The sequence below is a fragment of the Peromyscus leucopus genome, chromosome X, assembly GCF_004664715.2.
Source record: "Peromyscus leucopus breed LL Stock chromosome X, UCI_PerLeu_2.1, whole genome shotgun sequence".
NCBI lineage: Eukaryota > Metazoa > Chordata > Mammalia > Rodentia > Cricetidae > Peromyscus > Peromyscus leucopus.
This window is the reverse complement of record NC_051083.1, coordinates 2,399,595-2,467,996: the sequence shown is the minus strand read 5'-3', so window position 1 is coordinate 2,467,996 and position 68,402 is coordinate 2,399,595. Positions and strand designations below refer to the sequence as shown.

Genomic DNA, 68,402 nt, shown 5'->3' with positions numbered 1-68,402 from the left:
TTGAATGTAATTGATCCCATAATCTCATAGGGAGTGGCACTATTAGAAGGTGTGTCTTTGTTGAAGTGGGTATGGCCTTGTTGGAGGAAGTGTGTCACTATGGGGATAGGCTTTGAGGCTCCCTATGCTCAGGATACCACTGAGTCAGTCCACTTCCTGTTACCTGAAAGCCAAGATGTAGCCAGTACCATATCTGCCTGCATGCTTTCTGCCATGATGATAATGGATGGAACCTCTGAAACTGTAAGCGAGCCATTCCAATTAAACATTTTCCTTTATAAGAGTTGCCATGGTCATGGTGTCTCTTCACAGCAATAAAAAGCCTAAGACAACTCTCATTACCTGTTCTTGCCCCTCCCACTCGAACTAATCCCCTTCATCTTCTCAACTAGTCCCACTTAACATGGCTTTTTTATTTAGAAATAATTTATTAATTTGTGTGTGTGTGTGTGTGTGTGTGCACGCGTGCGTGTGTGTGTGTGTGTGTCATACTACGTGTGTGGAGGGCAGATAACAACTTATGGAAGTTGGTTCTCTCTTTCTACCATGTAGGTCCCAGAACTGAACTCATGCTGGGTGGCAGGTACTTCTATCTTCTGAGCCATCTTGCTGTCTCAAAACAAAACAAAACAAAACAAAACAAAACAAAACAAAATTTATCTGTAAGTCTATTGCCCGCCAGTGTTGGGAGGTGTTATCTAGCTGGTAGGTGACCAAATTAGTGAGGGAAGGCAGATGAGAGAGCAGACACTGGAGGCAGAGGCTCAGGGTTTGAAGAGTGTTTTACACGAGTGAGCACTTGCCTAGGCACTGTCTGGGGCCAGTGAGTCTAAGATTGTTTTTGCAGTGTTGGCTGTATTAGTTACTTGTCTGGTTGGTGTGGTAAAATACCTTAACAGTAACAAAAAAAAACAACAAACAACAGACTCAGTGAAGGTTCACAGTTCCAGCCACAGTCCATCATGGAGGAGGCCACGGCAACAGGAGCTTGAGGAAGCTGGTGACATTGTATCTACAGTCAGGAGGCTGAGGCAGATGAACAGTGCTTGTCCCCACCCCTTCTCTCTCTCTCTCTCTCTCTCTCTCTCTCTCTCTCTCTCTCTCTCTCTCATATTGGTCAGACAGTTAGAGCAGGTCTTCCCCTTCAGTTAAACCACTCTAGATAATGCCCCAAAACTTGTCTTTTAGGTAATTTGAGATCCTGTCAAGTTGACAATCAATATCCAATATCACAAATATATATTGTCTGTTGGAAATGATGAGAGCATTTACTAGGCCAAATGCTAAGCCAGGTCTTCATCTTTTAAAGAGCCAATAGTGGAGTCCTGGGGGACTGATGTATCTCTCCTGGTAGCATCAGTGTGAAGGGGTGATGCTGCAGAGGTCTTTTTAGGATAGATTCCATGGAAGGCATTGGGCCACGCTGGATATCAGCAGGACCTGCCATTTTCCTAGTGCTGCATAGCAACCACTGATCTGGGCAGCAAGGAAAAGACTGAGATTAAACCCAAATGCCTGAAAAAACAAAACCTAGAAGTATATGGCATAGCAAATTAAGCAGTGGGAAAGATACAGGCTCAGCTGAGGCCTGAGGGCTTCTGTGACTGTAGGGGGTTTGTGCCCACCACAGCAGCAGAGGTTTTAGGAATGGCTGTAAGTTACGAGCTGAAACCTGTTCCATTCTGCTGGTACCAGGAGCGGGCTGACTACTTTACCATGAGTCTCATCCTCACCACGACACTGTCAGGCAAGTACCACGACTCACCTTTACAGCAGTGAAGGAGATGATGAACGCTTATGTTCATGCATCTGGTCGCAAGGGAGGAGCTGGTGCTCCATGGTCCTCCCCCCACCCCCCCCACGCGCCTTTCTTTAATTTGTTTGTTTTAGACATTGTCTGACTGTGTAACCCTTTAACCCTGTTACTATCAGACCAAGTTGGCCTTGAACCTAGAGGGGTCTTCCTACTTCCAGAGTGCTTGGATTAAAGATGTGTGCTACTGTTATGCCCAGATCATGAGGACCCCCAAAAGACCACCACAGAGACTGAATCCAGCATGTAAAAGCAAAGAGCCTTCATTCTCTTCAAGCTCTGAGCTTGGTCTCTCTGTCTGTCCGATGCAGTGGTGAGAGCAGAGAGCCCTGAGCCCAGGCAGGGTAGGGTTTTTATCATAGCAGAGGTTGGGGTGAGGGGATTTCCAGGGTTCAGGACCCTGATTGGCTGACAATTGTCTAGGTGTATCAGTAAAACAAAAATAGGTGTGTGTTAGACTCAAGGACATCTGGCTACCTTATCTAATGGTTGGAATGTTTGGGATGTTAGGTACTTCCTCATCCTTGGGTGGTATCAGCTTAAGGCCTTTCCTGGATCTGGGTGTTGCCTGCCACTAAGCCTGTCACAGAAGCCTTATCTAGGCCCCTAAACCTGTCATGGCTGCTGTGTGGTCAAACTATTTTGGGACCCTCTATACTACCATGCCTAGTGTTTTTTTTTTTTTTTTTAAAGAGAAGGTCTCATGGAGCCCAGGCTGGCCTCAAAATCACAGTGTAGCCAAGACTAGCTTTGAACTCCTAATCCTCCTACCTTTGTCTCCTAAGTGCTGAGACTATAGGTATGAACAATGCTCAGTGAGGACCAGGTTTTTAATCTAGTAACTTCCTACCTACCCATAATGGCTCTCTAGTCCACCAGTTTTAATATATTTTGCCTTCTACTGTAGTTAGTTTAGACATGTCTTACCTTTTCTGTGTTTTTAAGATCTTTAAAAAAATTTGTGTGTGTGTGTGTGTGTGTGTGTGTGTGTGTGTGTGCAGTTGCCTGGGAAGGCCAGAAGAGGATAGGATGTCAGATCTCCTGGAACTGGAGTTATAAGCGGTGAACTGCCCGGTGTGGGTGCTGAGAACCGTACTTTTCCAATGAAGTCAGAATATTTATGAACACAGTAACATGTCTAATTTGCCTTTTAAATGTTCTGAGTATTCTTCCCTTGGAGGCCTTCTCACTCGTGGATATTCTTTCTTACTTTTCCTTAATAAATCTTCTCTCAAAAATAATATAAATGAACAGAGAGATAAATAGATAAATAAAGTGTTGTCCTGCCAAACATGATGACATTGGTCTGTCATCCCAACTCTTTGGAAGGCTCAGGTAGAGGACCACTGTCCTATCCCTGCCTAGACCCACTAACTCTGAGCTTTATCTCTGGGCCCTGTATCTTTTCTTGAAGAATCATTCCTTTTTATTGTGGCCTTCAGGTACTCAGATCCCAATGGTGTATTTCTACTCATCAGCCTCTTCATTAGGTGCTCTTCTCACTTCTGTGACTGTGGGGGCCCAAAATAGCTTGACCACACAGCTGCCATAACAGGCTTACTGACAGATACTACCTGGTCTCCAGGAAAAGCCATAAACTGACTCCACCCAGGGAGGGCCAACATCTAAGGGAAAGTACCTGACATTCCAAATGTTCCAACCATTAGATGAGATTAGATAAGATCACCAGATGTCCCTGAGCCTAGCACACACCTATTTCTCTTTTACCAAGACTACCCCTAGACAAATGTCAGCCAATCTGGGTCCTGAACCCTAGAAATCCTCTCACCCCAATGTCTGCTATGATAACAACCTTACTCTGCCAAGGCTTGGGGCTCTGTGCTTTCACTACTGAGTCAGACAGATGGAGAGTCCAAGCTGGAGTTTGAATAAAGGCTCTTTGCTTTTACATATGGGATTTGGTCTTTGTGGTGGTCTTTTGGGGGTCCCCGAAATCTGGGCATAACATGACCAAATACATGAAGAAATCTAAGGAGGGAAGGACTTATGCCAGATTCACACTGAGGAAACTGTGTGCCGTGGTGGGAAGGCTCCAGGAAGGGAGTAGCTTGCAGCTGCACCAGTGGTCGATTACTCAGGCCTGGTGGATCAGGAAACAGAAAGAGTGTGGAAAGCTGCCCTTCAGCCGACTTTAAGGGCAATATGAAGGCCTAGACTTGACTTTACAGACTCCATCTTAGGTAAGGGCTATCATTTTAGACCGTCTGCTGTCCTCAGTTCTAGGAAGGACCTCAAGAACTTGCCATGACAGCTTGAACAGATACAGGGCAGTATGCTCCTGCAGCCATTCTGTCTGAAGTTTATGGCCCTTGAAGATATCCAGATAATCCTACTGAGCAGCCTAGATAATTCTACTCAGCAAGCCATGGTTCCCCACCAAAAGTCCCACCCAATAGTTTCAAATGTAGTTTCACGCCAAAAGTCTAGACCAATAGTTTCAGAAAATCACCTTGCTCCATATCCCTTCTACCCAATCCCAAGATGCCAAAGCATGTAATTCCCGGTTTGTGGTTTTTCCCTGTAAAAACTCTCTACCCCTGGGCTCGCTGCCACTGCCGCATTTCCCTTCATCTGCCCTGCGGTGGCCCAGGTTGGAACCTGACAGTAAAAGGACCCTTATGTGCTTGCATCGGAATCTGGCTCTTTGGTGGTCTCTGGGGGTTCTGCTAAACGGGCACAACACTGACTTCTGTTTCCCCCCTTTCTCTCAGTCCTGGCCCTCTGCCCACAGCATGGCGCCATACCTCCAAGGCAAGCCTTCTTCTTCAGCTAAGAGAAACACCCTCAAAGGTATGCTCAGGGACACATTGTGTCTCCAAATCCAATCGGATTGGTGAAGATCAGTCCTCAAGCCTGGTTTTTGGCTTGTTTGTAACAGCAGTGCACAGGATCAAACCCGAGGCTTCCTGCTTCACGCTCTCTGCCAGGGAGCTATTTCTCCAGCTCTCCGACCCTCCAGAGATGATCCTGTTTCGCACATACAGCCTTTTCCATTTCTGAAGTTTTAATTTCATGTTCCTCACCTCCCATCCCCTACCCTCCCACCCCCCACCCTGGCTTCCTCTTGAGAATATTTCCCCTCCTTGGTTGAGAGGGATATTGTTTTTCTCTCTCCATCCTCTCTGCTACCTGTCCCATTCATGCAGCTATTGGGAGCTTCTGGATTTACCTGCATGCCCTTAAACTTGTTAGAAAGAAATCTGGGAGGAAAAGGAGAGCAAGAGAGCAAGGAGAGGAGGATGCTAGGGGCCATCCACCAACCAGCCACGGGGTAAGAGTCAAAGTAAGATATACAGAAGTAAGAAAAGGAAAAAGCACAGAAGCAAAGGTAGATGGGATAATTTAAAGTTAAGAAAAGCTGTCAAGAAGCAAGTCAAGCTAAGGCTGGTCCTTTATAATTAAGAATAAGCCTCCACGTGTGATTTATTTGGGAGCTGAGTGGCGGACCCCCAAGAGAGTAAAGAGCAAAAACAAACAAACAATAGGGAACTGTGAGCCTTTCTGTTCACGGACCTCCTTCCTGGATCATATGTTCCCATCAGGATTCAGGCCACGTCTTAGCAGAGAGAGCCTTAAGATAGATACCAGACTCCCTCCTAATCATGATATATAGGGCTATGAGCCAGTTCTAATTTAGATTATGAAGATAAACCATCAGTCTGCTACAGACCCCAGTGATCATGAGGCAATTCATACAAGTTAGAGAGACACAAGGAATGACACTTTCATTAAAACATTACTAAGTATGCCATAGAAAAGTGTTTTTGTTGCTGAAAACAGGTCATCTAGGTTTTCCTGGACCATTTTGTAGTTGAAAAATGCCAAATGCCTAGGATAGTCTCTGGCACATAGTAGGTGGTCAATGTTTGTTGAATGAAATCACAACCTCAAAAAAAAAAACTAAGTTTGTTGTTTCAGTATAGCCAAGAAGAAATTAGCAGAAGATATAAAATATCTTTTTTACATGGAATTCCTGCCCCTGGCAATGCTGGGGAACTCAGTGAGAACTTAAAAATTATTGGCTTCAACTAGGCATGGTAGTGCAGACCTGTAATCCTAGCCATGAAGGAGGCTGAAGCAGTAGGATTACAAGGTCAGGGTCCTCAAGGACTACAGAATTATTTCAAGGTTACATTCCATGAGCAGGCTCAGCAGGTAAAGGCACCTATGAACAAGCCTGATGACCGGAGATCAATCCCAACCCCCAAGGGTGGAAGGACAGAACTAACTCCTGAAACCTATGGCATCCATACACACATACACACAACCGCAATAAATGAACAGTAAAGAGAATTAAAATAAAAAGTGAAAAGAAGACTGGGAGTGTGTCTAAGTGGGGAGAGCCCTTGCCTAGCCATATGTGGAGGCCTAAGATGAATCCTCAGTAGCACAAAGAAAAATAATGGTTTCAACTTGTAATATTTACCTTTGGAACTAAATGTAATCCACGGATTTGGTAAGCAGTAGTACCCAAAAGATGGAACCAAAAATTAGTATGTCCATATTCTCCCAGGTTGGTAATGAGTACTGTTGGGGAATCTTCTCATTGCCTAGCATATGGGGAGTACTGAGCTCACCTCTGATATAGTTCTGGATGGCAAGGGATCAGTGGATGAGACAAAGGCCTCATTGGCTTCCTATTGTCAGATTTAGTCTTGGAATTGTGCTAGTTTTGTATTTTCTAGTTCCTTTTCTGAGACTTGGAGAAATTTCCTTAAACATCCATTTCCAGCTGCCTGTGTCTTCTTCTCTCTTTGAAACTATAACAGACAAACTCTCAAAGCAGAACACCTGGGAGAGCTGGGAGATTCCAGTGCAAGTGTCCAGTTTCATTAAATACTCATACTAAATTCAAAACAAACACCAACATCATCCCCTCTCACCCACACAGTACTGGGTGCTGAACCTCAAACCTGCTAGGCAAGTGCTTTACCACTGAGTTACATCACACCCCTTTTAAAATTTCCTTTGAGTCAAGGTCCCAAGTGTTAGGGTCCTGGAGAAGTTCCACAAAAGACCACCATCCTTGTATGCAATCAGTAAGAACACTTATTATCTTGAGAAAGCTTCCAGCATGCTGAGGCCTGCCATCCCACAAGGCAAGATGGCTAAGACCCACTCCCCCTCCCAGAGGGAAGTGCGGGCTCCTTTTAAGTCTAACTAAGGAGAGTGTCCAAGGAAGTTAGTTCATCTTATATGATTGGCTTATGCAAATGACAGTCATGTTAGTAACTTCTAATTGGCTAGGGTTAGTTGGGGTTTAGTCAGGGCTACAATTTCCATATTTGAGCAGGCCTGGACAAGTCCCAGACTTTGTCTTTATTTGGTTATTACCTTAAGCTGTTGATTATGGGGGCTGGCTCAGTGGCCAGGGCCTGTTACTTCCTATCTCCCTTGTCCCTGTGTCAGAGACACCAGTGATTGATTGCCCTTTGTTCGTGGTTCTTCTTTAGAAACTGCTTGTTTGGTTCCAAAAATCATGGACCAAGTCTTTGTTCTTAATTGAGTGATTAGGACAGGCTGTCATGATATTTGCCTGGCCCTCTCACTGAGAAGTTGACCACACTATCTTTGACCTTGTTCTATAGTCTAGACAACCTTGAACTTTTCTTCCAGGCCTGCACTCAGTAGTAAGTCAATCCACAGACCTGTGCCAGCAGTCCTGACTGCTTTCAATGACTTGTTACCTGTACATTTACTGTAAGCACTATTATGTTTTTAGAGACAAGATCTCAATATGTATCCCCGGCTGGCCTGAAGCTCATATATAGACAAGGCTGGCCTCAAAAGCACAGAGATTTGCCTGTCTCTGCCTCCCAAGTTCTGGGTTTAAAGATGTCTTCCGCCATGCCCAGCTATTCTTTATTTGCTGTTTGCTGGTTTTGCTTTGCTAGGATTCGAATTCAAGACTTGCATATGTGAGGCACCTGTTCGTTCTCTAGTTACGGTTTTAATGGTTGCATCTCTTGAAGCTTAGAGACTCTTGTTTAGGGGAGTGAGGCAGAATCCTAAACCCTGACAGGAAGTTACTTAACTATTTTCAGTGCAAAACGGTGAGTTTGATGGCAGACATTTACCTCATTTTAGAAAAAATCAGCACTCAGGAAGCTAAAGCAGGAGGGGTGTGAGTTTGAGGCCAGTTAGGGATGGCTACGTAGTAACACATTAAGGCCAGTGTAGTGTGGTGGTGTACACCTGTAATCCCAGCACTTGGGAGGCAGAGGCAGGAGGAATGTCATAAGTTGAGGCCAGCCTTGCCTACATAGTAAGTTCCTGGCCAGCCTGGGCTACCCAGCAAGATCCCCATCTTAAACAATAACAGAAGTAAAATGAAGGCCTGTGGCACATACCTGTAATCTTAGCATTTGGGAGGTGGAGGCAGGAGGGTCAGGAGTTCAAGCTCATTCTCTGCTAGTTTGAGGCAAACCTAGGCTTCATGAGACTCTGAAAAAAAAAAAACAAAATAAATCAGTTAACTAAATGTGAATAAAACAGGCACATGCAGCCATATACTTACTTATATGTGTATACTACAATGCATGTTTGAATGTATGGAAAAACTATACAGAAAACTGTGGGACCACAGGGAAGTTACCTGTCTTCTGAAGGGCTCCTGAGAAGCACGTGAAGGTGGCAGGGCATGGACTTAGCACCCACAAGGTCTCCAGCACCAAAAAGAAAAAAGAAAGAAAGGAAAAAGAAAGAAGTGATAGTTGTCAGAGCTACAACGAGTGTCCTGAGTCATACCTACAGCCCCAGAACTCCAACAATAAGGAGGCTGAGATAGGTGATTGCAAGTGTGGGGCCAGCCTGGGCTACCGAGATCCTGTCTCAATAAAACTCATACCCCCAAAAGTCCTCTCACTGAAGTCTGTTTCCCCCAAACTCCGTAACTTCTACAAGCAGCCATCAAAATCACAATGAATTCCTTTTCTAAAAGCTGAAAGGCCTATCTCAAAGCTTGTGTTCCGTAACATATTTTTGGCCTAGTGCAACTCGAAGACCTGAAGTTATGAATAATTTCTTCTTTGGACTTTGTTTTTCCCTGGCACACTTAAGGAACAGACCTCTTGCCGATGCCTTGTCAACGCCAAGGGTATTTTGGACGGGCTTCTTTGTGCTGAAAGCTTCCAGCCAGGCTTTGAACTTCACTGGCAGCGTATGAAAATCTCCCTGAGCAACCCAACGGACCTTGCAGTGCTTAGATGTGGTCCTTCCTGCGGCCTCTTGGCAGCCTGCAGAAGCCGCTGCAGTGCGCCATGTGGCCACCAGGTGGAGCTAAGCACAGCGGTGCAGGCTGGAGACCTAGGAAGCCACCTCTGGGTTACCATCGTCCTTAGAAAGAAAGCCCCCCCCCCCCGCCCCCCGTTTGAAACTTTAACTAGACAATCTGGGAACTCCTGGTGACATTTCTTCAGGAGCTGGGCCCAAGTACACACACAACTCACTTTTCTTGGCCTGTCTTCTCACTTATCATACGTTGCTTTGCGTTGAATAAAATCAAACCGACGCAGGTGTGGGGGCGAACTTCTGTAACTGCAACACTAGGGAGGTGGAGGCGGAAGGATCAGATCATCCTCAGAGAAAGAGCTAGGTGAGTTTGCGGCCAGCCTGGGTTACATGGGATCCTGCCCCGTACACTAAAACAAACGGAACCCAAAATACAGCGAATCAGACTGAACCAGGTGGTGCACGCCTTTGATCGCACCCCTGGAGAGAGAGGCAGAATGATGGATCTTAAATTCCTGGCGACCCTGGTTTAAACAATCAGTTCCGGGGTTACACAGCACTATCCTGTCACAGCAGAAAAAGGACAAATCAAAACAAAGGCCAGGGAGTTGCTCCACGGTTCACAGTACCCCATTATTACACAGGGCAGTGCCCCTAAGAGACAACTACAGAGTTCTTTGTCCTCGGGCGCTCATAGTGGGGAGGCTGAGGGAACTGAGGATTTCTCTTGCTGGGATAAAACACCATGACCAAAAGCAGCTTGGAGAGGAAAGGGTTTATTTAATTTACAGCACTGTAGTCCACCATCCAGAGAAGTCAAGGCAGGAAGTCAAGGCAGGGACATGGAGGCAGAGACTGATGGAGAGGCCACGGAGGAATGCTCCCCATGGCTTGCACAGCCTGTTTTTAAACAGGACCATCTGCCAAGAGGTGGTATCACCCTCAGTGAGCTGGACCTCCTATATCCAGACACTACCCCACAGACTTGCCTACCGGCCCATCTGATGGAGGCGTTTTCTCAATTAAGATTCCTCTTCCCAGATATTTCTAGGTTTGTGTCAAGTTGATTTAATTAAAAAAAAAAAAACAAGCAAACAACCAGCAACAACAGAAAACACACATCCTAAACTGTCACTGAGAATTGCCCAGGGTGGCTCCCCAGGGACTGTGAATGTAGGCTTCTTCTTAGAAGGAGGGGGTTACGCTGCTTGCTCATTTTCCTGCTAACAGGCTATTTAGGAGGACATGGAAAAGGGAAGTGCCCCCTATTAAACCCCGTAGCCTCTGTGAGAACAGTGCCATCAGTGAGCAGCACTCTTAGAGGTGGAGCACTGGACTGAGAGTCTGTTGGGCTGAGGCTGTCGCCCAGTGAAGGCACCTGCAGAGCATTCTAGAAGCTCTGGGTTTGATCTCCAGCTCTGAAATAAAAGAAACCCAAGAACACATTTGACTTAGCTGTCTGTCAGTCCTGAGGGTTTCTAGCTGCTATTGAGGCTGGGAGAGGTAAAGTGAGGTAAAGCATTTAGTAAAGATCGGGAGCAGCAGAACCGAGTTGCAAGCACACCTGCATGACACTGGAGTACATGCTTTACCCACCAGACCATACCAGGGACCAGTACTCAGATCCACCGAGAAGTAGTATGGACAGGGATGAAGAGAAGACTGTGTCCGGTGCCTCTGTGGCACCGTTCCTTCTTTTCTTTGTGTGTGTGTGTGTGTGTGTGATGACTGAACCCAGGACGTTACAGATGTAGGCAAGCATTCTGTCTTTGACCTGTACTCTTAGCTCTGTTTGGTTTTCTAGTGTATTATTTTGTTGTTATGGAGCACAGTCCTCCTGCCTCAGTCAAATCTATTTTAGTTATATCCTTATGAGAGCAGCTGGTAGAAATTCAGATCCAACAGGGAGTGGAGAGAGAGAGAGAGAGAGAGAGAGAGAGAGAGAGAGAGAGAGAGAGAGAGAGAGAGAGAGAGAGAGAGAGACTGTCTTAGGGTTTCTATTGCTGTGAAGAGACACCATGACCGTGGCAACTCTTATAAAGGAAAACATTTAATTGGGGTTGGCTTACAGTTTGGAGATTTAGTCCGTTATTGTCATGCAGGTAGCATGGCCACACGCAGGCAAGCATGGTGCTGGAGAGGGGGCTGAGAGTTTGACATCTTGATCCTAAGGCAGCAGGAGCAATTTGGGCCATAGTGGGCATAGCTTGAGCAGAGGAGACCTCAAAGCCCACCCCCACAGTGACACGCTTCATCCAGCAAGGCCACACCCAACTCCAACAAAGCCAGACCTCCTAATAGTGCCACTCTTTATGGGGGCTATTTTTTTTCAAACGACCACCAAGAAAGAAAGAGCGAAATTCAGAACAACTTCAGGTCTGGCTGTATTGAGGCATTGTAAAGACAACAGCTGCCGAAGCCGAAGTCCCCTGAACCCTCTTACCTTCTACAGGGTAATCTCTCAAGGGTTCTTAGTTATATGGATGATGCAATCCCAGCATTTAGTGCCATTAGCTGTTTCTTTACCCACATAAAGACTCAACATCATAGACTATCAAATTACATAGACTATCAAATTACATAGACTATCAGATTACACTAAAGTGTAATCTTAAGAGCCAGAGGCCCTTGCTTGAGTGTCTAGTTTGAGCTAGCATCTTTGGCTGGGCTAGCTGTCTAGTGACCGTCTTTGTCCCCACAGTCTTTAGGTTACAAGTACACCACTGTACCCAGCTTTAAGTTGGTGCCAGGAATCTGAACTCAGGTCCTTGTGGCTTGCAAAGCAAGCACTTGAGCCCTAAACCACCTCCCTAGCCCTGAAATCATAAGATTTTAGAAATAAAAGATCCTTATTTAATCATCTACTTCCTAGTGAAGCCTAGAGACAATAATTCACCTAAGGTCACATGGCCACTGAGTCTTCCAATGCAAGCCAGGAACTTTGGTCTTTGTCTTACTGTTTGTAGACAGGCTCTCCCTATGCTCTGGCTGGTGTGGAACTCACTATGTAGACCAGGCTGACCTTAAACTTCTAGAGATCTTCTGCCTCTAGGGTTACAGGTGTGTGCCAACATGCACAGCCCAGGTTTAAAAACTTAAAAATTAAAAAAAAAGTTTATTTATGTATTTGTGTGTAGGAACATTGCTCTAGTGTGTATGTGGGGGTCAGAGGCAGCTCTTTGGGGAGTCATTCTCTCCTTCTACAGTGTGGATCTCGGCTTGCATTACTGGGTAGCAAGTACCTTCACTTGCTGAGCCATGTCATTGGCCCAAGATAAGAACTTTTAGATTCAAGGCAAGGCTTTTCTTCCCAAGCAGCAAGCCCCTTTGATGCTCTCCACATTCTGAACTGCATCGGGGGTGTGTTTTCTACCTTTTCCATTCTCACAGGAGTCCTCCCTTTCCCTTCTCTCCCCTCCCTCTCTTTATCTCCTTCTTGGGCTCCTCTTCCTTTTTTTTTTTTTTTTTTTTTTTTTTTTTTTTTTTTTTTTTTTCTTCAAGACAGGGTTTCTCTGTGTAGCTTTTCGTCTTTCCTGGAACTCACTCTGTAGCCCAGGCTGGCCTTGAACTCACAGAGATCCGCCTGGCTCTGCCTCCTGAGTGTTGGGATTAAAGGCGTGCGCCACCACCGCCCGGCTCTCTTCCTCCTTCTTGAGACAGAGGATCTCTTCATAGCCCAGGCTGGCCTTGAACTTGTGGTGCTCATCCTGAATTCAGTCTCCTTAGTGCTGGGATGGATGGTTTTTCTTACAGAAAGGCTGACTAGCTCATGCTTCAGAATGATGAGGAACGTGTCTTCCGGGAGCAGTGTGCCCTCCCTGGTTCTTCCCCTTTTGCTGAGTGGGAGCTAATGATCTCCCTTACCGAGTCAGTGAGTCAGTCGAGATCTGCTGTCTAGGTCACTCTGTGGCAGAGTGACTGACTTGGTCTAGGGCAGAGGTGTCCTGAGTTTACATGGTGTCACTACAGAGGTCACTAGGCTGCTAATCACACCAACCAGAACCTACATAGCATCTCTGACCCATTCTAGCACCTGGCCAGACGATGGATAATCCCTGAGAACAATGCAAAATGAATAAAACATAGGTTTGAGAAGTGAGATTTCAGGACCCCCACCAGACTGACTTATTCATTCAAAATGGCCTTTCTTGTTTGCTTTCTAAATTGTGTGTGTGTGTTTGGGTGTATATACCAGTACTTTGTGCATGATTGTGTGTCCACATGTGGGAATATGTGTAGAGGGCAGAGATTGACACTGATTATCATTCTCAACTGCTCATTACTCTGTGTGTGTGTGTGTGTGTGTGTGTGTGTGTGTGTGTGTCTGTGTATGTATGTGTGTCTATCTGTCTGTCTGTCTCTTTTGGTTTGTTGTTGTGAGACAGGGGCTTTCTATGTAGCCCTGTCCTGGAACTCATTATGTAGACCAGGCTGGCTTTGAACTCACTTGCTGTGGGTGGCACCATCCCTGACAGGTGGGTCTGGGTTGTATAAGAAAGGTAGCTTGAAGGGACACCAGCCCATTGGAGCACGTGGCTCTGGCAGGCCTTGCCCTTCTCCCCCATTCCCTCTGCCTTGCTGAAAACCCATTAGATTACATTCCTGAAGCTAGCCACCAAGGTCTAGTCCCTTATTTGTCCACTTCCTCTTCCTGAGGCTGACCACCAAGTTCCGGCAATCAGAAACCCTCTTTGGTTCCCCTAACTAACATGTCCAGTTGAAATTAAACACCTCTTCCTAACACAGGGTTTCCCCCTTTACCTTTATAAACTGCCATTTGCCTGTGTGCCATGTCTGTCTCCCCTCTATCCAGAGGCAGTCATTTTTCCCTCTGGGACAAAGACCCCTTCCCCCCTTGCATTGTCCCCTCCCCCTTCTCTCTAGTCTCCTATCTCCTTTACCTCCACATCCTAGCCCATTCTAACACAGACTTCCTATTTTTCTCCTTTTAGAAATTACACCTGCAAGGTCATTTGCTGCTGTTTTCTGCCCGAGTCAGAAAGCAGCCACTTTAACTTTTCTTCCCCACTTAATAAAGGATCTCTCCGTGAAAACAGGTGTTTGGGTGTGGCTTGTGCCTAGTGCGGTGTCCAGGAGGAAGCCCCCGCCTTTGGGGGGGTCTCCTCACAGCCGAGCAAGCCAGTAGGTTTGCTGCTTCAGTTCCTGCCTCCAGATTCCTGCCCTGAGCTATCGCCTGGCCTGCTACATGAAGGACTCTGTAAGTTTTATTGAAGCGACAGATAAAATAAAACACAAACTCGGACAAGCAAGCACTCTAGCACCGAGCCACAAACCCAGCGGCCACTTTCTCCTAGGAACACTGGCTCCATCTTCGGGGATTTGTCTAGATCCAATGTCACAGAACTTCACTATTCTTACACAATGGCCATGTGGCCCTGTCCTTTGCCAGCCACAATCCTATGACCCTGGGAATTCCAGTCTCTGTCTCTAACCTGCCAGTCGGTCAAGGCTCTGAGCACATGACCCTGAATTCCCGTTCAGTCAGCGGCAATGGGGATATGGCTAGAGACACAGCTTCATACTGCTACCTGCAGCAGTCTGAGGAATTCATTTCTGAACCACCACTCAGACGAAACCAGGATTTTTTTTTTTTTTTTTGCTGTAGAAACTTCAGCATGGGATAGAGATGAGATAGTTAGCATAAAGTTAAGCATGTGGGATAAGAGAAGGAGGTGCATAGGAAAATTGTAAGGCACAACTACATGTCAGTGTGTAACAGGCCCCTAGACCTTAGCAGGACTGATGCCCTGTTAGAGGCACCATTCTGACCTTAAACCCCAGCACGTAGGCCCCCAACACCTGTCAAAACAGGAATAAGGACCCAGTCCATCGAAGACCTAGTCCATAGTTCCAGGGAAGTCCCTAAATCTACTAACCTCACTTTTAGGCTCCTGTAGTTCTGCTTTTTGCTAATTGATGTGTGACAACCAGGATGTGGGCTTTGTGCATTAAAGACAAGGGGCTAAGGGCTCAGAGCTGCATGATTCGGGCAAGTTGCCTGTGCAGCCACTGGCCGCAATAATGACTTTCTCTTCGATTTTCAGAGTGTCCATGTGATGGTCTGCTGCCCGACTATTGAACAGTCTTGAATGGAGGAGTGAGGACTAAGAAATAATAGGCATAAAAAAATAGAGACGTAGATGTAACCGAGAAATGGCAGAGACAGAGAATAGCATGGGGAGGGCTCTGAGTCAGTACCACAGCAGTCCTGAGTTTATTTCTCAGGGCCTTTTTACACCCAAAGCAAGGGGGGGGGTGGGGGGGGGGCAAAAGACCTCCCCCTCTCAATGACATCATGGTTCAAAGTACAAATAAGTGTAAACACCTCCTTAATTCTCAAGACATCTGGTAACTACGCCTTTGGCAAAACATCCTGTTATTCATCCTTGAAGGGCAAAACAAGCCCAGACTCTCTGACCTTGAGTCAAGATGGAATAAGGTCACACTATGGAGCTTCTGGGGGCTCCCACTATGGTCTCTGCTGGGCTTACCTCGAAGTAGTGTGGGCTTTTCAAAGGAAACTTGAAGTTGGGTGTCTGTGGCCCATGCTTATAATCTCAGCACTTGAATCATCTTTGATTACCTACAATTTGACATCATCCTGAGCTACATAAGATGCTGTCTCAAAACAAAACAACACAAAACAAAAACAAAACCTAAAAGTAATACGTTGATCACTTGAGAAAAGCAGTATTAAAATAGTTTAAATTATTTATTCATTTGTTTTTATGCAGCCCTGGCTGTTTCCCGGAACTCGCTGTAGATGAGATGACTTTGAAATTTGCCTTAATCCCCACGTCTCTGCCTCCCCAGTGCCGAGAGAACAGCATAGTGGCCCGTCCCATTTATTTTTTTTTGTAGCCATCATTTTTATCATAAAGATAAAGAAGAATTTATGATATTTTTTTTCTTGTAGCCTAGGCTGACTTCATAGTTCAATATGTAGCCAAGCATGGTCTTGAATTTCTAATCTTCCTGTCTCCACTTCAAAAGTGCTGATGTTGCAGACCTTTGCCACCGTGCAGTGGTTGGGAGCAGACCCAGAGCTTAGTGAATGCTAGTCTGATGAGCTACACTTCAGCTCAATGTATTCTCTGTGTGTATGTATGTGTGGTTACATATTTGTGTGCGTGTGTGTGCAGAGGCTGATGGTGGGGTGTCTTCCTTCGTTTCTCTCCATCTTTATTTTGAGACATGGATGCCACTGAACCTGAAGCTTGCTTATTTGGCTAGGCTAGCTGCCCAGGGACCCCTGTTCTCTACCTCCCCAGTTCTGGGGTTACAGACATGTGCTGCAACACCTGGCTTTTATTCAGATGCCGGAACTGAACTCAGGTTCTCATACTTATCAACTAAGCCATCTCCCCAGACCTATGTTTACAGATAGATATATAAATACACACACATATATGATGCTAGATTCTCCAGTTGAGGAACATTTTTTTCCATTGACTAACAATTATAGAAGTGGAAAGAATTACAGTAAATGTAGATGAAGTATGTTCCTCATTTTAAAATTAGCTTGGAGCCCAGTGTGGTACATGTCTGTAGGCCAAGCTTCGGGGAATGAAGGCCAGAGGATCAGAAGTTCAAGGCTGTTCTAGGCTACGGAGTAAGTTTTCAGGTACCTTGGGCTAGATTAGACCCTGTATTAAACGACAATAACAGCAACAACAACAACAACAACAGATTTTAGCTTGAGCTGGGGTGTAGTTATGAGGTAGAGCCATTGTCTACAAGCATGAGGACTTGTGCTTGATATCTAGCACCTCAATATACATAAATAAGAATAAGAGTGGGTTCATATTCTACGTAGTTTCCTAGAATGGAGGCTCCACGAAAGCCAACACACAAATTCTTGCAAAGTTAGAGGGCAGGCTACCATTTTCACCACTCCTTAAGCTAATGAAAGAGGCTTCTGAGCCAGTGTGGCGGTTTGAAAGAAAATGGCACCCAAAGGGAGTGGCACTATTAGGAGGTGTGGCCTTGTTGGAGGAAGTGTGTCACTGTGGGGGTGTGCTGTGGAACAATCCCTTTCTACACTATGAATATGTATTACTCTCATTGGTTAATAAAAAGCTGACAGGCCAGTAGCTTGGCAGGAAGTTAGGCGGGAAAGCCAAAACTGAGAATGATGGGAAGAAGGAGAGTGGAGTCAGGAGACGCCAGCCAGTTGCCAAGTAAGCAGGACATGTAGAAAATGAGGTAACAAGCCATGAGCCACATGGCAAAACATAAATAGAAATATGGGTTAATTTAAATGTAAGAGTTAGCTAGTAACAAGCCTGAGCTATTGGCCAAGCATTTATAAATAATATTAAGTCTCTGTGTGGTCATTTGGAAGCAGCTACTGGGATGAGGAGCAGGCAGTCAGGATAGGAAAACTTCTGACTACAGGGGAGGACTTTGAGGTCTCTTTTGCTCAACCTTCCCTCAGTGTGACTGTCAGTTGACTTCCTGTTGTCTGCAAGATGTAGGACTCTCAGCTATTTCTCCAGCACCACCTCTGCCTGCATGCTGCCATGCTCCCTGCCATGATGATAATGGACCGAACCTCTGAAACTATAAGTGAGCCCCCTCAATTAAATGTTTTCCTTGTAAGGGTTACTGTGGTCATGGTTATCTCTTCACAGCAATAAAATCCTAACTAAGACAAGCAGCTTCCAACACTGCTTCCATTCTGCCCTCTTGGGGTAGATTTTTAGAGCTGAAGTTCCAGTAGCTGGGTAGCTTAAAAATCACAGAAAGGCACCTCCTAACAGTTCTGGAGGTGAAAAGCCTCAACCAAAATGTCCCATCTTTTAGAGGATCGAGGAAGGACATAATTCAACCCATAATGTTCTCCTACAGACGGTTCTCATAGGTCTGCTCCAGTGAACTTTAAAACAAACACATTCTTTTAATATTTGTTGATTGATTTATGCACAGGAGCCATGGTGTGCATATGGAGATGAGAGAACAATGTACTGTAGTCATTTCTTTTCTTCCACCATGTGGGGTCCTGGGACAGAAGCTCAGACTGATGGTTTGGCAGCAATACCCCTTATCCACTCCCAGTAAACTTTTAAAAATATAAATTGAGCCCTGGCAAGATGGTTCGGCTTGTAATGGGCATTGTAGATGGATTTTTCTTTGGGCTATCAGCTCACAAAAAATGACACAGAGACATTATTAATTATGAAAGCTTGTCCTATAGCTTAGGCTTGTCCCACTAGCTCTTAGAACTTAAATTTACCCATATTTGAAAATCTACACTCTTTCATGTGACTCAGTTACCTTTACTCTGAACTGTACTGCCCATCCTGTTTCTTCCTCATCTGGCTGGCAACTCTGCTTTTCTTTTTCCCAGAGCTCTCTCTGTCCAGAGGTCCCTGCTGTACCTCCTGCCTAGCTATTGGCCATTTATCTTTTCATTAAACCAATCACAGTGACACACAGTCTTCACACAGTGTAAAGGAATATTCCACAACAGGCCACTTACTGCCAAGCCTGATGACCTGCGTTTCAACTCTGGAACCCACATGGTGGAAGGAGAGAACCAACTCCTGCAACTTGTCCTTTGACCTCTACCTGTGTGCTATAAGTTGAATACACGCCCCACCTACTAAGTACTCTCTTCTCTCTTTCTACACACACACACACACACACACACACACACACACACACATACACACACACACACACAGTCACTCTCCTGGTGCTGCAGAGGTGCCTCAGCAGTTAAGAGCACTTGCACCTCTTCTAGAAGACCCACATGAAGGCCAACAACTGTCTGTAACTCCAGTTCCGGGGATCCAACGTCCTCTTCTGGTTTTCTCAGGTACTGCACACACGCGTGTCCAAAGACACACACATGCTGGCAACCCACATGTACACATAAAATAAAATATAAAAATGGAATCGACAGTTACTCTCCTGGCTTCCCATCTTGTATAATAAAATCTAAAGTACGGCCATCATGGCCCCTCCCTCTGGTCCTTGAATTCTCTATCCACCTCTCCCGACTCCAGGCTGTACCAGTGTTCTGGACTGTCCAGAGAATAACCTACAGTAACTGCAGTTTTGGTTTTTAAATGAGTGAGTTTATTAAGTATATAGCAAGTAAAAGAATTAATAGCGGGCTGGAGAGATGGCTCAGAGGTTAAGAACACTGGCTGCTCTCCCAGAGGTCCTGAGTTCAATTCCCAGCAACCACATGGTGGCTCACAACCATCTGAAATGAGATCTGGCACCCTCTTCTGGCCTGCAGGCAGAATGCTGTATACATAATACATAAATCTTAAAAAAAAAAAAAAAAAGAATAAATAGCAAGTAGCAGATGGGTAGGTGACATATCCAATTTTCTGGAGTGGCTGATTGAAAGAGTTAAGAGAGGAAATATCATCAAGTCAGAGGCTCACAAACACAAAGCAGAAATCAAATGGGGAAGTTGAGGCAGTCAGTTGGAGTTTCTTTAAAAAATGTGTTTTAAATTAAACTATAATTGCATCATTTCTCCTTCCTTTTCTCCCTCTTTTCCATATCCCCTATCTAAAAACTGAAAATAATGTCTTCTTTCACACAACACACCCCAACCACAGTTTCCCCCTTCACTCCCTCCATCAGATGGACTTTCTAATTGAGCTTTCTCTCCACCAATGAGTTGAACTCCTAGCTTCCGGTTCCCCCTGCAGGCATCTTTATGTCGTGGACTGGTGGAAATGCTTTCCCTCCTTCCTGACTGTTATGGGGCACGGTGCTTTTATTCTTGGACTGTCTTGCTGTTCTCTTTTCTCTTTGCCATCCCACTCCAGACAAGGGTCTTAAAGAGGACCCTGTGAGATGAACATACTTGGGTCTGGAATGGGGCAGGAGGACAATGCTTCCAGAGCCAGGTTCTCAGTGAGTTTAAGCAGCACATGATAACTCATCAATATAGTGTGGATTATAGCCCGCCATACTGTCTTTCAATGTCCAGACCACTTCACTATCCTTCCCCATTCAGAATCTTTGTTCTTTTTCTTTTCCTGGAATGTGCTTCCACCAAAGGTCAGCCTGGTTCTCTTTCTCACTTCCCTCAAGCCGTTCCACTCAGGGTCACCTGACTTTAAAGGCAAGTGAGTCGGCTCCAGTTTCTTCTCTGTTCCTCATCAGTTTTCTTTACAATGTGAAGCATCACATGGTATTTTCTCTTTTGTTAACTGTACATGTTCCCCCCACAGGACTGCAAGCCCCAGGAGGGCAGTGATTTTGCTGTTACTGTTGTTTTGTTGTATTAGAAATGAGTCCTATCTATGTTTTGCACATGTTGGAAAAGAATTTTATCACTGATCTAGACTCACAGCTCAGGGACTCCCTGTCCCCAATTCATAATTCCTGCATTTTTCTTCACACACACACACACACACACACACACACACACACACACACACACACACACATTTTAGACTAGGTTTCATGTATCCTAGGCTGGCCTCAAACTCAGTATGCAATCTAGGATAACCTTGTACTTCGGATCCCTTTGGCTTTACCTCTCAAGTTCTGGGATGATAGATGTGTGCCACTATACACACTTTATTCAGCCCAGGGAAGGGACCCAGTGTTTCATACATGCCAGGCAAGCACTCTACTACCAAGTGGCCTACATCGCCAACTCAAATTCTGATTTTTTTTTTAAAGATTCTGTATTTAATTCCTCAGAATATTAACATTTTCCTTCAGAGTACATTGTCAATGAACAATTATAGAAAAATCCAATCAACAACCTAATGAGAACCAACTTTTTTTTTTTTTTTTTTTTTTTTGATTTATCATTATGTGTCTCTGTGTTGTGTGTGTGCATGCAGGAGCCCACAAGGTCAGAAAGCCCTGGCTCAGGATCCCCTAAAGCTCAAGTGACAGGCTGTTGAGGGCGTCAGATGTGGGTGCTGGGTCCTGAACTCAGGCCCTCTGAAAGAGCAGCAGGCACTTTTACCCTGTAATCCGTCACCCCTGTAATCCCCACATTTTTTTGCTTGTTGAACTCCTGATCCTCCTGACTTCACCTCCCTAATACTGAAATTGACGGCATGCGTCTCGCTGAGGAGACCAATCAGGTGGGAGAGAGAGAGAGAGAAAAAAAAAAAAAAAGGTGAATGAATCCACAACGGAAGAGAAAAAGGCACACTACAAAATGAATCGACACCAAAGCGACCGAAGGCTGTGCCGCGGGGCCGCAACACCAGGGGGAGCTGTCGGCGGCGGGCGCTCGGGATCCAGCGGGCCGCGCCGCTCTTGCCGTGCGCTTCCGAGGCCGCGCTGGGCCAGGCGTGGGGGGTGGGTAGGGCGAGTCATATGACCCGCTGGGCTTCCTGGCTCTGGCCGTCGCAGCCGCCCGCCTGTGTCTGCCCGAGTCGCGCCGGGGGGACCCGCCGAGGAGCCGTTGGCGGGTTCGGGGCCGAGAGCCGCTCGTGGGAAGCAGTGTCCGCCGTCGTCCGCACCCGTGCCCGCTCGCTGCCGGCCGCCGCCATGCTGGCGCTCATCTCCCGCCTGCTGGACTGGTTCCGCTCGCTCTTCTGGAAGGAGGAGATGGAACTGACGCTCGTGGGGCTGCAGTACTCGGGCAAGACCACCTTCGTCAATGTCATCGCGGTGAGCAGTCGTCTGCGGGCGTCCCGGCCGCCCTCCCGGGCTTGTCACTCCCCCGAGGCTTGGGCCGGGCCGGCCCGGGCCGGGCCGTGCGACCCTGCCCCTGTGGGCCTCGGCGGTCGTAGCTTGGCGGGTCAGCAGCCCGAGGGGCAATGCCACGCTGCGTTTTGGTGGGGGCTGTGGCTTTAACGCGCGGCTTGGAAAGGGTTAACCCGAGCCTGTCACAGTTGAGGCCTTTGGGGCCGTGGAGGCTGAAGGGTTAACTCCAACCTGTCACTTGCTCACCCGGACAGGCTGGTCCGGCCTTCTCCATCCAGAACGTCTGCGGGGGGGGGGGCGGGGGGAGCTGCTCTGAAGTCTCCACTTGGGACGAAGGAGCCCCATTGTGAAAGCAGGCGACCCGTGTGGGCGCCCCTGTGGAATGCCGGGGGGGAGCCTTGGCGCCTCCAGCCTTTTGTCACTTGTCCATGGAGAGTCGAAAAATCGAGCCGATGGCCCAGCTCACTGGTGGAAGCTGTTGGAGAGACTATTCAGTTCCTAGTATTTATTAAGGCAAGGGGGGTAAGGGCGAGGCGAGTTTCTGTTTTCCCAGAGCTGATGGTGTTAAGCGAGTTGATAGATGGAACTGCACTCATCATAAAGTTAACTGTGCTGCAGGGTTTGCTCTTGAGAGAGATTTTTTTCCCTCCCTCCTCGAGAAGGAATTGGTTTGGATTGGGACTTCGGCAGACTGAGGGAAATTGCCTTGAGAACTTAAATATAATGCGGTGGTTAATTCAGGGGGGAGAGTGGTGGCTGAGTTTTCCTCTTTTGATTGGTTGGGAAAGGAATGGGCGTGAATGATTTCTTATTTGTATTTAGAGCCAAGGAGTCACTGCGCAGTCTTAGGGCCGTACTTACAGGGCTGAGCTTTACAATTGTTTTCAAGAGAAGTGGCGACAGTTCTCATGCCTTCGAGAGGATTGTTGCCGTCCTCTCATAGGAGACAGCTGAGCTGTCGGACTGGTTTGGCTACAGGAATAATTCACACATAGTGCCATGGGAGAAACTAGGCAACTTGTGACTCAGTTTGTGTAGCAATAGAGCAACAGGCATGAACAGGATCTGGAGAAAGAGAGAAGCAGAAACCCAAACTTCTTTTGAAAAAGGCTGAATATAAGTATAAATAAAACTTGTCTGCTTCATGTTTGGCTCCTTCTTTATGTGTCTCCCCCCCCCACACACACACCATAGGTAGGTGTCTAATACCAAGAGAATACTGTGTCTAATACCAAGAGAATAAGGCAGAACAGACTCTAGGGCTGTCTTTTATATTAGAACTTCTCTATTGCCTTCAAGGTGATCATTTTCTGTTAATTTGCCCGTGATAAGAATTGGAGTTTCGCCGGGCGGTGGTGGCGCATGCCTTTAATTCCAGCACTCGGGAGGCAGAGGCAGGCGGATCTCTGTGAGTTCGAGGCCAGCCTGGTCTCCAAAGCGAGTTCGAGGAAAGGTGCAAAGCTACACAGAGAAACCCTGTCTCAAAAACCAAAAAAAAAAAAAAAAAGTTTCCTTGGAAATCCTGTCTCTTAGACAAGACTGAGTTGGGTGCATGTGGGTGTGTCAGTATGGTCAGTTGTATTTGCTGTGGAGGAGTAGTTAATGCAAGAACCTGCACCAGTGAGTAGAAGTCAAGAGACATACTGCTTATATCATCACTAGACAGTGTAGCTTAATATAACCAGTCTGAACTTTAATGCCACCAAGCCCTTGGTTTGAAATCTGGTTCTGCCACTTAGCAGCCTTGGGTCCTCTTCAAGTTGACTGCAGTTATCTTATCTATTAAATGCAGATAGCAATATATTTCTTAACCTAACTGTTCTAAGGGCTAACTAGGAGGCGTAGGGAAATAGTGGCTTGTTAATATTTGCAGTGGCTGTACTATCTCATGCAGACAGAAGGAAATACCTTGAGAAAGGACTCAGCAAGACTCATTTCCTTTGATTCGCAGACCAGTGTGGTCTTCAGTTACAGATTTATGGCCTGTGGAATGAAGCACGTGATGCCAACCCTCCTTTTCCATTGGATTCTTTTAACAGTTGTCAAATGGCTGCTATTGAATTTAGTGACCTTCTGTTATTAATCAATATTAGAGTATTATTTTTGAATTATGGTATAGATAGCCTCTTAAAAAATTTCCACAAAAAAGAGAGGCTGTGTTTAACTTAATCATTCCAAATTCTCTCTATATATTAAACATTGCATAATGTCTTACATTATGTGTGTGTGTGTATACAAATATGTATACAAATATAATTATGATCTGTCAATTAAAATGCTAATGTTCTAGAAGCATGGTGATGCTTGTAATTCCAGCACTTAAGAGGCTGAGGTAGGATGATTGCTACAACTTTGAGGGCCAGCTTGGCCTATGTCTACATAACAGGTAACCAGACCAGCCAGGGCTACACAGTAAGAACTCCCCCTGCTGGCCCCCCTCCCAGAACAAAAATAATTTAGGAAAAGAAGAAAAAAATTTAGACTGTAAATTGGTGATGGGATTTAAAATGCTGAGAAGGGAGGCAGACTCCAGACACTAGCTTAACTTGTGTTTCTCTTTCATCTGTTCTTGGTTCTTTTGAGGCAGGGTTGCACTTTGTGGCCTAGGCTGTCCCTGAACTCACTCTTAAGTAGTCCAGACTGGGCTTGAACACTTGATGGCCCTCCTGCTCAACTCTCCCAGGTGGTGGGATTGTAAACATCTAATTTAAATTTCAGTACATCTAAGAATTTGAGGATGATTTAATTAATGTCACCTAGTTTACAAAGATTGTGAAGCTGAGTTTCTTGCATGCAGGTCTTAGTCCAATCCCAAAAAGTTGGACTGTTCAAGAACAGAGATACTCAGTTTCTCTCCTGCTTTTAAATCTTATTAAGAGACACGAGATAAGGTACAGCATATTCTCATTTGTTTTAGATGTTATTGAAAGAAACAGCCCAGACTTTAATTTTCTGGTATGTGTTAGAGATGAAATAATGTCCAATTACTGTGTTAACAGTGGTGTAGTTATTACATAATCAGTCATATGTCCTATATGTGTAATGTAAGGCATTGTTGAGAAATCATTTACTGGGACACTTAGATGGGTCATAGCATAGGTACTAAGAAATATGTAATTGAATTTGCCAAAATATTATAGGGTAGACTTTTGTAAGTATTATGTATTTAAAAAATGGGTAGTTTATTAAAAAAATTGGTTTATACTTCTACAAATTATGATTAATTGAAAAAGTTAATCCATGGATAAATTTATTACTGCTGAGAATTAAGAAAAGACACTTGGCAAGATTAAGGAAGCCTAAATCTAGTTTTGAGATTTGAGTGTTTTGTTTTGAGATAGGCTTTGGTTGAGGCTCAGGCTGGCCTCAAACTGGGGATCCTTCTCCTTCAGCCTCTGGTGTACTAGTACTACAGGCCTGTAACACTATGTCTTCCTTAGTTGTCTGAGAGTTTGTAGAAACTTTAAGTTGTCTGATTTTACCCCTGTTTTTCCAGTGTGGCTAGGAAAGCCACATAGGTCAAGGGTTCCAATGAAAAAGCTGACAGGTAACTGACATAGAATCAGGGCTCAGGCCAATGTATTTTCTACTTTTCTCATCTCCTCTTTAAATCTGCCTTAGATTAGGACCATGGAGTGGAGAACTGGGAGATCTTGATCCTTTACTAATCTTTTCTAAGGGTGGTGGTGGGGCAGGCCGTTAATCCCAGCACTCAGGAGGCTGAGGCAGGTGGATCTCTGAGTTCAAGGCCAGCCTGGTCTGCAGAGTGAATTCCAGGGCAGCCAGGACTGTTACATAGAGAAACCCTGCCTCAAAACAAAACAACAAAACAAAACAAACAAAACAAAACAAAAACAAACAAAACAAACCCCACAACTTTTTTTTTGGGACTGGAAAGATGTCTAAGCCATTGCTGCTCTTCCAGAGGACTTGAATACAGTCCCAGTGCCCATATCAGGGACTTCACAACTGCCTATAAATCCATCTCCAGGGGACCCATTTCCCACTTCTGGCCTCTGAGAACACTGACTCACAAAACATTATATATTTTAAAAGTGGATAGTGTCATAAAAATTTGTGTATACTTCTGCAAATTGTGGTTAATTGAGTTATGTGTGACTGTGACATTGGCACACAGACATACACTTACACACATAATTAAAAAAATCTTTCCCTATATATAAAGTATAGGAATATTTTGATTGCCTGTGCTGATTTCATTTATTGTTTATGTAGTGTTACTAGGGATTAAACCCAGGGGTTTGTACAGTGCTAGATATACTCATCAATCAACTATATCCCTAACCCCCAATCTAGTCATCTTATAGTGACATAAATTAGGAGAAAATGTTTATTTATGGAAGGTAGGGGCTGTGGAAAATCATGGATATTTATACCTAGCTAGTTAATAATACACATTGCCATTGAGCTACCTTTAACATTTAAAAGCAGAAATAATTTCGAGTTTTTATTTATAGACAAGGTGACACTGTATCCATGCTGACCTTGACTCCCCTCATAGCCCAGGCTGGCCTCAAACTTGTAATAACTCTTCTGCTTTCTGAGTCTTGGGGTACGAATATATATATTCATACTTGGTTTTAACCTTGAGTTTTGTAACATGGCTTATTTCATTAATTTGGCATAATAATGATAAAACCAGTTAAAAAATGTGCTGTGGCTTAAGTTTAGATGTTTAACAGATCTAAAACTCCACTGTAAGTGGCTAGTCTTCTGTGAGTATGTCTTAGGTTCATAATTAAGGAGCCTGGGGCATGCTGCCATGGAGGAGCTCTTCAGGGTTCTTTACCCCTGTCCATTCTCTCATTATTGTTCTTTGTTATCTAAGAATCTTGAAAACCCCGTGTTCTCATTAAAAATACATTTTAGATGACTGTATTTAGAGTCTGTTTCACCAGTTAATGAACTCCCCAAGTTTCTCACAGATTGTCACTGAACACAGAGGCAGAGTGAACTGTGCCTATATATTATATAAATTTTAGTTTTGGAAGTCCTAGAGAGCTTCCGTGATCTTTTTTTTAAAGGAAAATTTATTTATTCATGTGTATGTCTCTGTGTTTGATTATATGCACATATGTGTTTGCTAGTGAGTTGGGCACTGGGCTTGTTACTGGGGTGCTAGGATCTGAACTCTGGTCCTCATGATTACATGCCAAATACTCTTAGCCACCACACCATCTCTGCAGCCTTGTTTCTTGAGGTTAATATAGGCCACTTGGAATTTGAAGGGCAGTGTAGAGGTGATACAAAAGAAACCACTTGTATTTCCATTATCTGAGATAAACTTAAGGCAGTGTTTCAAAGCATTTCTGTCTTATATTTTTCAAATGTGTGTCCAAATCCCTTTTAAGAAATTTTGTAGTGGGTAGGCAAGATTGCTCAGCCATCAAACTTGAGTTCCATCCCTGGGACCCATATAGTAGAAGGAGAGACCCAGTCTTAAGTTTCCCTTTGAATTCCACAAGGGACACTGGCACTTGCTCCCTCATCTCTCAGTAGACAAAGTTTTATTGTGATAACCTCTTAAAAACTGTTTAAAAACTGTACTGTTATTTTAATAATGATGCTGATATTTTTCTGTATTTAAACTTTTTTTTTCAGTAGTAAAGATAAGTATGATATATAAAAATCAAGCTATAGGGAATGAAGAGATGACTCAAATGTTAAGAGAGTGTACTGCTCTTGCAGAAGACCCAAGTTCAGTTCTCAGCATCAGGCAGTTCACAGCTGCTTGTAACTCTAGTTTAATCTGATGCCTCTTGCCTCCTGGGGCACTTTGACTCTTATGGTACATACCCACACACAGGTGTATATACGTGAACAGAATTAAATTAAAAGAATTTTTAAAGCAGGCTATAGGGCTTGAGATATGGTCCTATCATTGACTGTTGCTGAAATGCTCCAGGGCTACAGGGTCCATCACCAGCATTCACTAGAACCAGGCAAGAAAAGGCTAGTTTGTTACAGAATAATTTGACATTTTTAGCATGTAAAACCCACTTTTGCATTTGCTGCAGGAGGACAAGGAGTAGCATCTCTCATATCCTGGAGGCCACTGCCTACCTCACCACCTCCAGTGACTGCCCACAAGTACCACTCATGGCCCTGTGTACCTGTAGATGCTTTCACAAACACCTGCACTGTTGATAAGATTGCATTGGGCACACTTCAGGGCTTGCAGGAGGCCCACCATCAGGGAAAGGCACAGCAGTGATAGGAAGTGATTCTCCTGTACAGGAGGAGTGCAGGGCCAGAATGTAGCAGAGTAGCCCACTGTAGCTAAACTTTTTAAGGCTTCACAGTTTCTATATTTGATCATCTCCTCATCACTGGACATGCATGGTTTCTAGGGTTTTGCTATTTTACCTCGATCTGACCTGCATTTCTAAAGGATGAGTTCCCTAGTTGGCACTGGATCAGAAGATTTGAACACACTTCCATTGTGTGGCCAAATTACATTCTAGAAAGTGTGTGCTAATGCTGAGCTCTTCTGAGTAGATGCACCTCTAGATAGAGATGGACATCAGCAGAACACTGCCTCCTTTGCTGTGTTGTGTGTAAGGCAAACAGCTCTTGCACTGGCAGCATTTAAAAACTGCTTTACCATTTCTTAGTGTTCTGTGCTGAGCACCTTTTAAGGAGTACCTTTTATGTGTCAGTAGCTGCCAGCACTGGGACTCGAGGCAGCTTTTTTCTTCATCTTTTATTTGAATCTTACAGGCAGTCTGTGTAAGTACAGCCCGTACTCTTAGCTTTCTCATGGTTTGCTGTACAGTCCCTTGTGTATCACATGTTCCAGGTTTCTGGTGTTTTCATGCATCCTTATTTAACTTTGTCCTGTTGTAGTAGTGGGATGCTGCTTGCCTCTGCCTTCTTCCTTACAATCATTTTTTTTTCTGACTCAGAGTTCAAGGAAATTTTCTAGTTATATTGTCTTTTGACGCTATAGCACATGATTTTTATTTTTTAAATTGTAACTTGGGGCTGTTGAGATGGCTCAGCAGGCCAAGGTGCTTGCTGCTAAGCTGAACCTACCTGCATTCAGTCTTCAGGACTCACATGGTGGAGAGAGAACAAACCTGCAAGGTGTCCTCTGACTTCCACAATGCTCTCAATGTGGTTAAGAAATTGCTTGCACATCGTTTGTAATTGTAAGTTAATTTATATCCTTGAAGGTCACATTTAAGAAAAACTGGAGGAAAATATTAACCTATTTGCCTACTGTTCCAGATTAAAAAAAAAATGAGGCATTTAATTTTTCTAAGAGGTGACAATTAGTGGCTTCAGAGTCCAAACCACAAGCCTTATGTTCCGAGGTGGTGTGTGTGTGTGTGTGTGTGTGTGTGTGTGTGTGTGTATACATATATATGTATGTATATGTTACTCTGTTTTTTAAATTAGATACTGGCTCTTGTAGTTGAATCCATTTTCATAGTTTATCTAGTTTAATACACCAGTATGATTTTACTTTTTGTTATTATATTATTTCTTCTCTGTATATATTGTGTGCATGTGTGGAGGTCAAAGGACAGCCTGTGGGAGCTAGTGATCTTCTCCTTTGACCTTGTGCATCCTGGGGGTCAGACTGGTCTTTAGGTTTAGTGGCAAATACTTTTACCTGCTGAGCCATTTTGCAGCCCTTGAATGATATTCGTATATCTGGAAAAAAAACTTTAAGTCGTAAAAATTAATAGAGCTTTAGGGGTTACTTAGCAATCACCAAGGGACGTAGCTCATTGATAGAGCTTGACATGCTGGCTATACAGACTGTTTCAGTCCCCAGTACTGTGAAACAATGTGCCTATAAATATATTTCTAGAATAATACTGGCAAAATAATTGTGGGTTCCAGGTATCTAAGCAGTAACATTTTTGCTCAGAAATTGACTCTTCTAAACTGGGTTAGAAAGGAAATCACGTGTTTGCAGAATGATGCTAAAAATACTTTTGTACCAATTTACTTAGTAATAGTAATGTTAATTTAGCATGCACAAAAATAGTGTTACTATGAGAATATCTTTTGAGGCTAAATTTATTAGCATATGAGTTTGATGTGGTTGAGTTCATTTGAACTATGTTTAAGTGACTGTAGGCCTTTAGAAGGATAGAGGTTAAGAACTGAGAGCCAGCTACACTCCCTAGAAGTCTTGATTTCTGCTGTGCTATTGTTTCCAAGCAGTTTGTCCTCTTGTGCTTGTTTGCTTTCTATTGCTGTGATAAGCACCATGACCAAAAGCAACATGGGGGAAGGAAGGGTTTATTTACTCTTACACTTTGAGGTAACGGTTCGTCAGTCACTAAGGGAGTCAGGGCGGGAACTGAAGCAGAAGCTGTGGAAGAATGTGACTTACAGGTTGTTTCCCCTAGTTTGCTCAGCTTGCTTTCTTATAGCCAGGAGCACCTGCCCAGGGGTGACATCACCCACAGTGGGTATACATGTAGGTACAGAATAACAGGAAGAAAAGCCAAGTATAAGGGGATGAGGAAGGACTGAATGAAACAATGGATACAAGTTAAAAAATACATATCTATATAGCTAATTATTTTCTAGTGTTAATTCTGTTGTGGATTTTTTGGGGGAGTTGCTGGTAGGTAAATGAAAAAATATTCTATACTGAAAGTGTAAAATTTAATGTAAAGCTTCATAGCGTCTGTTTTGAATGCCAATTCTAATTGTATATAAGTTTATTAGGTTGTATAGACTTGGGGTCTGGTTAATTTTGGTGTGTGATGCTTTTGTTTATTTGCAATTTTTTAAATAATAAAATTTATAAAAATAAGAAAGTGCCTTAGTCATACCCATAGGCCATCCTGATGGGGATGATTCCTCAGTCGAGGTTCCCTGTTTGTGTTGTTGGCAAAAACTAACCAGCACACCCCTGAGTACCTGCTTCCTCCAGAGTGTCAGAGTTAGTGTGTCTAAAACCCTTTGAGCAGTGGGCACGTGGGAAGAGTCTATTTTAGTTACTCCTGTGTCACTGTGGCTGCAATACCTCATCTTACAGGAATAGTTCTTTAATCTGGCTTATGACTTCAGGGGCTTCAGTCAGTGTTCACTCGTCCCCATGCTCTTCGTCAGAACATCAAAGTGGCAAGACTATGTGGCTTAGCCTATTACTAACTTAAAAAATCACATTTGTTTATGTACATATTGTGTGTGTGCATGATGCTTGTGTTCTTCCACCAATATATTTTTTCATTTATCTACCACTGATTCCCCAAAAAATCCATAACAGAATTAACATTAGAAAAACAATATAAATATGTATATATATGTATATATATATAGATATAAATCAAAACTGGACAGTAGTAAGGTTAGCTGACTTGTTTGTAATCTCACCTCTTGTATATATACACATACATACATGCATACATACATACTTGGGTCCGTCAAACTCAACTTGTCAAGCTTGGTGGTAATGCTTTTTATCCACTAAGCCATCTCACCTGCCCTATTACTAACTTCTTGGCATTGGAAGCAGAAAGATGAAACAGAAGGGGGTCAGGGATACTATATATATATCCCTTGAGGACTCGCCTGTCATGACTTTCCTCCAACCAGGTGCTCCCTCCTACTTTTGACCTGCTTTTCATAATACTGTCATACTATGAATTCATCCAGGGGAGTAGTCTCTCAGTGTGGTGGCTCATGCTTGAAGTCCAGCATTCAGGAGGCTGAGGAAGGAGTTACAGGCTGGCCTCAGCTACCTAGTTCTAGGTTAGTCTGGGTTATAGAATGAATCCCCCATCTTAAAAAACCTGAACTATGGCAGGGCAGGATGGAGCCAGGTAGGAAATTCAAGAAAGATAGAGAGATATAACACGAATCTAAAAAGTTCTTATTAATAAAAAAAACAAAAACAAAAACCCGGAGCCAGATATTGGGGTGAAAGCTGAAAGATCAGAGAAACAGTTCAAGCCAGCCACATTCTTACCTCTATGAAATCCTCAGCCTCAAGAGCGAGACCTCCTGTTTACTCAAGCCTTACATACCTTTCTGGATCTTACTTCCTAGTGCTGGGATTAAAGGCGTGTTTGCTTCCCAAATACTTGGTAGCAAAGGCGCTGAGATCTCAAGTGTTGGGATTAAAGGTGTGTACCCCCGCCTGGCTCTGTTCTCAGTGTGGCCTTGAACTCATAGAGATCCAAATGGATCTCTGCCTCCCTAGTGCTAGGAATAAAAGTGTGTGCCACCACTACCTGACTTCTATGTCTAATTTAGTAGCTGGCTCTGTCCTCTGATCATTTGGCAAGCTTTATTGGGTGCACAATATATCACCACAGAGAGAAGAAAGGTGGAGTCAAAGGAGATGCTCTGAGACGCTACCAGGAGAAGCAGGATGTGAGAGAACAGGTAATGGCATGAAGCCATGTGGCAATACAAAGATTAATAGGAATGGATTGAGTTAAGTTGTAAGAGCTAGGTAATAATGAGCCTAAGCCATAGACCAAACGGTTTGTAATAAAAAACAAAACAAAACAACAACAAAAACCTGAACTAAACAAAATGAACCTGAACATAGCCATCATAGCTGTGTGTATCCCAAGAGGTGTGCTTTACTGATCTTCTAGGTACTTCTCAGTCTAGTCAAGCTGACAAGATTAACCATACAGTCTATTACTACACTACTGTAATCTGCTCACCTCAAGAGCGAGGACTTTCTTTTACTGACACTACTCTAAGTGCCCAGAACAGTGCTAATATGGTACATACTCGGTGCTAAGCCATGTTCCCCACCCAGTAAACCAGTAGTATCCAAAATATAAAATTAAGCAAAAACTGTATTTATGAACTTACATTAGTATTCCAGTACTCAACGTATAAAATTGTTAAGAAGTACGAGTTTTATTTATGTCTGGTATACTGCTTACACCTTTAATCCCAGTGCTCCTAGGCAGAGGTAGGCAGATTTCTGTGAGTTCTGGGTCTGTGTAGTGGGTTCTAGGCCAGCCAGGGCTACCAAATGAAACCATGTGTCTTAGGATTTCTATTGCTGTGAAGAGACACTGTGACCACAGCTACTCTTTTAAAGGGAAAACATTTAATTGGGGTGGCTTCTGTTTTCAGAGGTTCAGTCCATTATCATCATGGTGGGATATGGTGGCGTGGAGGCAGATATGGTGCTGGAGAAGAAGCTGATAGTCTGACATCTTGCAGGCAACAGGAACTGGTCTGAGACACTGGACGGTATCTTGAGCATATATGAGGCCTCAAAGCCTGCCTCTACAGTGACACACTTCCTTCAACAAGGACAGACCTCCTACCATTTTCTTTTGAACCACCACACAGTGCCTTAGAAAACAAAAAGAATGGGGGAAAGCATGAAAACGGGTCTGGAGCCAGTAGTTTGGGATCTGAATATTACTGTGGCCAGATCTCATCCGAGGAAGTATATCTCTTGACTTTTCTTTTCCTTCCTCTGTGAAGTGAGATGGTCTTTAAACTGTTTCATAGTCATGAGGATTAAATGAGCAACTGCTTAGCACTATGCTAGTTAGTGCATATTCAATAAATGGTCACTTCTTAAGGGTTGGTGGTTAGTGTTTAAGCTCAGTTCCTGTCCAAATTTCACTCGATTATATTTTAAGGATTGATAGCTTTTGTTTAGGAAGCCTCTTTTGCTTAGTTCTCGGGAAATTTTTGACTGTGTTAGAATTTAATCACTGAGACAGACAGATGAAAAGATCTTTAGCCCTAGATTAACCAGTAATCTTCCACCTCCTTACAAACGTGGAGAGCAAACTCAGGACCTTGTGTGTGCTAGGCAAGTACTCTTCCATTGAGCTAAATTCTCAGCCTCATTTTCGTTTTTAACTAGATTGAATATGAGTAGAGTGCATTTAAGCAGGCTTGGCAGTGCATGCTAATAAATAGCTCCTCCAGAAGCTGAGGCAGTAGGGTTGCAAGTTTGAAAAATGACTGTGCATACAAATAGAAAGCGACATTATAGTCTTACTTGAAAGTCCCATCTAGGCATACCCTGTCCAGAGCTCTTGCATTCTGGAGGGAGGGACCATTGTGGGGCCAGGTCTTTCCTTTCTATGGGCTTTGTCTCCTTTCCATCTTGTGCCATAAAGCTGCAAACCTCAAAAGACACTGTTTCCTCAAAAGACACTGATGTTTCCTAGCCAGCATATAACAGTGGAACCCTTAGTGGTTTAATTTTTGTTCTGAGCCTATGAGTTCTAAGGTAACGATTCATATCATATCATTCTTGAGTCTCAGTAAACATCAAAACTGAACAGTAGTAAGGTTAGTTGACTTTTTATAATCCCACCTCTTGTAAACAGTAGGGCAAGGGACAGGACACCTGTATTTCCAACCCCATGTTGAACAAGAAATATGTGATGACCATCTTCACCATGTGAGAAGAGAACTGAGAGTAGCTTCATCAATGACTGCTCCCTAAACTGTCACATGTGTCTTCAATGCCAGCAGCTGGGAAGCTAAGACAAGAGGATTGTGAGTTTGATGCCAGTCTGAAGCAGTTTTTTATTTGTTTGCTTTGTGAGACAAGGTCCTATCAAATTGCAGTGTTGTATGCTTACTTTAGTTTTCTTGTTACATACGAGGCCACTGTTATTGGCTCTTGACTATGTTAGCCTTCCTAGGAACACTTGCAGATTTGGATATTTCTTTTGGCAAGCTTTGGAAGAATGTCTAAGATTTGCAGGTGAAAATTATCAAGATGTATGTAGGGAGAAAGACAGTAGATCTTTGTAAGTGTGACTGTGGTCCTGACAGAACAAGACACCAACGTACTGAGCCATTTTCTTTCCTGTTGGGTTGTTATTTATTTGTTTATTTTCTTGTTGTTGTTTTTTTTTTTTTTTCCGAGACAGGGTTTCTCTGTGTAGCTTTGCGCCTTTTCTGGAACTCACTCTGTAGACCAGATCTCGAACTCAGAGATCCGCCTGCCTCTGCCTCCCAAGTGCTGGGATTAAAGGCATGTGCCACCACTGCCCGGCTCTATTTGCTTATTTTCATTGTGTTTATTTACTTTATGTGTATGGGGCTTTGTGTACATGTATGTCTGGGCACCATGTGCATACCTGGCATTCATGGAGGTCTGAAGAGGGCATTGAGTCACCTGGGACTGGAGTTATAGATGGTTGTGATCTCCCATGTGGATGCTAGGGATTAAGCCTAGGTCCTCTGGAGGAGCAGCTGGTATTCTTAACCACTGTGCCATCTCTCTAGCCTATTATTTTCTTTGCCTTCAGTACTTTGGTCTGTTTTTGCTCCTTTTCTCGTAGATAACATTGCTTACACACCCAGGTCCTAGATCTGTGAAGCCTTGCCTCAACTCTTCATATAGGCAAAGATAATTATGCCTTGCTTTGTTTTTATGTTACTTGTTCAAAATTGGAGTTATTTGTGGTAATTACCTGCACACCTGTCTCTGCTTGCACCTTATACTCTCTTGGTATGTATGCCCTTGAATATAACACTGGGCATGACTCTGTAGGTACATTGTAATTACTGACTTAATACAGTGAAGCAGTATAGGGTAATATGTAAATATTTATTTTTATTTTTGGGTACCTTTTTGAGGCAGCTTCTCACTATATAGCCCAAGCTAGCCTGGAACTTGTTACGTAGCTCTGGCAGGCCTCATTTGTCACAGCATTATCCTTTTGCTTCTGCCTCCCAAGAGCAAGGATTACATGATCTACCATGCCTGGCACTAGTTTCTGATTCTTGTTGAAAGTTTTTTTTTTGGTCATTGTCAGAGAGAAAAACTAAAGTATTGGTGAAATTATTAAGGCCACTCCACGTAGTTAAAAGGGAGGTTTATTTAGTGGTGTAACTTACAAATGAAGGGATAGGTAGGTCGCAGGGTCTGGGAAAGACGTAGCACAGTCTAGCGGTGTTTTCTGGAGAACTCTGCTCTGTCTACTTCCAGCATCCAGTGTCCAGGGTCCGGGAACCAAGAGAGGCGGTGCACCCGGATCTCAGGTCTTCAGGGTCTTCTCTTGGCCCTGCCTTGTAGGAGTGACAGTTACTGAAGCCTCAATGGGGATTGGAGCTTCCAGATCAAAGCTGGAATGGCTACCCACTACACTAAAGTGATGTTCCTTTGCCATAACTCACTATATATGTGTTAGGCCCTTCTGCTGAACAATTTGCTCATCTCTCTGGTTTGTTTTCTTGTTGACAAATTTGGTTATCATTACTAGCTCAGGCTTTGTAGATGAAGTTGCAGTGGCTTTAAGTTGATGCTCTTTGTCAATGTTGAATGTAGAATGCCAGCAGCTTCATCCCCTTTACAACTTCTCAAATGGCTACCGAGTACACTTTGTTATTGTTCTGTAATAGTGTGTTTTAAATGTGCAATGGCTTCCTGGGCTCATGTATTTGAATACTTGGTCCCCAGCTGGTGGCACTGTGGGTTGAAGTTGTGAAACTTTTAGGAGATGGGGCCTCACTGGAGGAAGAGGATCACTGGTGGGGCAAGCCATTTCTGCTTCCTGATTTGTCCAGATGTGGGCAGGCTTTGGCCCTTACAATTGGCTTCTGCCACTATGCCAGCTGTCACCTACCTCCATCACCCTGTCTTCAAACCACGAGCCAATAAAACTCTGCTCATCTCTCCTAAGTTGCTTCTTGTCAGGCTTTTGTCATTTTGTCATGGTGATGACCGTCACTACTCCAGTAAGCTAACACTGACATGACTCTTCTTTGCATGGGAACAAATAACCTTGAAGTGTTTAAGGCATTATACTTAAGTGTAGCATAACTTTAAGGTTTCTAAAATTGAGATTTGCACTTAATGGTTGTATTTGTGACCTTGATATCAAATTTCCTTTTCTGTAAAATGAGGTCAATGAAATGAATGATATACTGGCATTATCATTACTATTACTATTATTGAGGTTACTATTATTAACATGTGCTACTGGGGATTGAACTCAGGGCCTCATGCATACTAAGCAAGCATGCTACCCCTGAGCTGCATCCACAGCCCACCATCATTACTATTTTTATGAATAGTATCCATCAACAATAAGTATTTGGCTAATTATAATGATGCTCCCTCCTTCCTTCCCTCCCTCCCTCCCTCCCTCCCTCCCTCCCTCCCTCCCTTCCCTCCCTCCTTCCCTCCCTCCTTCCCTTCCTCCCTTCCTTCTTTTCTTCCTTCCTTCCTTCCTTCTGCCTGCCCGTCTGTCCATCCGTCTGCCTGCCTGCCTACCTACCTACCCCCCTACCTACACACACACACACACACACACACACACACACACACACACACACACACATATATATGTATGTATTTTTGAGGCAGGGATTCTCTGTGTAGCCCTGGCTGTCTTGGAACTCCCTCTGTAGACCAAGCTGGCCTTGAACTCACAGAGATCCATCTGTTTCTGTCTCCCAAGTGCTAGGACTAAAGGTGTGTGCCACCACTGCCCAAGTATTTATTTTTTTGGAGACAAGATTTTATCTTGTAGCACAGGCTGGCCATAAACTGGTGATCTTCCTGGCTCCTCTTCCTGAGTGCTGAGACTGTAGGTATGTGCTATCACACTTAACTTGAACAATGATGCATTCTTGATAAAGAAATCATGTGTCCCTAAGAACTTTCTTGTTACTACAACATCTTCCCGAACTTCTGTTTCTTGCCACCCTATACTCTTGATGATAGTAAATGGGTTATAGACAGCTACTGAATAAATAATGATGCTAGTATCTAGAAAGCACTCCTCTTTGGAATCTGTGCCACATGCTATGACTCAGTATTTCATTTAAGAGCAGAGTTTCACTGTAAAACAACGCTGATTGGACTGGCAGCTAGTACTTACTGTTTCTTTTTTTTTTTTTTTTTTTTTTTTGGTTTTTCGAGACAGGGTTTCTCTGTGTAGCTTTGCGCCTTTTTCCTGGAACTCACTTGGTAGCCCAGGCTGGCCTCGAACTCACAGAGATCCTCCTGCCTCTGCCTCCCGAGTGCTGGGATTAAAGGCGTGCGCCACCACCGCCCGGCAACTTACTGTTTCTTGAGGAACACCCAGAGATAGAGTGAAGAGAAGCTATTGAAAGAGAACCTGTGTCATCTGTGGTGGTTTCTGTGCCCTTGAGAGAGAGAGAGACTGATTGTGAGTATGGAAATGTCCTACTGATGCCTTAAACAAACATAGCTGTGGTGGTTTGAATAAGAGTACCCCCTATAGGCTCATCTATTTGAATGCTTAGTTCCAGTTGGTGGAACTATTTGGGAAGGATTTGGAGATGTAGTCTTATTGGAGGAGGTGTGTCACTGGAGATGGCTTCGAGGTTTCAAGAGCCCATGCCATTCCCAGTTAGCTCTCTCTCTGCCTTGAGCTTATGGATCAGAGTGATCAGATGTAAGCTCTGAGCTATGGCAACCTACCTGTAGCCATGCTCCTCACCGTAATGGTCATAGACTCACCCTCTAGCCATGAGCTCCAAATTAAATGCTTTCTTTTATAAGTTGCTTTAGGTCATGGTGTTTTGTCACAGCAATAGAAAAGTAATTAAGACAATAACTGAAAGGTTTGCAGTTTAAAGTACTTTTGGGGAATTAGAATGTGTTCAGTATTTTCAAAATAGTATCGTTAGTACTGGTGAGATAATTCAGCGGACAAACTTCCGAGTTTAATCCCACAACCAACATACAATGGAAGAGAACCCACTCCTCAAAGCTATCCTCTTACCTCCATTTGTGCACTGGGGCATGTATGTCCCCCCAATAATAACAATAAATTTAAAACCCTCAATTTCACTAAATGATGCATGGTGGTGCACACCCATAGTCCCAGTACCATGGAAGTTGAGCAGAAGAACCAGGAGTTCAAGGCCTAAACTACATGAAACCTGGTCTCAAAAAAACAGAAAGGAGAAAAAAAATAAATTGGCAGAGTTCAGCTTGCATTTCAAGGTAAAACATTTAACATCAAATTGGTCTCATCCTGTTTCCAGGGAAATAAACTCTGCTGCTTGAAATTGCGACACCCATTAGTGGCTATTTAGGTCTGCAATTAAGCAAATGTGAGAAACATGGGGAAGTCACCCACAAACGGGTCTCCCAGGTTACTGTTAACCCATTGATTCCTACTGTACTTGGGCATTTTACAGTTCAGGATGAGGGCTAAGATGGCTTCTGTACAGTAAAGTACTTTGCCACATAAGCCTGAGTTCAGATGTGAAGCATATGGAGAGATGGAGAGGAGGATCCCTGGAGCTTGCTGGGCTGCCAACCAGTCAAGCCAGGTATCTAGCTCCAGTGAGAGACCCTGCCTCAAAAAAAAAAATAATAAGATGGAGAATGATTGAGGAAGACATCTAATGCCATCCACTGGCCTACAACTCTTAGGTTCCTTCTGTTTCTTAAGTGCTGGGATTATAGGCATCCATCACCATGCCTGACTGTCAAGCACCATGATCATGTGGACAGCTCTCTATTCTGTTCATATGCCATTTGCATTTTTATTTTTATTTCTGGTGCTAGGTATCAGATCCAGGGGCTTCTTGAGGTTAGGTAAGTCTGCCAGAGAACCACATCTGCGGCCTACCGTTAGCACTTTGAGTAACAGTCCTTCTGGCCTCGCATGTACTCCTTTGGTATTGGGTATTAAGTGCATGCTAAGAAGGCGTTCTGTCTCTGGACTTCACCCCTGAGTGAACCTCTAAAGTATGACAAAAAAAATACGCTAATCCTAATCTGGGATGGATTACTTCCCTTTTGCTGCCTTCAGGATTCTGTGTCCTTGTCTTTAGATGGTTTGATGGTATATATCTTGGTGTAGGTTTCTTTGTGTTCACACTGCTTAGAGTTATCTGGAATTTCCATATTTGTGTTGGTCAGCTTGGTAGTGTGTCACACATCCATTGGATCTCATTCACTTTTTTGAACATTTTTTTGAGGATATAATATTATTACATATATTTATAAGATAATTATAAAACTTCTCCCTTCCTCTTACTCTCTCCAAACCTTCCCATGTACCCCTTCTTGCTCTCTTTCAAATTCATGGCCTCTTTTGTCATTAATTGTTACATGCATAAATGTATATACATATATCTTCCTAAATATAGCCTGCTTAGTTTGTATAATGTTACTTGTATATGTATTTTCAGAACTGACTATTTGGTATTGAATAACCAGTTGATGTGCTGTTCCTGGGGAAGACTATTTCTCCCACTCTTAGTTGCCTGTTGTTCTTTGTAGCTAAAGTTTTCCTGTGTCCTGTCCGGTCGGCAGCCACTCAGACTTAAGTAAACACACAAAGGCTTATATTAACTAAAGCTGCGTGGTCATTAGCTCAGGCGTACCACTGACTAGCTCTTACACTTAAACTCAGCCCATTTCTGTTAATCTGTATGTTGCCACATTTTCTGTGGCTTTACTTGTGTGCCATTACATGTTGCTCCCTGGGATCTCCTGACTTAGCCTTCCTCTTCCCAGAATTCTTCTTGTCTGCTTATCCTGCCTATACTTCCTGCCTGGCTACTGGCCAGTCAGCTTTGTATCTATCAACCAACCAGAGCAACACACATTCACAGCATAAAGAATGTCATTCCACAGCAGTTCTTTGTATAGTGTTGAGACCTTGTGAGCTTTCCCCATCCACTTTGGTATTTTGGCTGTTGTTCTTCAGCATGTTGTTCTTCATGTTTAGGCAGTCATGTTGGTGAGACTTTATGTATATAAATTATTATGAGACTCCAGATTTTGTTTAAACCTTGTGGAGAAAGCCAGGCATGGCCAAACATCCTCATAATCCAATATTCTAAAGGCTGAGTCAGGAGGGTCACCAGAAATTTAAGGCCAGTACCAGGCTATCCGTGACTACCATATACAGACCCTGTCTCAAAAGACAAAACTAAAAACAAAATCTTAGGAAGAAGAGTGGTTTGTTGTTTGACTTTGCTTTAAAAGGGACTTGTCTGAGAATTCAGGCCAAGAAGATGTGCCTTCTGTGATCTGTCTTGATAATGTTAGTTCAGATTTCAAAGACTGCATTGTGCTGGTTGGATCATTTCTGTCCTTACTCCACTCTGGGAGTCACATGGGAACCCAAGTGCTGCTTTGCTGGATGGACACTTCACTTCTTAGAGCCATGTTTAGGGTAGCATCTGTGTGTCACTGCTTGGGGAAAAACTGTGGAGGTCTGGGGTCTGCCCCACCCCACCCTGTCCCTGTTTGCAGATCATCGGGTTGTAGTTTTAGCTTTAGTCTCTACTTTACTGTATTTTCCCTCAACTCAGTCTGTTCTAGAGGCCAGATGATGAGAAGAGAGGGAAACTCAACATGGGTGTCCTCCCATGGAAGTCCTCTCACACTGGGGAATTTTCCTCACTTCTCTTAGTAAGTTTAAGTTTGGTGTGAGGGGGAAATGTCAGTAGTATTTTGTGCAGCTCCTTAGCACTTGTTGGACTGTGGTTTCTGTTCTGTTAGGATTTCCTCCTCTCTGGCTGTCAGGGCATCTATATACAGCTTCCAGTCCTGGTTTTGTCTGGGCCACTCTCAGGACTGAGGGCAAACATATTCTGGGGCATTACCTCACTTGTGTGCTAAACCCCTTCACCATGGACCCCGTCCTCACACCAGGCATGACTTTTTAAGGAGCCCTTTTCTGCTTAGACCTGCTGCTGTCTGTGTCTGGCACCTAGGCTGCCTGAGTCCACCCTGGACTGGCCAGAAACAAATAGCACAGCTGGGGAGCAGTGCCAGAGGGCTTGTGCTTTGAGGTCTGGTTTCCTTGTCTAGGTTGCCAACTGGGACTCACTTTTGAGAGACCTCAGAAGCTCCTGTGCATCCAGTCTGGGGCAGTGGTTCTCAGCATTTGGGTAGCAACCCCTTCACAGGGGCCGCCTAAGACCATCGGAACACACAGATACTTACATTAAGATTTATACTTTTTTTTTTTTTTAAAGACAGGTTTCTCTGTGTAGTTTTGGTAGCTGTCCTGGATCTCACTCTGTAGACCAGGCTGGCCTTGAACTCACAGAGTGCTGGGATTAAAGGTGTGCGCCACCACTGCCCGGCTTACATTAAGATTTATAGCAGTAGCAAAGTTAGTTATGAAGTAGCAATAAAAATAACTTTATGGTTGGAGATCACTACAACAAGAGGAATTGTATTACAGGGTCACAGCATTAGGAAGGTTGAGAACCACTGCTCTACGGTTTTAGGTCCAAGTGGAAGGAATAGGCAACACTACTCATACATAGACCCTGTGTGACATGTGTGGTAGCAAATAAGGATGCTTATGCTGTACCAGCTTTTATTAAAAATTCTGTGTGTGCTTTAATCCATTTCATTTTTAAGCAACCCCTGGGATAGAGACTGATTTTGATTAAAGGAAAATAAGGCTTTATAAAATTAAGGGACATATAAGGAGTCATAGCTAGGCTAATGGTAAGGTCCGGTATAATCTTGTTAACAATGACTATGAAATTCATTTTAATGTTTAGTAAGGTTAAAATTTTGCAGTGTAGGGGCTTAAGAGATGGCTCAGTGGTTGGGAGTGCAAGCTGTTCTTGCAGGGACCTGAGTTTGATTTCTAGCACCCTCATTGGGTATCTCACAGCTGCCTGTGACTCTAGCTCCTGGGGATCAGACACCTCTGTCCTCAAAGGACATTGATGGTCACATGCATGCACCCCTACACAGACAGATAACTAAAAAGAAATTCTTAAGAGAAAAGAGTTGCAGTGTATTCTGAAGCCTTTCTTTTCATAAAGCTTTTGTTGTGTATTTTAGACTAAAAGACTTGTGTTACAAACATAGTCTGTTGATCTCTATCACTGGGATACCTCTGATGACTACCCTGTAAAGCTCTAGTTGATACTTAGAAGATGACTTGGAATTTTGACAGGTTTTTTTTTTTCTTTTCATAATAATACCTTGTTTTTTTGGGGGCGGGGGGTTTCGAGACAGGGTTTCTCTATGTAGCTTTGCGCCTTTCCTGGAACTCACTTGGTAGCCCAGGCTGGCCTCGAACTCACAGAGATCCGCCTGCCTCTGCCTCCTAAGTGCTAGGATTAAAGGTGTGCACCACCACCGCCCGGCTGGAAGACATTTGTGTGCTAGTGTCTGTCTTGGCTAGGGTTTCTATTACTGTGAAAAGACACCATGACCACGGCAACTCTTATAAGGAAAACATTTAATTGTGGTGACTCCCTTACAGTTTCAGAGGTTCAGTCCATTTTCATCATGGCGGGGAGCATGGTAGCATGCAGCCAGATGTGGTGCTGGCTACATCTTCACTTGCAGGCAACAAGAAGTTGACTAAGACACTGGGCGATATCCTGAGCATAGGACACCTCAAAACCCGACCCCACAGGGGCACACTTCTAACAAGCCTGTACCCACTCCAACAAAGCCATACCTCCTAATAGTGCCACTCCCTATGAGATTATGGGGGCCAATTACATTCAAACTATCACAATGTTCTTTGGAATAGTGAAGGAAATTTGAATCTGATTTGTAGTCATTTATCTATTTCTGAAGTAACTTATGGTTGAGTGTAAACATAGAGTTTGCTCTGCTCTTTATAGGCAAAAGGTGTTGTGGCAAAGCTATACCTTTTGTGTTCTAAATCTAGATGCAGTTATTAGAAGACATTGTAAGGTGCTGGGAATTGAACCCAGGTCATTTGTAAGAGCAGCAAGTACTTTATAAACAGATGAGCCATCTCTCTAGCACCCCCTTCCCCATTAAAAAATCTTAAAAATTTTTGTACAAGCATGGATGTTTTGCCTGAGTGTGTGTTTGTGTACTACTTGCATGCACTGTCCACAGAGACCTGGAGAGGGTGTTGGATTCTCTGGAACTGGAGTTAAAGATGGTTGTGAGCTGCCATGTGGTGATGGAAACTGAAACCTGGGTCCTCTGCAAGAGCAACAAGTGCTCTTTAACCATTGAGCTATCAATCCAACCCCTTCAGTAATTTTATTTTGTTTGTTTATGTGTATGGGTATTCTTCCTGCATGTATATCTGTTCACCATGTGTGTGCCTGGAGTCCAGAAGAGGTGTCAGATTTCCTGGAACTGGAGTTACAATGGTTATGAGCTGACAGATAGGTGCTGGGGAGATCCTCTGGAAGAGCAGCCAGTGCTCTTTACTGCTGAGCCACCTCTCCAGCCCTATTTATTTATTTTTGGTGCCATTGGGAATTGAATTCAAGCCATACTGCTGTACCAGGAGCTGTTTGATCCTATCAGATCAATCTCTCAGAGTGCTGGCATCTTAGCTATGTGTTACCATTCACAGGTAGGGTATTCTTCCCTTTCTTTCCCTTCCTCTTCTCCCCCTTTGCCATACTTGAATGGCCTACACCTAACTATGGTGGTATTGTGTTCCCCAAAATATTGTGTACTCTAATAAATTTATCTGGGGTCAGAGAACAGACAGCCACTAAATACAAAGGCTAGAAAATGGTGGCACTCACACCTTTAATCCTAGCATTCTAGAGATAGAAATCCCTCTGGATCTCTGTGAGTTCAAGGCCACATTGGAAATAGCCAAGCATGGTGACACACACCTTTAATCCCAGAAAGCCAGCCTTTAATCCCAGGGAGTGGTGGTAGAAAGCAGAAAGATATATAAGGCGTGAGGACCAGAAACTAGAAGCTTTTGGCTGGTTAAACATTTGGCTGGTTAAGCATTCAGGCTTTTGAGCAGTAATTCAGCTGAGACCCATTCCGGATGAGGACTCAGAGGCCTCCAGTCTGAGGAGACAAGACCAGATGAGGATCCGGCGAGGTGAGATAGTTGTGGCTTGTTCTGTCTCTCTGATCTACCAGCATGGACCCCAATAACTGGCCTCAGGTTTGATTTTATTAATAAGAACCTTTAAGATTCATGCTACACCTAACCCCCTCAGTGAGATTTGTTGTTGTGTTGGGAAGTCCCTTAACACAAGAACATCAACTCATAGTCCATAGATTGTGTGTGAGAAGTTAGCCAAGTGTATGTTTGTTGAGAAAGCTTTCTGTGCTGCCTGCCTGCTGACCACCATCATTGATGGACCGTCTGAGTACCTTGTTCAAGGTGATCGTGTGCTAGTTGTCATTTTCATGATTGACATATCCTACTTAGTTCATCTGGCCTGTGTCAGGATCTCTCCCTTTTCAAGGCTGTTACTCTGTTGTGTGTACCACATTTTGTTTGCTCATTTCCTCATGCACTTGTGGGTCTGTCTACCTCTCTTGGTATTTTAAGTGCTGCTGCTGTGATCATGAGTCTACAAAATCTCTTAGACTCCTTGCTTTTTTTTTAGTTCCTTTGGGTTTGTATCCAGAAGCATAGTTGCTGGGTCGTATGGAGTATTAATCCACTTTTGGTGACAATATTAAAAGATCTGGGGTTTCAGGAGATTGGTTGTCCTGCAGCTGAAGAAAGCCCAGTGACAGGAGGAGAAAATGCTTTCTTAGTAAAATGCCAGTATGCTGGAAGATGGGAGGTTAACGCCTGTCACTGTCTTCACTGCTGCCACCCAAACCGGGTTTCTAAAGCATCTCGTGTGAGTATGTTACTTCAGGCTCAGGTGACCACTAGGGCAGTTCGTTCATCTCCATCCATGTTCAGTTCTGGAACATGGGTTGTGAGTTCTTAGCTCAGTCCAGAGCATCAGAGCATCCTGTGCTTGTGAATTGAAGAAAACATGATTATTCAGAGGTTTGTGTGAGGGCTGTGCATCTGGTTTCTGTCCCTGCTGGTTTCTGCTTTGTATTGACAGTTGCCTCCTATTTGTGACTGGGTGTGTGGCCAGGGAATGAGTGGCTGGTACATGGGGAGTGGGTCAGTGCTTTCTGTTTTCTTACTTTCTTGCCAGGGACCAAACCTAGTCCTTTACAAAACTGGGCGAATGCTCTTTACTAAGTGGTATCTTCAGTGCTAGGTCCTTTTCACGTTGTTAACAATTTACTGGTCAATTTACATACCATAAAGTTCATCAATTTTAGATGTACAAGTCAGTGATTTCAACAAATTGTCTGAGTTGCACAACTGTGACATCCATATCTCTCTAACATTTTCTTACCTCAGTAAGATCTCGTATGTCCACTTCATTCCTAGTCCCTGTTTCAGATAACCAGTAGTCTACTTTCTTTCCCCTTTCTGGATGTTTTGTAAAGATGAAGTCATAATATATATGGTCTTTTGTGTTTGGCTTTGGTTTTCTTTTCAGAAAGGATTTCACTGTGTAGCCCAGGTAGTCTTAGACTCATGATCTTCCTGCCTGAGTTACCTGAGTCCTGGGATGACAGGCCTCTTGCACCATCAGTACACTTCAAGTTACAGTTAGTCATTCAGAGAGGAAGAAGGAAACTGGGAGAAAACATCAGTACACTTCAAGTTACAGTTAGTCATTCAGAGAGGAAGAAGGAAACTGGGAGAAAACAGTATACCCCTAAATTGAAAAAAACAAGGGGGGAAGGTTAGAAAAGTAAAAATGAGCCCCCTTTCCAGCCACCTTTAATTCAGGCTATAGCTTTAGCTTTATAGAGAAAAGATGACAATTTAACCCAGAGCTTTCAGGTGCTCACAGGCATATACCTACTTTAGCTTGGCTCTGGGAAGAACCTCCTGGCAGCTGGCATCACAGTGGGATGAGCATTTTTAAGAGGAAATGATCACACTGCAAGGCAGGAAACCAGAAAGGACTCAGGGTCAGGCTTCAGCACTTGTAGTGCTGCTCTCTCAGCTCTGGCATGTGAGTGACCACTGTCTTCTCCCAGGCTCTATCCTAATGACCAGCACACCCTCTAGACCCCACATTGTAAGGGACCCACTGTGGCCACAGTGGGACCAAACTTGCAGCGTGAATCATGGCAGCAAGTTAAGGCGTATCCAAGTGTAGCATGTGGGAGTGCTATTGTTCCTTTTGAGGATCCCCACCCTGTTTCTCATGGCAGCTGTGTAACACGGTCTTCTACCCGTCGCACACAGCAAAGGTTTTGGTATCTTTACATCCTTGTCAATACTCTTCTTTTCTGAGACAGGATCTCCCTATGTAACTCAGACTGTGGACTTGCACTTTTGATCCTCCTGTCTCAGCTTTCTGGGATTACAGGTTTATGCCATCAAGCCTAGTAACATTTATTTTCTGAATTTTTTTGGTTTGTTTTTTGTTTTTTGAGACAGGGTTTCTCTGTGTAGCTTTTGGTGCCTGTCCTGTATCTCGCTCTGTAGACCAGGCTGGCCTAGAACTCAAAGAGATCTGCCTGCCTCTGCCTCCCGAGTGCTGGGATTAAAGGCGTGCACCACCACTGCCCGGCTTTATTTTCTGAATTTTAAATTTTTTATCTTCTTAGTAGCTGTCTTAGTGTGTGTGTGATAGTACCTCTGTGATTTGGATTTGCATTTCCCTAATGAATAGTGATGTGAAACATGTTTTTTGTGCTTCTGTGTATGTGGCATGTCACGGCTATGCCATTTTGATAGCACTAGGTTTTGTTGCCCTTCTTGAGATAAGGGATCATTATGTAGCTCTGGCTACTAACTGTAGACCAGGCTAGCCTTGAACTCAAAGATCCATATGCCTCTGCCTCTTAAGTGCTGGGATTAAAGGTTTATGCCACCATGACTCAGCTAGCACTCGATTTTTTTTTTAAATGTATATCTCATGTGGGCTGGATGTAGTGTTTCATGACTGTAATTCCAGCTTTTGGAATGGCAGAGACAGGAGTATTGGCATAAGTTCAGCCTGGGCTACTTGGTAAGACTGTTTCAAGCAAACAATTATTGTGTATGCAAGTTCTGAGAATAATTTTAATTATAATTGAAAATAGTGACTTCAGTTACTGTTAACATTTTCCTAACTGGATCAACCAAAACACTACTGAATAGGAAAAGAAAATACTTGCCTGTGTTTAGCATAGGAAATTAATTTGTAAAAATGAAGTTTTGTCCCCATCAAAATACCAACACAATTCTTCACAGACCTGGAGAGAATAATACTCAACTTCATATGGAAAAACAAAAAACCCAGGATAGCCAAAAGAATCCTGTACAATAAAACAGCCTCTGGAGGCATCACAATCCCCGACTTCAAGCTCTACTATAGAGCTACAGTAATAAAAACAGCTTGGTATTGGCATAAAAACCGACATGTGGACCAATGGAATCGAATTGAAGACCCTGACATTAACCCACACACCTATGAACATATAATTTTTGACAAAGAAGCCAAAAGTGTACAATGGAAAAAAGAAAGCATCTTCAACAAATGGTGCTGGCATAACTGGATATCAACGTGTAGAAGGCTGCAAATAGATCCATATCTGTCACTGTGCACAAAACTTAAGTCCAAGTGGATCAAAGACCTCAACATAAATCCAGCTACTCTGAACCTGCTAGAAGAGAAAGTAGGAAGTAGTCTTGAACGAATTGGCATAGGAGATCACTTCCTAAATATAACACCAGTAGCACAGACACTGAGACAAACAATCAATCAATGGGACCTCTTGAAACTGAGAAGCTTTTGTAGAGCAAAGGATATGGTCAACAAGGCAAAGCGACAGCCTACAGAATGGGAAAAGATCTTCACCAACCCCACATGTGACAGAGGACTGATATCCAGAATATATAAGGAACTCAAGAAATTAGACATCAAAACGACCAACAGTCCAATTGAGAAACGGGCTTTAGAACTAAACAGAGAATTCTCAACAGAGGAAACTCAAATGGCTGAAAGACATTTAAGGAATTGGTCAACATCCCTAATCATCAGGGAAATGCAAATCAAAACAACTCTGAGATACCACCTTATGTCTGTCAGAATGGCTAAGATCAAAAACACTGAAGACACTTTATGCTGGAGAGGATGTGGAACTAGGGGAACTCTCCTCCACTGCTGGTGGGAATGCAAGCTTGTACAACCACTTTGGAAATCAATATGGCGCTTTCTTAGAAAATTGGGAATCAATCTCCCCAAGATCCAGCTATACCACTCCTGGGCATATACCAAGAAATGCTCAATCATACCACAAGAGCACTTGCTCAGCTATGTTCATATCAGCATTGTTTGTAATAGCCAAAACCTGGAAACAACCTAGATGCCCTTCAACTGAAGAATGGATAAATAAATTGTGGTACATATACACAATGGAATACTACTCAGCAGAGAAAAACAATGACATCATGAGGTTTGCAGGCAAATGGATGGATCTAGAAAAAATCATCCTGAGTGAGGTAACCCAGACTCAGAAAGACAAATATGGTATGTACTCACTCATAGGAAGATGCTAGATGTGGAACAAGGATGACTGGACTGCTACTCACATCACATCACCAGTGAGGCTACCTGGAAAACGGGACCTCAAGAAAGACACGGAGAAATGGATGAGATCTACATGAACAGCCTGGACATGAGTGGGACCAATGAAGGGTGACGGTTGAGGGAAAGAGAGTGGGAGATCCTAGCTGGATCAAGAAAAGAGAGGGAGAACAAGGAATAGGAAACCATGGTAAATGAAGACCACATGAGAAGGGGAGAAAGCAGAGAGCTAGGGAGGCCCACGGAGATCCACAAAGATAACCCCGCAAAAGACTACTGGCAATGGTCGAGAGACGGCCGGGACTGACCTACTCTGGTGATGGGATGGCCAAACACCCTGATAGTTGTGCCATAAACTCCATCCAAGGACTGAGGAATCTGGATGCAGACATCCACAGCTGGGCCCCTGGTGGAGCGCTGGGAGTCTAATTAGTGAGAAAGAGGAGGGTTTATCTGAGTGAGAATTGTTGAAGCCAAGGTTGGATAAAGCACAGGGACAAATAACCAAATGAATGGAAGCACATGAACTATGAACCAAAGGCTGAGGGGCCCCCAACTGGGTCAGGCCCTCTGAATGGGTGAGACAGTCATTTGGCTTGATCTGTTTGGGAGGCAGCTGGGCGGTGGTGCCCGGTCCTGGGCTCATTGCATGAGTTGGCTGTTTGAATCCTGGGACTTATGCAGGGATGCTTGGCTCGGTCTGGGAGGGGGGGACTGGACCTGCCTGGACTGAGTCTATCAGGTCGATCCCTGTCCTCGGGGGAGACCTTGATCTGGAGGAGGTGGGAATGGGGGGTGGGCTGGGGGGAGGGGGAGGAGGGCGGGAGAGCATGGGAATCTGTGGCTATTATGTGGAACTGAATGGTGTTGTAAAATAAAAAAAAATAAAAAATAAATAAATTTTAAAAAAATGAAGTTCTGTGTGCTGAGACTTAAAACTACAGAATGCATGTGTGGGTAACATAAGGTCACAGTACACAATTATCCAGTGTTAGGCCTTGGGAGAAAATAAGAATCTTATTTGTTTGACTGGTCTTTTGGAAATAGTCCTGTTTGTTTAACTAGCACATTGTTGACCTCAGAAGTCAGTCAGTTCAACTGAGAAATGCTGATAGTTGGTAAAGTGTCTAGAATATAAACTTAGTATTAACCATGTTCAGTAGGATGTATTTCACAATAGCATCAGCGGATGTGGTGTGAAATGTGAGATTCTTGAATAATGTGACACTGTACTGAAAGCTGGTGAAGATTCAAATAATTGAGTGGATAAATCAGGTGCCTCTGTGGAGTGACTTGATAGCCAGTAATACTGAATGTTGTTGACAAAGGGTAGCTATAATTCTGGCTGATGTGTTAACGAAGTTATTAATTTCTAAGTTTTATTTGGAATGTGGGAGATAAATCAAGACAATTTGAAAGCATTCTAAATTCTTGATCTTTGATACATTGTAATATTTAGTATAACACAAACCTATTGTTTATTCAAAAATACCTAGAGTAATGGGAAACATTGAGGACCCGGCTGTATAGTTTTCTGTGTATGGTATTTAGCATGTCATTTCTAATTGGGAAGGGTGGATTTAAGAGCAATGTGATACAATGGTTATTGGTTGTTCAGTTGGAAATAGAAACTTTCTAAAAGTACATAATCAAATTGCAAAAAGAGGAACATTATTTTAAGTGTTACATTTATTTATGTGTTTAGTGTTCGCATGCCTGTGGCATGTGTGTTCAGATAACTTGCAGAAGTCAGCTCTTTCCCCACCATTTGGGCCCAGTGACTGAACTCAGTCACCAAACTTGGTTAGCACCTTGTATCCACTGAGACATTTTGCTGGCTCTGGATGATGATTGTGAATATAAAATATTACTAAAATACTATCATAAAACATCTAATTTTAGTCTTAACATAGCCACTAAAGTTAAAAGCTAAAAAGAGAACCAAGTTGATTCATAAAATAAAGTTTTATATTACAGTATATTTTATAAACCTTATTAGAAACACATTCAAACTGCTTATCAGTAGTTTTCTTCCTCAGAACTATTCGGGGTGTTGTTTCAGAATTAAATTTTAACATTTGTTGCCAAAGAAATTTAACCACTGAAGTTAAAACTGCTTTACTTTAGAATTCTCAGTTCTTTGTGAAAATATGTGTAAAAGTGAGAAATTTAAAATTTTCATATGTTATATAAAAAGTTTTCCTCTGCATTTTTAAAGATTTATTTTTATTTTTATGTAAAAAATTCAGTGTGGGTGTTTTGCCCGTATGTATATAAGTATGTTTGTCTACCATGTGCATGTAGTGCTCACATAGTCCAAAAGAGGAAGTCAGAAACCCTGGAACTGGAGTTATAGATGGTTGTGAGCTGCCATGTAGGTTCTCAGTATCAAACCTTGGTTCTCTGGAAGAGCAGCTAGTGCTCTTAACTGCTGAGCTATTTCTCCAGCTCCCCACTCCCGCTTTTTATTTGGAGAAAGGGGTTTACTACACATAGACCTGTCTGGCCTAGAACTCACTATGTAGACCAGGCTGACCTCACAGAGATCCACCTTCCTCTGCCTCCCAAGTGCTGGAATTAAAGGTGTGCATTACTATGCCTGGCAAAAGTTCTGTTTTTAAACTTAGGAAAATCTGTAAGAAATACCAGTACATATCCAGAATGTTCTTGTTTGTTTGTTTGTTTGTTTGTTTGTTTGAGCCCAGGTCAGTTGATTGATTGTATGAGCCTTTCTGTGGTGTTCTTGACCCCTCTGACTCCCACACTCCTTTGTCCTCTTCCTCCACAGGATTCCCCAACTCCACCTAATGTTTGGCTGTGAGTCTCTGCTTATATGTTACAGTTGTGTAGCTTGGTCCTCTTGGGGGACTCTAACCTCGGGAACAAGGGCTGTCTCCCGACTCTATTACTGGCTTTTGGGACCCTTGCCTTGCCTAGCCTTACTGCAACTTGATAGGCCATGTTTTATTGATACACATAGGAGACTTGCCCTTTTCTGGATGGAGATGGAAGAGGAGGGGATTGGGGGATGGGTGAGGGGAGGCTGTGGCCGGGATGTAAAATAAATAGATAAATAATAATAATAAAAAAAAGAAAAGTAGGTACAAATGCAAGGTTGATACTAGAAGCATATGATGTTATGGCTCTTTATTATTGATTAACCTAACTTGAAATGTTTTATTTTGTTTAGTCAGGTCAATTCAGTGAAGATATGATACCCACGGTGGGCTTCAACATGAGGAAAGTAACTAAAGGTAACGTCACAATAAAGGTACGTTGGCTTCTATGCATGTGTGTGTTTATGTATTCATGCATGTATGTGTTTATGTATGTATGCATGCATACATGTATGTATTGCCCTGTCCCTCCCTTTATACTTGATTTAAATTGTAATCGAAGAATTTTCTGTTCCTTGGGTTTTACCTGCTGTTTATAATTCCCAAGTAATGGTTGGATATTGGTGAAATTATTAAGGCCACTCCACGTAGTTAAAAGGGAGGTTTATTTAGGGGCGTAACTTACAAATGAAGGGATAGGTAGGTTGCAGGTTCTGGGAAAGACGCAGTGCAGTCCGGCGGTGTTCTCTGGAGAACTCTGTTCGGTCTACTTCCAGCGTCCAAGGTCCAGGAAACAAGAGCATCGGTGCATCCGGATCTCAGGTCTTCAAGGTCCTCTCTCGGCCCCGCCTTGTAGGCGTGACAGTTACCGAAGCCTCAGTGGGGGTTGGAACTTCCAGATCAAGGTTGGAATGGCTACCCACTACAGTTGGATTGTTCGAAAAGACTGCAAATCAGTTATTTATGTTTTATGATGATAGGTTAAAGTGTTTAAGAGTTGAATGTAGTTAAGTGTCCATAAAAGTCAACTTACCACATGGGTTAGTAGAAGTAACATTTGATATCTTAAGAATTCCAAAATATAACAGTTTGAGCAGTGTTGTATATTGAAAGGTGGTAATTACTTCCAATAATGTCATCCTAGTATATTTATGGTAGCAAATATCATAATCCAGTTTTTTTCTTTTCTTCATTTTTAAGCCTAAAGTTGAAACTAAAATAGGAAAAGTGTAACTCATTTTTATCATAATTTCTTATTAGTTCCTGGACTATAGGAATGTTAGGGGATTTAATCTTTTCTTGTCACTCTGGTTTTCCTTCTGTAATTCCTGCAAGTTTAGACCTCCAGCCTGAACCATGTGAACATTTTACCCAGTTCTTGTTGACAGATCTGCTTGTTAAGTTCTTTTTTCGCCTTTTCTGATGACACTCATCATTTTGCAGCCTCTGTCTGTGTGTGTGTGTGTGTGTGTGTGTGTGTCTGTGTGTGTGTCTATGCATTTTTACCAGTGTCAGTGCTTCAGTTGGAAACTACTTTAAAGAAGCCCACAACTGAGGAGTTGTATGTGGCCATATGCAGTACAGTGCTTATTGAGCAGGTAAAACAGTGAGATTATTATGGAGAACTCCAAGGGAAGGAATGCTGATTCTATTATTTACAGAATAATTTAAAAAGATACACTTAAAGTTTAAGAGATCCTGAGCTATTGCATGTTTTTGTAGATGTTAAAGTTGTTATTATCTTAAAGTTGCATATAACCATGATTAGAAATGTATTGGGTAATAGTTATTATCATGTTGCCAAATTTAACCAAGTCATTGCTCAAGCAGAATTTTAGATCTATCATTCATATATTTAGAGTTGAGAAGGGGCCCCAAGATTTCTCAGATTGAATTTGGATTCGAGGTTTTAGGAGTACTCTGGTTCTGTAACATTTGACCTGTCTTTCTGACTTCTCCACTTCTGGTAGTACCTTCATTAGTACTTGAAATGCCCTTATTAAGAATTGCCTTGTTTTGATTCAAGATCTGGGACATAGGAGGACAACCCCGGTTCCGGAGCATGTGGGAGCGGTATTGCAGAGGAGTCAATGCTATTGTGTAAGTTGGTGGTGAGATTTTTTTTTTTTTTTCTTTTGGTCTATTAGATTAGTCTTGAAAGAAAAAAAAAATTGCTTTTTAATACTTCCAAAGGTAGACTTAATAATTATCTCAGACAGTAATTGTCTTTCTTAGCTAATATCTCAGTATTAACATGGGATTATTTAAAATCATAGAATAAGAGATTTATTGATTTCTTTATTCAGCTGAGTGCTCTTCAGTATGTTTTCCAAAGTATAACATGTATTAATTAGTCTCTGAATAATGTAGTTAAAAGTATTCATGCTGAATGTAAGACTTAATTTCTTTTGATTAGCACTTTTAGTATTGTAAATATTAAGAAAATTTAAAGTCTATAATCCTAGTTCATTGAGAGTCATAGAGATGGCATGTTGAGATCGCTTTGTTTTTTAAGTTACATGATAGATGCTGCAGATCGTGAAAAAATAGAAGCCTCTCGAAATGAGCTCCATAATCTTCTAGATAAACCACAGTTACAAGGAATTCCAGTAAGTTTGGAGAATCTGATATTTTATATTTGCAATTATATATTTAACATTGAACTAATCTTGGTATTCCTAGAGATTGATTTTAGGATTTCCAATACCCCACAAGTGCAGAGATCTGAAGATTCTCAAGATTTTTTTCTTTTTTTTTGTTTTTTGAGATTAAGCTTTATGATGTAGCCTGGGATGGCCTGGAACTTGTGGTCCTGTTGCCTCAGCCTCCCAAGTGTTGGGATAATGAGTCTGCCACCATACCTGGCTTCTCAGGTCCTTTGTGGAAATGGTGTAGTATTTGCATGCAAACTACACAATTCTTCCATGTAGTTTGAATATTTAGATTACTAATAGTATTGAATACAGCAGAAGCGCTGTGTAATAGTTGTTGACTATACTGTTTAGAGAAAGATGGCAAAGGGAATCTACATTTTCAGTGATGTTACAGCACCCCCCCCATATTTTTGCTTACTTTTTTTTTTTTTTTGAGATAGATTACACACTATAGCCCAGGCTAGCCTGCATCTTAGTATATAGATAGCCCATGCTGGCCTCAAACTGGACATCCTTCCACCTCAGTTCCCGAGCACTAGAATTTAAGTTCTGTCTCCTGCCTGGCTTCCCATGTGCTTTTAATGTGCAGTTGGTTGGACATGGGCGTGGAGCCTGTGGGTCTAGAGGGTGCTAATTATATTTGAAATTTACTATGTCTTCTTTTTTAAGGGTTAAGAGTACTTTGAGCTGGGCGATGGTGGCACAGGCCTTTAATCCCAGCACTCGGGAGGCAGAGGCAGGTGGATCTCTGTGAGTTTGAGGCTATCTTGGGCTCCAGAGTGAATTCCAGGAAAGCTACACAGAGAAACCCTGTCTCGAAGGGGGGGAAAAAAGAGTACTTTGGCTTCAACATTGTGAAATTGAGAAATTGAACTTATCTTCCTGACCTTTCTCTACTACTTGTGGTATTTCCTCATTGAATGAATTAGTTGAAATACTTTTGTTAAGAATTGTTTGACTCATCTAGCTGTGGTTACTTATGCCTATAATCCCATGCTTGGGAGCCTGAGGTAGGAGGATTGCTGAGAGTTCCAGACCAGCCTGGAAAAATCCTGTGTTGATTTAAAGATCTGGTGTGTGGGAGAATAGTCCCAGTTCTTAAAAACTGGAATCACCTTTGCCCAGTGTCTGCTGGAACCTGGATACCGTATTGTCTATAGATGCCTTAACTAGATAGTCACCAAACTATGTAGAAAGAGCAGTGCTCTGTTCTGGGGATGGAATGATGGGCAGAAGTTGCTAGAAACACTGCATGCTGGGGGAAAGATACATTTGGGAAAACAAACAAACAAACAAACATTTAACAGTACAGCTCTGGTGATCAGTGTCAAGACAGGTGCAGAAGTCCTTAAGAATTGCAAAGATTGCTGGGCAGTGGTGGCGCACGCCTTTAATTCCAGCACTTGGGAGGCAGAGGCAGGTGGATCTCTGTGAGTTCGAGGCCAGCCTGGTCTACAAAGTGAGTTCCAGGACAGCCAGGACTGTTATACAGAGAAACTGTATCTCATCCACATCCCCCCCCCCCCCCCCCGAAAAAAAAAAAAAGATTTGTGTAGTTCAAGGTGAAGGAAGAAAGTTCTCTGAGTCAGTGAAGTATGACTGGAGGTCTGAAGAATGTGGGAATGTGAAGGAGGTGATGGTTGGTAGGGAAGAGTTCCAGGCCCTTTGGTGGTAGGAAGCAGTGTCCAGAACACAGAGCCTTGGGAATGGCTGGGTTGAGTGACATGCTGAGCTGTAGCTGGGACATTAGAGGCCACATTTACAAGATTGTGTGGATAGTCTTTGATATGTTTTAAGTAAGTGCCCTGTCTGTCACAGCTACTTTTGATTCTTTTTTCTTTCTTTCTTTCTTTTTTTTTTTTTTTTTTTGCTGTGTTTTTGTCAGTTCTTTTGAAAATTTCAGTGTGTGTGGTGTGTGTGTGTGTGTGTGTGTGTGTGTGTGTGTGTGTGTGTATGTGTATGTGTCTTTTTAGAAACGACCTCACTGTGTATATAACCAGGCTGGCCTCTCAGTGAATGATCTGTCTGCCTCTGCCTCCATAGTGCTATAATTAAAGGCATGAGCTACCATACCTGGTCCTCATACAATGTGGTGGTGGTGGTTTTTTTTTTTTTTTTTTTTTTTTTGTTGTTGTTTTTCTCTTTTGCTCTTCTGCTCTTTTGGAGGCCCACCACTCAGCTCCCAAATAAATACATGGCGTCTTGTTCTTTCTTATGAATGCCCAGACTTAGCTTGGCTTGTTTCTAGCCAACTTTTCTTAACTTAAATTATCCCATCTAACTTTTACCTCTGGGCTTTTATCTTTATCTGTTTCTGTATACCTTTCTTTTTATGGCTTGCTGTGTAGCTGGATGGCCGACCCCTGATGTCCTCCTCTCCTTTTCTTGTTCATCGATCTCTTCTCCCCATATTTCTCCTCCTATTTATTCTGTCTGCCAGTCCTGCCTAGCCTTCCATTCAGCTCTTTCTTAGACCAGTCAGGTGTTTTAGACAGGCAAAGTAACACAGCTTCACAGAGTTAAACAAATGCAACATAAAAGAATGCAACACGTCTTTTCAGCATTAAACTAATGTTCCACAATATAAACAAATGTAACACATCTTCAAATAATATTCCAGAACAACAATGTATTTTGTTTGTATTCCCATCCACTCCTCCCCAGTCCATCCTTACCCAACTTGTGTCCCTTTAAAAATGATTTTTTATGATCAACTGAGTTCAGTTTATGTTGCTGTATTCTCATGGATGTGGGACCATTGGAGTGTGGTCAATTTGCCAGGGGCCACACCTTTAAAGAGAGCTGACTCTCCCTCCTCCAGAAGCCATTAGCTGTACTAGCTCCTTAAAACCTGTGTGTGTGTGTGGGGGGGAGATCAGTTATCTTCATATTTGCATTTAATTGACACAGATAAACCCTTAGCTGTGAAGTTTTTTTTTTTTGTTTTTTGTTTTTAATAGTTCTGGCTATCCTGGAACTAAATATGTAGACAAGACTAGCCTCAAACTCACAGAGACACACCTCCCTCACCCTCACCTGCAACTGTGAAGATATTTACATTTTGGTTATGGCTTTCTAGGTAATTTCAGAATGTACATCATAGCCTTAGAATTATTTATGTAGTGCTGGAGATTAAGCATTGGACATGCATGTGTGTCATGACTTGTGTTTGGAGGTCAGAGGATTCCATAACTACCACGTGGGTCCTAGGGTCGAACTCAAGTCATCAGCCTTTCTGCACTGAGCCATCTCTCAGCTTCTAGAGTATCTAGGCTGCTTTTATGGTAGGAGTTATGCAATACCAGGATAAATTCATAAATGAGATTGGCTACCAGTCACTCAAATCTGTTTTGTTTGTATTTCTCAAGTGTGCTTTACAGTTAAGGTGTATGTTAACATGAAAGTCTTTTGGAAATCTTTAGACTACAATATGCTTCTGTGATCTTTTTGTACATAAGATTTACCCATAATATCTTTTCTTTTTAAAGGTACTAGTACTTGGAAACAAGAGAGATCTTCCAAATGCCTTGGATGAGAAACAGCTAATTGAAAAAATGTAGGTCCTAAGAAGAGTAATGTTGAGAAGCTTGTTGGTAAATTATAGTTTGTCCTCCGTTTTGTAAGCATAATTACATTATTCAGTAATGATCATACCCTGTTCTTAGATGGATAACCTGGGCCAACCAGAGAAGTAAATCTCTGAAATTTTGTTAGTGGGAAAATACTCTTTTTCATAGTAATAAAAATAAGTGAAACTGAGTAAAGAGTGGTATGACAGCTGCCATCATTTTTTTTTTTTAACCAATTCTTTTCCTTATAGGAACCTGTCTGCTATTCAGGATAGAGAGATTTGCTGCTATTCAATTTCTTGCAAAGAAAAGGACAATATAGGTAAGAAATGGCTGCTGATTTTTCAAGAAATTTGGGGAAGGACTCCATGTTTTTTCCTGTGCTGTAGTGAGTGGGGACTTTGTTAGGTGTTTTTTGTTTGTTTTTCCCTAATGTACTTCATATTTTTAACTGAGGGATTGTTACCTTAGGAGACATGTGGCAATATATTGAGACATTTTTTTTGGTTCTCATAACTGGAAGAGGGTAGAGACACAGATCTAAACATCTTTCAGTCTCTCTAGCAAGAATTAACACAGAATGTTAGTAGAAGCAGGCAGAGCTGCTCTTCACTGTAGTTTTTAGGATGTTGTGCTGTCTTTAAACCTATTACTTCTTTAAATATTCTTTTATGTTTTCTAAGTTAGAAATGGGAAACTTTGGGAGGAAAAATAATCTTTTATTACTGTCAAGAACTAGCCAGATAATTTTCTAAAGGAACAACAACAAAAAGGTCAGCTGGTCATGGTGGTGGAAACCTATTGCCCTGGCTTTTTGGAAGCTGAGGCAGGAGGATTGCTGTGAGTTTGAGGTTTGCCTGGGCTACATGGTGAATGCTAGGGCAGCTCTGACTTGGTAGCAGGACCCTGTCTCAAAAAGAGGGGTGGGGATGGGGAGATGAGGAAGTCAGTTCAGTCTTGGGTTCATTTATTCAAAGCTACAAGGGGTTCAGCAGTGGTGGTGAGAACTGACTAGTGTTTGAGGCTGCTCATGGCTCACTAGGGTGCACTAATAGTGTGTAATTCAGTGCTTCATGTGCAGCGTTACTGAGGCTAAGGAAACCACTATCCTTACTTTAGATTCAACTGAGCATTAATGAGTTAATGAACTGCTTCAAAAAGTATTTGAGTGCACATGGTTTCCTGTGTTTTACTGTTCTGTTCATGTGGCAGGGCAAGTGTCTTAATCTGAGGAAGGTGTCCTGGAACCACACGAGGAGAGTGTTTATTCCTGACTCTAGAGAATCTCTCTTCCTTCTATATTTTTGTCTAGTCTTGAGGACTCACTTGTCTTTGGGATTTTAGCTTCTGTCTAATGACTGGAGGAAAGAAAGGTTTTTTCTTTTTTTTTTTTTTTTTTGGTTTTTTTTTGAGACAGGGTTTCTCTGTGTAGCTTTGCGCCTTTCCTGGAGCTCACTTGGTAGCCCAGGCTGGCCTCGAACTCACAGAGATCCGCCTGGCTCTGCCTCCCGAGTGCTGGGATTAAAGGCGTGCGCCACCACGCCCGGCGGTTTTTTCTTTTTAAGTTTCTTAAATATGAAAATGCTGTCATTTTACTTTAGGCTTACTTTCCCCCTCTGATTTCACACTAGTGTAATAAAAGATGTAGAAGACTTGCTTCAGCAGTTATTAAATCATTGTTTTCTCAGCTGTGAATAGTCACTTTTGCTCAGCTCCTGGCCCTAGTGTGTACTTGATATGTGTGGTCTACAATTTCTCTAATGTGTTTTAGTTGGGAAATTGGAAGACTGAATTTACAGTTATCTTTCAAGCTTGGAGGATAGAGTGTTACATGTAGTGGATTCTCACATAGCTTGCAGGTAGTTAGTACATTTTAAAGAACTCAGGACAGTAATTCAGTGCTCTGACTTAGCTGCCTTCTCAGTCTGTGGACTTTTCCTGGCTCTCCTCAGCTGCTGGAGCTTTGACTGTATGTTGATTCCTTGTTAGTTGCTTCTCCTCTTCAGATCTTTAGAATAGAATGTCTGATGTCAGATCCTCTAGATGTGAGTCACTTGGAAAGCAGACCAGTTATGTCTGGGCATGGTGGCACATATCTTCATTACTGGCGCTTAGGAGGCAGAGGCAGGCAGGTCTCTGAATTGGAGGCTAGCCAGTCCTGCCAATTGTGCCTCTTGCTAGCTTCTCTGTATCCTGTGTTTGGATGCTCCAGGTTTTCATCCCTTCCTGTCCAGTGACCTCAGTCAGTCTGCATACTGCAGCCTCCAAGTTGTTCTCTTGTACTTGCTGACTTGCTAAAGTAAGTTACTATAGCTTCCCTAGTTCAGATTCTCCAGTAAGTTCCTGGTAACTGGAGAATAAAGTTCTTACGTGTTAGCACCACTTTATTTATTGATACAACTCAGATACTTGTGCTCCCTAGGAGACATTGTTTTAAAATAATTTTTAGAGCAAAAGAAGTGGGTTTCATTATGACAATGGCATGCATGAAAGTCATACTTTGTTCACATTCCTTCCTCTCTTTTATCCCTCCCTATTCCTGCTGGGCTCACCCTTCCCCAGGGAGTTCCCCTACCTCTGCTTTTATGGTTTGCGTGCGTGCGTGCGTGCGTGCGTGCGTGCGTGCATACGTGTGCATGTGACGTGCAGATGCTGTAATTTTGTTCTTTATGTTTGAATAAAATCCCTAGAGACATTTTGGTTCTCATAGTAGGGCTGGCACAGAGTTAGTTGTTAAGGCCATGGGTGTCATAAACCATTCTGTGAGGCACAGGAAAGGTTCACCTCATGAAGTGAGAATTATTCAGCTCAAGGATAACAAGGACAAGGTTATAAAGCTGTGGTCTAGGGTTCACAGTGAGTGACAACCCCATTTTTCTTGTGCCTTAGCCACATCTTAGCAGCCCCCCATGTTCTGCAGTGGGACATGCCTTCTGAGACTTGTTGCTTTTGTGGTTTCTTGTTTGCCAGTCTCTGTGTAACATCAAAGCCCAAATGTTAGTTACTTTTATTTTTATTATTATAGTTACACATTTCTTGAGGTCAGAGAGTCCTTTCATGTCTTTGCCTTCCTGGCAGTTTGTGTTTAGCTCCCAATCTGACAGGCAGTAAGTATAAGGTACCAAGTTCATGTTCAGGATCTGGTAGTTGCTCACATTGCCCTCTTGAAGCTCTGGTGATGGAGTTCAAATGAGGAAGAGACCTAGCACCTTGAACATTTTAAGTATTGTCTGTGTGTTTAGTTTTGTAATGCTGATTTCTTAACTCTCACTTTCCCTGCCTTTAGATATCACACTTCAGTGGCTTATTCAACACTCAAAATCCCGAAGAAGCTGAGACATCCTCTGACGTCTTCCAGTCCTTCTTGGCTATAATCCTACAACTACTGTCCGTTCCTCTGAAGTACTTCCCAGAACATGGTCCTTCCTAAACCCAAGAAATTGCCTTTCTCAGAGTTTATTTCTCATGTGCACTGCTGAAGATGTATATTCTTATCCTTCATAACAAATCAGCTGGAGTTGTCATGATAAAGTCAGCACACACTAAAAGGCTTCACACACTTGTCTAGTGTGTAGAGGCATCTTTCCTTTTTCTTTTTTAAAAAACACCTACATTTTTGACCATCTTAAATTAAGAAAATTGCATATTACCATTCTGGTCTTTCTGGGCCAGATTTTTGTATTGGTTTTCAGTAAATGTCTACCTATTTCATTAGAGTCCAGTAGCTTATACTGGTACTGACTTGATGCAGCATGGAATTCCTAGTGCCACACACAGTATTTAGAAAACCTTCAAGCCTGACTCATGTGGGATATGAACATATAATGTTTATCCCATCGCACACATGCATGTGAAATGTAGACTTACACCGTAGGAATAATTGGTCTGCCAAGAGTTAGCAGAGGCACCAGGTCAGCGCGGTGGGTTCCTTACACTGGAGACTTCTACCTGGTAAATTTTAAACATTCTGCTTTCGGAGTGTCCTTTGTCACCAGATAGCATTTGGGGAGATGGGAAGAGTTATAGCATGCTCTTTTGTATCTGTCCAGATCATTAGTTTTCTTCCCCCTTTTAACACACTTTTTTAAAGGGATGGGAATTGAAGATTTTTTCAAAAGCTTTCATGAATTTAAGAGCATTCCAGCTAGTGTAATAAAACCCGTTAAGAGTGTCTGACTTTGTGTGAACACACGTCTGTTCTTTGTCTCCAGTCACCCACCCTGTGCTGCCGCATGACATCCTTAACTCCTGACTTTTTATATCAGTCATGAAGTTGACTTTCAGCACAAAGGTACTTAGAAACAAATCTTAGTTTTTCTTACCAATGTAAGGTTTGGCACTCTTTTCACTGGTGCCACTAGACTTCTTGATTGTGACAACTCTAGACCTGCCTGCTTAATCTAATCATGCGCAACGTCTACAGGTTGTTTAATGATCAGCCGCGCAGAGGACTGAGGAACCAATGCTCTTTATTGTTTGCTTCTATGATACAGAGCTGTAAAAAACTCACAGTGAACATATTTTGTAGCTTAGTGACCTCCACCTACATAAAGGGACATGTTACTACTGGTTCACTGGTAAATTGTTACTCATGCCGATGTAATGATAAACCCTGTGGTTACACCTGCTTATGTGTTGCCTCACACTATGTGTGACTTGTCTCTTCTGTTAAGCAGCACTTAAGTCGACAGTACATATTCAGATGTGTTGAGTGTAGTCAACAGTAAGTTCTTTTAATGAATACCATTTTAAGTTATAGACTGCCACGGCCTTAAAATATTCTGTACAAATAACTGCACTGTGTTGCACAGACACTACTTGTTTTCTCCATTCACATTTTCAGTGAGTAGAATCTGGCTTTACAGTTCTCTTTTTATTCATGAAGCATGTTGCACTCTTCCCAGAGGATGGGATGGGTGGTTTGAATGAAGGGATATTTAAACTTGCTCATGTAGCCCAACACGAGTAATGGTTACTGTGAACCATTTCAAAGAATGTGGTGACTTGCTTGTGCCTAAAAGGAGGGATTGGAACCAGAATGTGTAACTAAGCGGGGACTGCATAGGTTTTTGTTAATTGACCTATAGCTAAACTTTAATGTGTTTGTGTGTCTTTTCATTGCTTTCCAGCATTTCAGGACATCTAAAAGCTACTACCAACATTTTCCTGTGCATAACCTCTGCATGTGAAAACCTAACAGTTATTGAACTTTGTAAATACGTAAATTTTTTTATTTAGGTGTGGATGCATTTTTCGTCTGTTTACTTCTCAGCTTTATTCAATAAACTTGCATTTTGAGGGTTGCATTGACAGTTTTACCTTAAAATGTGCATCCTGATGAAAGGTGCAGATCTTTGGAATGGAGTGGAAAGATAATTACTTGAAAAGGGCTCCACAGACCATGTGCTGGAAAGAAGTTGTCATCTCAGCTGTCAAGGGTTGGGCCAGTGGGATGAACTGGGAATAAACTTTTACAGTATCTACGCAGTTGGTACTATGGTTCCCTCCTTTCTCTCTTGCTGGGAAAGGATTCTATTACTGGTAAACTGTAGTGGCACTTGGTGGGTGGGCACTGAGGATTGAGCCTCACCAATGCTAGGCAGGCGCTCTGATGCCACCGAGCCAATTCCCTCTCTCCTCTACCCCTAGATCGAGGACTTTTAGGTGTTAGGGGCTAGTAAAGAATTTTATTACCCAGTTTATTTAAAAATTTACACTACCAGGAATTGAATGTAGGCTCTTGCATGTTATAGGAAAGCCCTCCACCTCTGAGCTACATCCCAGCTTTTTTTTTTTTTTTTTTAAATCCAAGCCCTAATTAAGAAACTGAAATCCTAAGACCTGTCTACTTCTGAATGCAAATATTTCTCAGACATGCTGGGATGGCTTAATGGGTGAAGCACTTGCCTCCTCAACTGAAGATGGGATCCCTAGCAGTAGATGTTTGGCCTGTGCGGTAGCTTACCTGTAATCCCAGGACTCGAGAGGAGGGGTGCATCAATGTGTCCCGCTAGACTAGCTGAGTCAGTGAGGTCTGGGTCTGTCTGAGAGACTCTGCCTCACTAAGGTAGGAAATGCTTGAGGAAGATACCCGACATAAACCTCTGGGCTCCCCAGTGTACACACTTCCACACTCCTGCACATGAGAATATACATACACAGTCATGCAAGCCAGAAATAAAAATGTTGATTTTTCAACAGAGCCCCGCTTTTAGAGTAAGGTGTTTGGTCCATGTTGCTAACACGTTACCATCTGAACTGTAATATATATATTTTATGAGAGCCATTGTAGAAATGGTTTTAGTAAGTTAGGCTGTCTCTCTGCAATCTGTCATTCTGTATTACTCACTGGGTGTGTGATTTGGCATTTCTATCACAAGAGTTTACTATTTTGTGAAACTGGTAGTAGCAAGGAATGTGGGTCTGGATGGGGCTGGGGAAGACGGAATTCAAAGTACACATTTAGCTTAGTTCCAAAATTGAGAGCTTATTACCTTAAAGCGTTTTTTGTTTGTTTTGAGACAGGTTTGCTTTGTAGCCCAGGCTGGACTCAAACTCATGACCCTCCTTCTTCACCTCTTGAGTGCTGGAATGATGGGTATGTGGCTAAAATAACAGACTTCTAAAATTAATGTTTTTGACTATGATATGTAAATTGGGTGTTTTGAACCATGGGTACTTTAGTGTACTTTATTTTTTACTGAGAAAGTGATTTCCTTTTGCATCTACAGTTGAATCAGGTTGATTTGTAATTATAGCCTCTCAGAAACCCTGGAGGGAGGAAGCTGAAATGAGGTATGGAAGGTACCAATCTGTAACACCTTGTTACAGGCCAAGTGCTTTACTCTGAAAATGTGCCACTGTGGGGAAAACATCGTTTGTTGTTTAAAATTTTTACATTTTATCGAAAACTGAATATCCTTCCTCCAACAGTGCACACTTGAGTCAGGAGACTTGGGAAGAAAAATGGTCATGCAAATAGTAGTAGCCTTATAGACTTCCTCTAAGTTTGCTGTTCTACAAGTTGGCAGCCCACAGCAGGTGTTTCCTGTTGGTAAATACCCTCCACAGATTTCTTTTTAAAACTGAGCTATTAATAAAAGTGGTGTCCTTGTCATTCATGCTTCCTGGGTGTTCTTAGGGAAATAGTCACTGACATTCTAGATAGAATGCAATATCAGAAGTCATCCATTACACCATTTCATTAACAAGGTCTCCCTTGCAGGATAATTCCATTTTAAAATAGAATTACCACACTTAGGTGTAATGTAGATTTCCCAGCAGGAATCAGGAAGGAAGAAAGATACCCCAGCCTCATTTTGCTGGGTCTTACAGGTCATGTGTTGGGAAAAGGAAGGGATGTGGGGAAGAGCTATCAGTTTAACATGTTAATGTAGCCTGATGATGAAAAAAGAATGTCAGGTTGGCAACTTTGGAGAATGCCTTTTTTTTTTTTTTTTTTTTTTTTTTTTGGTCATTAATTGGTGGTATCCTTGGTGAGCTCCTGAAGTCCTGGCTTTCCAGTCTAGCTAATGAGGATTTGTAACCCAGCTTCTTACATTGATTCTGGCAGATTAGAGATCTGAATAGTAGCTAGAACAGACACACAATGCCCACTTGCCTAGTGACTGTTAGTGTTTTATGCGCCATCTACTTGAAAATATAGAAATGTTTACTTCCCCCTCCCTACTCTGTTTTAAACATATAGTGAAGTGCTAGTCATCACAGTTTACAGAATGATGCACAACTTAGATTTGAAGCAAGTGCTGTTAAAACATACAGGCTTATGTTTGGAAAGGCATTTATAGTTGCAGGTGTTTTTACTCTGTATCCATCGAGGAAACACGTATGCCTACTAAGAATTTTGGACTAAGCTGTTTAGAACTAACATATAATACTTCATAGCTGTTGTAAGCTCAGCATGAGTTTATTTCAGTTTATTTTCAGAAACCTGGAACACTTAGAAAATACTTCCTTTCAAACTAAGGGAGGGGGAGGGAGCCAAGCAGACCTCTGCCTTTGCTTTTGACATGAGACAGAGAATGCCAGTCGTTATTGTATATCCCTCTCCTTCTTTTGTGGTCTGCCCTCAGTTGTTACACAATATGCCCCACACAATGGGTTATTTTGTTTCTGTGTTTTGTAACTTCATTTCTATCCTCATTCTGCAAGGAGAAATTTAAATTGCTTTTGTCTGTCATACCACTTGCCACAGTTCAAAAAAAGACAACATTAAGGTGATTTCCCTTTGTGGCAGTATAAGTAATAAAAAGAGCTGGTAGTGTGGTACACAAATAATGTCAGTTCTTCATGGGGAGGTGCCACATTTGGGATAGCAGTGAAAGCTGGCTGAGAGAAAGGAAGTTCACTACCTTTGTTTATTTTGGGGACAGTGGACTCACTACCCTACTCTGGGTAGTCTTAGTCCTTTGCCTTAGCATCCTGAGTAGGACGTTAGGCATGTGTTGCTGTGCCTGATTACCCCCCCCATCCCCATTACATATTTTTTTAATAAGTTAACTTTTTTTTTTTTTGAGACATGGTCTCAACTATGTAGCCCTGACTTCCTGATAACAAGATCAGCCTGCTTGGAACTCACAGGAATCTGCCTGCCTATTAACTCCCAAGTGCTGGGATTAAAGGTGTGAGCCTCCACAGCTGGCTGAATAAGTTAACTTTTAATAGGTAAAATCACTTGTTTCCACAAGACATTATCTTGGTCCTACCCACATAAAGGAGACCTCTGTGTGATAACATACCAGTTTCTTATTTATTTTCTTTATACAAAATAACAATCTCATTAACAGGGCTAGCTGTGAATATATAGCACTGTTGCAAGTGTTTCATGTGAGTGTGTGAGAGTTTGGGGTAAGTACTGTTCTGTTCTTAAAATGGGGGATTTTTTTGCAGCTGAGGAAACAGGTGCAGAAACTAACTTAGCAAGGTTACTGAGCAAGGGTTCTGACTGGATTCTCAGCTGTCTCTCCTTGGGAGCTCTACAGTAAAGCTGGTCTTAAAATGAAAGTGACTTTTTCATACCAGTCATGTGAGGCTCTTGTGAGAATGTATTTGAAAAAAACCTATCACAAACTTTTTCCTAAATAATTATTAGCTAGGTATGGTGGTTCAAACCTACAATCTCAGCATTCAGAAGCTGAGGCAGGAGGATCATAGTTGGAGGCAAACTGGGGTTACAGAGTCAGATCCTGTCTCAGAATTGTTTTTAAGGATGGATTTTCTGATTAGATACAAATGTCTCAGTTTCATCAGCTACATTCAATCTGAGAAGCCCTAGTCTACAGGGCCAGTCACAGTTCTTCCACTTCCAGGGCTTTCTACGAAGCTGAAAGTGGGAATACATGATAGTGTCCCAAAAACCTGTTCTCCTGGCACCTGTTGTCAATTGTGCCATAAAAATCATTTTTCATAAATTGGCTGTTTTTTCTCTAGTTTTTAGACTTTTTAAAATTAGGGCTGTCATCAGTGTGACTGACAGCTGACTAGAGTGCAAGATAAAGCTAAAATTTGCACAAAAGTAGCTTAAGGAAACAAAGTATATCTTAATGTTCACATTGTGTCGGCTCCGGAGAGGCTGAATCCATAGCTCAGGGTCGGGAGCTGGAGTTGGACTTCTGGAAGTCTCCCCAAGTATCCCCCCCCCCCGCCTCTTTTTCTTTTCTGTTTTTTTTTGGGGGGGGCAGGGAATATACTGCTTGGGCCTTTGTCTCTCCCAAAATAAACTTTTATTATTATTTTTTCTTGGTTTTTCGAGACAGGGTTTCTCTGTGTAGCTTTGCGCCTTTCCTGGAACTCACTTGGCAGCCCAGACTGGCCTTGAACTCACAAAGATCTGCCTGGCTCTGCCTCCTGAGTGCTGGGATTAAAGGCATGCGCCACTACTGCCTGACTACCAAAATAAACTTTTTTTTTTTAGCTCTTAACAACCCAAAGAACTTAACTTTTCGCTGGCTGCTCTGTTGTACCCTATCGTTTCAGGAATTCCTTTGACCCTAAACGTGGAATGAGTGTAAGTTCTCCCCATCACTGCCTTGATGATTGGTGACATGAACCATTCTGACTTGGTTGCTTCTCCTACTTTTTAAGTTTGATAGACATATGGTGTAAACTTAGGGAAGGCAAAACTGATAGGCTCTCCAAGTCGAATCCTTACACGAAAGCCACAGCCCTTAAGAACTGAAATCCGTAACCTTAATTATAGGAATTAGGACTTACAGGGATTATACCCTAAATCTGCCCTACATTTCTGAGGTCGCCCGCCGCCTTGCACTGTAGAGATGATGGATCAGGAAAATGTTTAAATAGTTCTGATGAAAATTAGGAA

The 68,402-nt window shown here is 42.8% G+C and overlaps 1 protein-coding gene across 1 annotated transcript; it reads left to right on the top strand.

Annotated features, from left to right (window-relative positions):
- Positions 1-21,377: 21,377 nt before the first annotated feature.
- Positions 21,378-63,544, top strand: LOC114691982 (ADP-ribosylation factor-like protein 8B). The gene is made up of 7 exons (XM_028867581.2): positions 21,378-21,694; positions 52,191-52,271; positions 53,864-53,937; positions 54,353-54,446; positions 57,980-58,047; positions 58,312-58,382; positions 61,347-63,544. Exons 1-7 carry the CDS (start codon positions 21,398-21,400, stop codon positions 61,394-61,396), a joined length of 735 nt encoding a protein of 244 aa, XP_028723414.1. The 5' UTR covers positions 21,378-21,397; the 3' UTR covers positions 61,397-63,544.
- The last annotated feature ends 4,858 nt before the right edge of the window (positions 63,545-68,402 follow it).

Bases quoted from the DNA above. Each gene is read 5' to 3' on its own strand.
- LOC114691982 (XM_028867581.2), top strand. From the start codon at position 21,398: ATGACCCGCTGGGCTTCCTGGCTCTGGCCGTCGCAGCCGCCCGCCTGT. The intron at 21,695-52,190 runs GTGAGCAGTCGT...TATTTTGTTTAG, and splicing joins CCTTCGTCAATGTCATCGCG to TCAGGTCAATTCAGTGAAGA. The intron at 58,048-58,311 runs GTAGGTCCTAAG...TTTTCCTTATAG, and splicing joins AAACAGCTAATTGAAAAAAT to GAACCTGTCTGCTATTCAGG.